Source organism: Hemibagrus wyckioides, linkage group LG15 (assembly GCF_019097595.1).
Source record: "Hemibagrus wyckioides isolate EC202008001 linkage group LG15, SWU_Hwy_1.0, whole genome shotgun sequence".
Lineage (NCBI taxonomy): Eukaryota > Metazoa > Chordata > Actinopteri > Siluriformes > Bagridae > Hemibagrus > Hemibagrus wyckioides.
In genome coordinates this window covers 17,037,837-17,109,925 of record NC_080724.1, presented here as the reverse complement: position 1 = coordinate 17,109,925, position 72,089 = coordinate 17,037,837, and the positions used below count along the sequence as shown (strand labels likewise).

Sequence of the window (72,089 nt, the reverse complement as noted above, 5' to 3'; positions counted from 1 at the left end):
GACATGTGGGGGCAGGAGCGTGCGAGCAATCCTGCTTGATTGGATTGATTCTTCCTGCTCGCGCTCATAGCAGCTCTTTCCACACTCTGCCAACTTTAATGGTCGCCTATCCCAGAAGGCATGTAGCATGAGAGTAGGTTTTGTTCTTCGAGACAGGAAAACAAAAGCAGAAAGAGAGAGAGAGAGAGAGAGAGAGAGAGAGAGATGGGCTGTAGATCTCATTGAAGCTGTGAAACTGCTTCTGGCCTGCTCTTCTCATGTTACAGAGAACTGGTGTTGCTTGTACACACATGCTCTGCCTAAAGTGTTTAACATTGTTTCACGTTTAAAAAAACAGGGGTTTGGTTTATCATTATGATTATGTTTATGTTATTCATTTGGCTGAGGTGGAATCCAGTCCCACCACTGAGCCTTTTGAAGATGTGACTAAGTCGTTTTTTTCCACACAGCAGGGCAAATCCGATTATTACATAAATCTAATTTTTAGCCTTTTTCCGCAAATCGGCTCCGTAGTCGCATTTGCATGTCAACGCTACATATCCGTGCGCATGCTGATAGTGGGTACTGCAGTGCAGGTCAATTTTAGACATTTTGTAAAAACCAAAAACAACAGGCCACATTAATTGCTTTTTTCCAGCAACAATGTCTTTATGATAGATATCTACAATTTTGTCACTGAGTTCGGAAAAAAGAAGGAAGAAAGAAATTGGTTTGATTGGTCAAACTTTTAGCTAAAATTAGATAGCAGGTGGTTCGACTGTGGGCTGGTGCTTCACACCTCCCCAACATACTCCACGCTGAACTCTAATGCTGTCAAGCCCGAAACACTGCTTGTGCGCTATCTTCATTACACACTCCTTCCAGAAAAATGAGATGCAATACGAAGTGCACACACACACCCGAAACTCCCTCAATAAATCCCAGAGCACCACAAAAGCTGTCGGTGGACCTCAGCTGAATAGATTAATAAGATTTCCATAATTAGGCAGGCCTTTGACAATAGGATCCCTCTCCTTTGTCTCAGAACCAACAGAATTGTCAGGCTAAGGGGACGTCTGCTGGACTGGCCATTGCAACAATGGACACAGAGACAGTAAGGCGGTCGGTGGAAACATCTGTCTCTCTGCCAGGCCTGGAGTCTTGTGCAGAGTGGCTGTGTCAGGCCCTCAGTGTCCACCTCCCACAAAGCAGCGGCAGCAAGGGTCCATGTGGACAATAGGGCCTGGCGGCAAGTGAAGCCTTCTTTTCTTAATCCAACTGCTGTGCCTCTGTTTACTCGCCAGCTTCCCATGTTGATTACAGCTACAGAGGGTGACATGTAACCCAGAGCTGGTCATATGGATATCGCTGTGTTTGGAATGGCATACATAGAGCGAGCTTAAGAGCTTTTCTGTCTTTGTTAAGTGAGTCTCTGAGAGTCACTGAGGTTTACTGGAGTTTTTAATATGCACCATTTTGCCGTTCTGAAGGCTGCACTACAGGAGAACATTGCATACAATTCCCCAAAGCTTTTTCTTAATGCATAGGTGCCAGAAATGAAATCGACATAATCTTCCTTAAATTTTTATTATTCAGTCCGTTTGTTGTACAAGACTTTTCAAGCCTGACTTTTCTAACTTTGCTAAAAAAGACTTTTTACTTGCATTTGTAGCTTCAGCAAAAGAAGAAGCAAATCTCATAAACTATACTTTCTAACTAAACTAAACTAACTAAACTGTCTACACTTCATTTACTTTAATCACATTCGCTCTTTGACAATATGATTTCATTTTCTAAACTCCATCGTACTGTACTTCCTGTTTGTTCTCCAGGGCTAGAATAAATGAATCTACAGCACAGCTATGATTGAACCAGTCAGATTACAGCAGGATCTGAGCGCAGGCCGAGGTGTAATTGCAGTCTGCAGCTCGTGTCCGGTTCATTTAATGCTAGATGGAATAGTGTTCAGTGAGGTTAGAGGACAAAAGGGTGCTGTATAGGTGCTGGGGATGAAGGTCAGCGCCTGGTCTTTATCCTACGCTTCATGGGAGCAGGAATATATCCTTCCATCCCAAATGGCTCATCCGTGAGATTGTCTGGAGAAGGGAGGGGTTTGGGGGGGTGAGTGGACAGCAGGCACTCTGGCCAGAGAGCGCGTCTGTATATGAGTGTGCATGCATATGGGAGACTGGGTGCACAACCTCGTGTATATTGATGGAGTGGACAGCAGTTTGGCTGCTCGGCTGAGTTCCTTAATGTCAAGCCTTGTCCGCACACATGTGCACATACACACACACGCGCATGCACATATGTGCACAAATACACACTGGCCAGTGCGTCTGTTGTCCACTCTCTCCCCTCCCCTCCCTTCTGCAGGTTTTATGAGCTCCCCTGGGCTGCCATCCATCTCTGTCACACACTGGCCCCATTATTGGGCTCCGCACAGCTCTGCTCCTACCAGCCTGCAGATGGGAATGTCCTGCAGGACATCTACTGTTTCTGCAGGCTGGACAATGACCTCCAACTCTATGTCTCAGTTCATGCTCTTTTTCTCGTTTTCTTATAGTTTGACATATATTTAAATGAAGGACTTCTTTCGCAATGTGGGAAAGTTGAAGCCCTTGGTCGTTAAATATGGAGCACAAGGTAATGCAGTGGCCATCTGGAGAGGAGAAAGAGAAGGAGAGAGAGAGAGAGAGAGAGAGAGGAGGAAAGGGGGAGGGCAAAGTTTAGAAGAAAGCCTGAAGGAGAACCCAGTATATTAGCCTGAGGTTTGATTTAAATGGCAATAAAGCAAGGGGCACCCCACACACATTTTCAGAAGTATGAATAATGAATCATAACTTTCTGAATAAAAAGAATAAAAAAATAAATAAAAATCCCGCCTGTAATAAAGGCTCACCGACTTTATTCTTTTACCTCTATATTTTCCCGCCGTAGGTCTCACCCCAGGCCGGTTTGTGACAGTTCAATAATGCCGAGCTAGGTAAGGAATTTCAGGCTAATACCTCTGCAAAGAGAAGCAAATTGCCTTCCAATACAGGTTTCAATGTGATTTCTTTCAAACTGCTGAAAATGCATAAATCCGAGAATCACACTTATTTAACCGATCCATCAATGGGTTGTAATAAAAATGGATCCAAGAAAAGAATTAGGAGTTTCAAAAAAATCCTGTTTTGTCTTTCTCCCCAATCATTACTCTATTGGTCTCTCTTTCATCCTTCTAACATTAAGGCAGCGTAATGAATCACTGGGTCCAGAGCCGCAGATAGCCAGAGGAAAAGACATTCCACGCTCCCAGTGTTTCATGGGAAGCAGCCGATGAATAGCACAACTATTCTGTGCTGCTTTCCCATCCCCCTCCTTTTTTTTCTTTACCCCACTGTCTCCCTCCCCATTCTCTCTCCCGCTCTGTCCTGGCTGCACAGGGCTTTTAGAGAATTGCTTTGTGGACAAGCCGATGTGGTGCAGGGGATGGACAGCAGGCGTTCAGTCAAACATACACTGGGTGATAACAATGGCTCCTCAGGGAGGGCTGCAGATGCTAGCACATGGCAGCTATGCGTTCTAAGTGGGGAAAGAACAAGTCCACCCCTTTTACTCTCAGGGGAATACACAGATATTATTTCTTTTTTTTGTGTGTGTGTTTTTCTGTGTCTTTGGGGAAGTCTGGTCCTATCAACTAGCAATCAGCATATAAGATTTCTAGAGCCTAATATATATAACCACAGTATATAGAACATGGATAAATATATAGTTCATAATGGCTGAAATGTTAAAAATTTAAAGGAATACTCCATTTTTTAATATCTATCCAATCTGAAGTCTGAATGTCCACAGACCAAATATTTTCAAACACGGAAAAAAAGAACGGATTGCTGAATTATGAAATATATTACAAATAATTTAGTTTTTTATCAACTTTTGAACAGTGGAACAATGCAGAAGGAATAATACAAAAGTAAAACACTAGAGCAACACTGTAAAATAATTTTTTTTTACACTTTATTGTTGTGTTTATTTGCTGTCAGGTGCTGCAGTTTTTACTTTGAACAAGGTTAACTACTTTGGAGGAAAGTAATGGGGCAGTATGGAAAACCACATTCAAATTTAACCTTTCTAAGTGTTCTATGTAGTACCGTCCTTTCAGTGTTCTCTGTTCTGACAAGGGTTTCTTTGTAACCAACAGGTCTGTTGAAGATGCACTGGAACCCGGAGCATGCCCAGCCCCTGAGCCAGTGGCCCGAGCAGCATTTGGATGTATCTTCCACCACCTCCTCACCCGCCCACAAACCAGAGCTGTATTCAGCACGTGGCCGTGGCTCCTACAGCTACGCCTGGGCCAATGATGACATCTCAGCCCTCACTGCCTCCAACCTGCTTAAGCGCTATGCTGAAAAATACTCAGGTGTCTTGGACTCAGCCTATGAGCGCCCTGTTGTGGGTGCCTATCCTGAGCCTGGTGCCTTTGGGGCTCTCAATGGCAGCCAGAAGAGTGAACTGGAGCCCTGGCCCCTCTCTCACAGCACTGATTCAACTTACCCTTTGGTTCCTCCGTCTACCCACGATGGTCTGAAGGTGGCACCAGCACCCACAATGCCACCTGGCTCAGGCAGTGTCTCTGCAGGCAGCAGCAATCTGTCAGACTCAGGCTACAGTGGGAGCAGTTCATGCAGTGGTCCCCATTCCAGTGACTACCCACCTAGCTACAATGGTACCTACCTCTCATCTGGATACTGTCCCCAAGGCAGCTCAGCACTTCCCCCAGCGCCACTTCATGCCCTGCAGTCTGGACCCACCCTCTTGCCCAGCTACACACCCTCTGCACCAGTTTATAACTATCCCCCTGCCACCTACCCCCACCAGACCAGCCTTGCACCCACCTACAGCCACCCAACTCCCCCTTACCTTCCCTCTGGTATAGCTGCTCCAACTCCCATCAGTTCACGGCCCACAGTAGTAGGAGGCAGCTACAGTTACCAGAACAGTAGTCTGGGCAGCTCAGAGACAGCAGGTTCACTGAAGAGGAAGGCATTTGACATGGCTCCTGAAGAGGAAGAGGAGGAAGGGAGATCACGCTATAGGAAATATAGCTATGAAGCCTTAAAGTCTGGTGGAGACTCGCCATATAGTATAGGCGACAAAGCAGAATGCAGAGGAAATGGGTTTGTTACTACCAGTGCAGACCCACAGGCATTCAAGCCCAGCAAACCTGGATCACAGCCAGGCATTGCAGGTGATGAGGTGGGCAAATATAGTGGCCTGAAACCACTACTTTCGCCAGCATATGGAACAGCCGGCGAGTACAGCCCCCCAACAGCCATGACAGGAGAGAACGGAGGAGCCGAGCATGGCTTTCCACAGCAACAGCGCTCACTCAAACACTCTGAGCCGCTAAAAAGTACAGAGCAGCGGCTTCTGGATGTTATAAATAATGAGCTACAGGACTGCTCAATGCCTCCACTGTGGTCAGATCTTGTTGGTCATGCGCGTATTAAAGCAGTCTTGGAAGATGAGCTGCTGTGGCCAGCACTGCGTTCTGACAGTTCTCTTCGCCCCCCCCGGACTGTGCTACTGTTTGGTCCACGAGGGGGTGGCAAAACCACACTGGCGCACTCCATGGCCACCCAGCTTGGGGCCACTTTCTTCAGGCTGAATGGCACCATTTTGCTATCCAAGTGGAAGGCCGAGGCTGAGCAGCTTCTGGGAATGCTGTTCTCGGTGGCTGCAGCACGTCAGCCAGCAGTGGTACTGCTGAGTGAGGTAGAGGCCTTTGAGGATGATGAGGGTCTCAGACAGCAGCTGCAGGCACAGTTGGAGAAGGTGCAGCGTGGCATGGTGATGGTTGTGTGTTCCACGCGTCACCCAGAGCTTCTGAAAGAGCCGCTGCTGCGCTGCATGGCTAAGCGCTACCATATCAGCCTGCCGGATGGAAGTGGACGCAGACAGCTGCTCTTGCAAGCACTTGGGCCTCATGGCTGCAGTCTGAGTGAACAGGAGCTGGCAGCTGTACTGCAGCGCTGCGATGGATTCTCTGCACGTGAGCTGCTGCAGCTCAGTCAGCAGGCTCTGGCCTCAGCATCAGCTTCAGGCACTGGTCAGATGCACGGCCTTGGCGTGCCCCTCTCCTCGCCAGCCTTCAAAGACTTCGAGAGCGCTTTCTGTAAGGTGCGACCGCATGGGGCCCCCAAAGAACTGGACACTTGCATGGAATGGAGCAAGGTGTATAGCCACTAAGAGACAGTTCAGCCACTGGAATCGGGACTGGTTACCTTTGTGCAGAGGTCGAAAGCCTCATGGATACTTTTTTCCTTTTTTTTTTCTCTTTGTTTTCTTTTTGTAGCTACATACTTTGCAGCCAAAAAGGGGGGTTATTTTGGGAGATTACATTTTACGGTGAAAAGGCATTTTAGAACGAACACTTTCTTGTCTTGGAAACATGCCATGGTGTGCTGTTTTTCTATAAATAAACATATACTTTATTTTTCTTCCCCAAAGAAATTAAATATTAGGCATTTATCAGAGGGGGCAATTGCTAGTTGTTTGCTAATAGAAAATCTGAAATATTTTCCTGAATTTCACTAGGATTCTGATCAGCCTTGATCCTGGAATGACCCTGGACTATATTAATAATGCCCCCATTAACTGCAATTCTCAGGATCCTATTTATTGCCTGTCTGCTCCAATGGCATTATATTTTTTATTATTTTGATTTTTCTCCAAATTGATATTTTGGTGTTAAACGGCTTGGGATGTATTGGAGCAAATGAATTGTTTTTGACCAAAAAATGATAGAAGAGCACCATATCGCTTTTAAATGATACCTGCCCTATTGACAGCATTTTACCAAAAGGCAACCACCGTTATGCAACCCGCTTAAAACCAACAATATTGTGCAAAACAAGTTCATTGTTAGACCGTGGTCATATCGTGTGCACTTTGTCAAAGCACGGTCTTTTCATGAAAAGTGTATGCATCTCTACCCAAATAGTATTAAGACATAGGAAGTAAGAGAGAAAGAGTGAGACTGGCCCTTACTGTCTGCACAATCTGCTCTGTACACTGTACAAACCAGACACTTGTGGAATATCCGCAATTTTCTGGGGCGTTAACCCATAACCCCTAACCAAGAGTTCCTGCAGTCCATCTCACATTCCTTACCCAGATTTCTGATTTCCTGAGACAGTCTCTTTGGACCCTGGAAATGCAAGAGCAAAAAAGTCTAGTATTCTCTTCTGCTTACTATTTTTTTTTCTTAGTATATGTAGTCTTGTTTGAAATACTCAGGAAGAATTTCTTTACCTCAGAAATGATAACGAATGTATGTAACCTTAGGGTCTTAGTAGTGAATATTGAGGTGGTTCACAGTTGTGTGTGTGTGTATGTGTGTGTGGGACAGAGCGAGAGTGAGAGAGAGAGAGAGAGAGAGAGAGAGAGTGGTCACAGATCTGTACACACACTTCAGCTGTGATATTACCTCATAGGAGAAAACTTGAAAATGCTACAAAGACTAACGTTGAATGTAATTCAGGTATTTCAGGGGATATCTGATGCCATAAAAATCCACAATTTTTGTAATTCTATATATATATATATACATACACATATTTCCTTCATCCTTTCCATTTATTTTGGATGTAGATTTTGATGGAGTGATGATTGTCTTCATGAAACGTTCTTGTAGATGGCAGGTCAAGATGTTTGATTTTGTTGGACAAACTGTTCAGATCATTTTTTCCATAAATCATGCTGAATTTGGTTTTAATGACGGTTTAAAGATATTATAATCCTATTATGCATAACTCAGATAACAGAAACCAGCCCAAAGATTAATCAGAGCAGATTTGTATGCAACTGGCAGCTAATCATGTCTAAAAATCGGTTGTGTCATGCAGTTTCTTGTACACACACACACACACTGCTGATACACACTACACGTAGACAATCCAGAAGCTTCTACCAATGCTATCGATTTTGGCTTTTACTCCAAATGCTACCGAGTGTGCTAATGCCATTGTGCTGCAAAAGTTACGCAAATCATTTCCAAACATAACTACATTTACAAGGGATTGTATTGGAAGGGATTGAGAGACCTTGGAGTTCATTACTTCTTTCTCATCCTCTTGTTTCTTTCTCATTTGGTCATCGTTCTCCTTGAGCCTTATAGCGTCGTTCAAGCTTAGCTGGTGGCTTCGGTCATGACACAGAATGCAGTCGATCATGATGATCTGCATACACATTAAAGTGCACATTAAACCCAGAAGTCTTGCACTCTGACTACACATGTTATAGTGTAGACGCAATACTATAATAGAGCACTGCCCTCTTCTAGTCCCAAAATCTGTTTTATATCAGACTCATGAGATTTTAATCCAACCAAATATCCCACTTTCCAAAGGTATATATAGGCACGTTAGCAGTTTGTTCAACAAAATGAGCATTTATTAGCTGTTTTGAATCTATTAGTACAGTAACTTTGATCTAGGTTCTTGTTCTTGTACATTTTCTGTAACCATTTCTACCTCATTTTTTTTTTTGCAACATATTGTACATGAAAGTATTTATTTCATGTCTTTTTTGATGTCTGTTTTGAAAACGATAATGTTCTTGAACTGTATTGGTCTACCTCAAAAAAGGCTGTATTTTAAGAGAAAATATCACACATTATTAAAGAGAATATGTCAACCTTTTGACCCGGGTTTATTTCTCACGCTGTGTTTGGTTGAGGAGCTTACATGACTGCAGTTGGCAGCCTACCAAGATACGGCCTGACCTTGGGTGACCAAATTCTGTCCTCAACTGACCTCGGTGTAGGGGGCAAAAAAAAAAAAGTCATCTAGATTTATTAACATATGACTTACAGAAAACAGATTCAGTCATTCGATTAGGTTTATAGTAGCTGGAGATGTCACATCTTTGTATATAAAGTACCACAGTATTGCTACAGGGCTGTGATCATTAAATAAGAGGCACAAAATAGCTCAAGTGTTTTATTTTTCAAGCGTTTCTTTCTGCAAATCTAGGCAGTTCACACACAACATTTATCTGTACTACAGTCAGTAAAGTCCAGTTTAGAGAAGAAATGCTTTAGTGTGCTAAAATGGCTCGAATGACATTATCGGAAATAGATGTGCAAGTAATTTGTTGTTACAAAAATAAGTCATAAAGAACTCCAGCCTTTTCCAAAACAGTTATCTATCAGATAATAGATAAAATAACAGTCAAAATATGAGTCGCATCAACCGATAGCGGTATCTTATTATGTAACGTGAACATGTCGCAAATGGAAATTAACATAAAACAGGATTTTCAGTTGTTAGTCAGACTCTGAGGCTGACTTTTCTGCTTCATGTCCAGACAACACACTGGGATTTTCCAGAATGACTGCAGGTTGCTTAGGGCTAAATCTGTATGTGAAGAGCTTGACAAACACTGGAACACAATTCCGTAGAAAACATCCTCACTGAAGAGTACAGTTTGGTTTGACCAGCTACCAAATCAAGCAAGCAAGGCTTGTTGGTACTTTGGTCAAAATGAAAGTTTTCTAAAATACCTCTACTAATTCATAAACACATGGATTTAGAAAATAACACATGAGACACATGATTTACTAAGAATCTTAAATGTTTATTATAAAAAAATAAAAGAATGTACCACCGGGCAAAGACGGTGTGAAAGATAACTACCTACACCACTATTCTGAAAGCTGGTAGCTTGTCAAACCAAGCTGGATAATTTATCAGGATTGGCGCTGTTTTGAAAGCAAGGGAAAAGTGTAACTAAGTGTTAAGGACAAAAGGACGTATTAATAACACTCTTTTATAAATGGATTAGTTCTTGCACCTTGTGGAGGATGTGAAGAGAGAAAATCAGCCAGCTTCTGTACAGCGAGATTTTCTCAGCAAGACATTTCGAGTTTTCCAAATCTTTTAGAAGTACTCAAAGACAAATCTAAAGCTACGTTTTTTTCCTGAATGATTTAGACCAGTGGTTCTCATAGTGGGGTCTGAGGACTATTTTTTTATCTATTTACTTACAGTGGTGGAGATTACAACCTACCATTATCAATGTTTAGTATTTATTATTGAGTTTTTATAGTTAATCACCTGTGTGGATGTTCAATTAAATTAAATGGATTGAATCCAGACTTAAAAACTAGTCGGCTATAAATAAATTCAACTGGAAACTAGAGGAAAGATCAGGAATAACAACCCGAACAGACAAAATATTACTGTATATATTACTATATAAATTTATTGGAACTTATTTTATATTTAAAATTGTCTCTGGATGCAAACAGACAGACACTTTGACATTGCATAATATAAAATGCTTTGAAGAGATATTGAGGCTGGCATTATTATTAGCATATTTTCAAAACGATAATACAAGCATCATGGTTTAGGAAGAGCCACTGAGATTGTTTGGTGTCCTACAGAATAATTATCATGAAATGATGGTGAGCAAGAAGACATATTTAATTCTTTGCATATATTTTATCTAATAACATTTAAAATAATATTGGAGGATACAATGACTATTTTTCTGGACATACATCTGTTTTACTTCTTTTGTATTTCCAAAGCTTGACATAGTAGTATTACATGAATCTAAATTTTTATTTTTATTTTTTTAAAATGTATTGAATAAGCATAAAAACATTGGTATTTGGTAACCCCGGTCGCCATGGTAAGCATTTGTGCCAGGGTATTATGATGGATATCCGACCGGTTCAGCGTGAACTCGACCTTTTGGACCTCTGAGCTGATTTATACGACTATGCACTCAGCATTTTTCTGCTGAAATCACAATCGACCGAGATGGAAGGAAGGAATTAAATCAGCGTTTAAAAAAATAACACAAGCATGGAAAAGGAAAAGAAAGACAATGGGAGTCATAAGAGAATCGGGTTATTTTGTCTATAAAAAACACACTGTTATTACTATAGTCATCTCTTTCACTGTACCTTCTATTTATTTTTTTGAGATTCAATATTTTTACGCCTCTCTGGATAATAAACCAAATGAATTAGAAAGAGTATCTTTTACTTTACTCACTAAGAGTTCTACTTTTAGCACATGCCACATGCTGTTTCTACTTGGTAAAAGAGGAAAGCATGGAAATGTGCTTTAAAATGACTGCTAAAGAGTGAAGGCGCTCATATCATATCACAATGCATTCATAAAGCGTTATACATGCACATTGTTATAAAAATTTAGAAAATGCATTAGACTTAGCTATCTTTATTATTATATATTAGCTATCTTTATTGCACTTCATAACACTTTATAAAAACCACTACCAAAGAAATAAATCAGTTATTAACAGAGAAATTCTCTAGAAAATCATACTACAATGATCGTGTCAATCACTTTACCAAGAACTTGTTAGTGTGTGTCTGTGATTAAACATAACACACTAATAAACTGGGGCAGAACTGCTTTGGTCTCGAACATGTAACATGTCACGAACACGGCTTATAATCCATTCTATTAGCAGGGTATAAATGAATTATGAACATTACAATAAACTGTAATGCCTTTTCATATATAATGATAAAGGCGGACAGTATATAATGCCTTATGGATGCATTCTAAATGTAGTCATAGGTCATTATACCATATTGGTATGGGTGTCATAGAAAGAGTTCTCCTCAACAATTAGTATAAATACAATCTGGAGAATTTTAAGTATTGAAAAAGAAGTATTTTTGTTGATCAGCTTTGTGTATGTATAAGCATGATATGCCTTCGTCGTTCAGATGAGCTGTTTTGAAACTCTTAGTGTTATTCTATCAGTTTCACCAAGTCCAACCCTGCGGTTTTACCACCAATAATATAACGCAGCCAGAAAACATATCTCTGCTCATATGTCCTCGTATTGCTGCTTTGTCTCTGGCTTTACATTGTCCTGTCTAGCCTTGATACTGACAAGGTTGACATCAGAGGAGAGCTCTGACACCGGGTGAGTTAGGGCTGCCAGCTGGGAGCAATCAAGTCTATTTTGAAGTCAGGGACATACGGACCCCCAGGGCCAAAGCTGTAACTAGCCTAACCTGTAGACCCTTCTCCCCCCCAAAAACCTTTAGTTACTCAGCCTAGCGCTATTGATTCCAGATGTGCTAACCCCTCCGTAAAGCGACTTTACCTAAGAGGACCCTGAAATAATCACAGCTTCACAAGCGCTGATGAAGGGGCCAAAGAATGTAGCAAAGCCAGCTTTAACATAAATAAGCCTACTTCTGCCCACTTCATTAGTGTAGTAAAGGACCCCAAATGGTCAATTAACCCTAGTGCATGCTTTATGGTTGACTAAAATATCTTTCTGCAAATGTTCCTGTGTGTGAAAATCATTAATCCTATTATTGATTATTTATGTGCCTACCAAAGGATTTCGAAACGATTAGGATTTTTAAAACACGGTGTCCATGCAACATATTTCCAAGTCGTAAAAAATAAAATTGTGTCCTTATTAAGGTACGTAGTTACACATCTTGATAAAATCTAATGTTTACCAACGGTGTAACCTGATGTGGGATCCTGTCACAGTCCATCAGTGAGAGACTGATCAGGTTTAACCACTGGTTTTGTTTAAGTTTGCGTGGGATACGAAAAACAATCTCAAGAAGTTTGCGTTCGGTTCTGCTGACCTATCACAACACGCAGGCCAAAGTCATCACGATGCTATCAGGAAATGAGCAGTGATATGAGGAATGTCCTCAAATGGACCTCTTCAACCTTACACCCCCCACCAAAACACACACACACACACACACAATATTTTACTAATTAAAGTTTTTTTAAAAATAAAAACTGTATAAATATCTGTCTAAAATCAACACTATAGTGTAAGATTTACATTGTACTGTTAAGCCAATTTTCATTTCTGCTTCTTTAAAACATCTTAGTGAGCCATGAAGCTACGCTGAGCCATGTTTTTAGCCTGTTTCAGAGGATTGGATTTCTTTGACTTTCCCACAGTTTTTACAGGCGACCTGAATGAAAGCTCTGTGCACCAGATGTAGGCATTTGGATGATTCATCCAATTTCTCATCATCCGATAAATTACCCCCAAACTTTAAAGATCAGTGAACCCACACACACCTTTTTTTAAGGTAAATAGATCCATTCAAGTCATTTCCTGAAGTTGTATGTTTTTCAGAAAACAGTCTTTCCCTGGTTAATTACAATGAGCTAGATTCAGGTTGGAATTTTGTAAACTTCCATTTTATTGAGTTTTAAATAAGAAAATCATTTCCTAAAAGCAACAGGCATTTATAATTCATGAAATGAATTATATGTGACAGGATCCAAGCACCCTATCAAACATCACCCTCTATAGCCTGTCCAGTTAGATTGAGCATTACAGAGCTTACATTGAGCATTCTATATCAGGCATGTAAACCCCATTTTAGTTAATTGGCCACATTCATCAGTTTAAAATCAGTTTAATGGCTAAAAACACTTATAAATATTGAACATTCCACATATTGTAATGTTGCAACTCAGTAACATGTAACAAATCTACCAAAAATAAACCCTAAAATATTGAAATGGTGGGCAAAATCAATATAGTTTTTCAGAATTATTTATTCATAAGAACATAAACCAAGTGATAGCATAAATATTCACCCTATTAAAGAGAATTTTTCTGGGAAAGAAACAATTAGTAGCTGATTTCATGGCCCTGAATTGACTGCTCTATTTTCCTATCTAGTTGTATACAACAGACATATAACAGTATATAATAGAATATAATAGTCTCTGATTTCAATTACGGTTCAAAAGACGATTTTAATTTAGAACAAGGATTATTATATTGTTTATTATACAAGTTGTACAAATCTATGTTCTTCTTGTGTTCATGAGGGTTTCCTCCAGCTTCTTGGGTCTTCTTGGGAGATGTGAATTAGACTAAAAATGTCATTCGGTGTGAATGAGTGTGTTCATGTTCCTGCTTCACATCCAGGGTGAATTCCCCAACTTTAGTTTGAGCGAGGCTGAGCTCCACTGTATCCCTAACCAAGATAAAGCGGTTAGTGAAAATGAATGATTAAATATTATACTAATAGATGGCAGTCGACAGTAGATAGATAGTAGACCTTGAGTGAGAATTAGTAGCTATTACATGCTGGACCCCACATGTAGGGAGAGAGAGAGAGAGAGAGAGAGAGAGAAAGAAAGAAAGAAAGAAAGAAAGAAAGAAAGAAAGAAAGAAAGAAAGAAGGAAGAGAGAGAGAAGAAAGAGAGACCCTGTAATTAACACACGGTGAGCTGCTGCCCTCTATTGGAAATAAGAGGAAGTTGCACCTGGTCCACACACTGAGTCCATGTTTATTGTAGTTCTCTTCACTATCTTTATTCATGTACGATTTAAATGTAATATATTATTATTATTATTATTATTATTATTATTATTATTATTATATATAAAAGAAGAATCAATTAGAAAAAGACGAGAGAGAGAAGTGAAAAAACGCCTCCTCTAGCGCTGTCATTTCGTCGGAAGTGGGCATTTCCGAGAGAAAAACAGAAAAGGAAAAAGAGACTGAAAACACACACACACACACACACAGACACACACACACACACACTCACATACACACACACCCGGAAATGTTTCGAAACAAACCTCTTACTGGAAACGCTCTAGTCTTCGAGCCGAAATGACGGTTTCTCGCCCCGCCCACATCGTACAGTGCCACTATATTCTCCTATTACACACATTACGGTAATTTTTTTTACTGTAGTTACTGTAGTATAGTTTACTGTTCAGACAATTATTGCGACTACAAAATGAAGCGCTTTGGATGTTAAAAAGTGTTTTTAAAGTGAACACTGTAAACAGGGCCTTAGAAGGGCAACAAACCTGTCAAATCTATTATGTCTCAAGTTAAAAAAAACCCAAAACTATTCATTTTAGTCTTGTCTACACGATTCGTGTGTGTGTGTGTGTGTGTGTGTGTCCTCTGGGCGGCAGGATGAGCTCTTGTATCTGCTACTGACAGGAAAGTGAAAGTAGAGTCTAGTTGGGAAGGGAAACAACAACACTACACTACACACACACACACACACACACGCACGCACGCACACACACACACACACACACACACACACAACGCATACACGGAAGAAGCACACACTTCTTATTTCTCTTACATGCTTTTAAGAGCTGGCGACAAAGAAAGGTAAGTTTAAGCACGGACACCGATTTCTCTTCCTTTCTCTCTCTCTTTTTCTTTAATTATCATTTCCGTTGTCACCCTGTACAGTAAGAACAAGCTCGAGTAGAAAGAAAAAGCTGCTCACGGTAAAACACGGACTTTTCCGAAACACTCACCGCTCGTATTAAATACAGGTCGACGTGTTTTATAAGAGCCGTGACACCGGCGACAAAATCGCGAGACGAATAAACACCTGCGTATTTAATCCGTTTCGCAGTTGTTTGCGTTCACACTGTTTACATTAAAGCGACTTTACAAGCTGCTGAGATGACGCTGCGGGAAAAAGGCAGGCCTAGAAGAACAGGCCATTTTAAAAAAAAAAAAAAAAAAAAAAGATCTCTCTCTTTTTTGGAGCAATGGAAACCTGTGGATTTCTTTTGACAAATGTTTAGACAAAACGTCTTTCAGTCGTCTCGAGTTTAGTAAGCACTCACACTCTTAGTGTTATGTAGTCATTTGTGACTGCTTATTAACATAAAACAAATCATTTTAAGAGAACCTGACAGCCTGCTACTTTCTGTTCCCTCTCGACTGCATGTGTTGTAGTTTCTCACTGGTTCTCTATGAGACCCACCCAGCTTTTATACAGGACCTGCTGCTTAAACCTATACACCTCCAAGATGTTGTTCAACACTACAAATAAATGAATAAATAAATAACTAAACAAATAGGACTGTTTTGAATGTGGAACACTGCGTTTGTTCATAGCTGGTCATTTCTACGTCAACGGACTAGCAACCTAAAGCCACAAGGCCTGAGAGTGTTACTTGTACTTGTCTTGAGGTCAGTGCGTTTTAGAGTTTGTGGTTAATGGAAAGCACCTTTAATGCCAGTGACTGACCAAGAACTGAAAAGTCCTAAAAAGGTCACAAAAACTCATATGTTGTGGGTTGTTCTCAGGAATCTTATAAGTATGTCTCTGGACACAAAATGTCACTGAGATGGCAGTCACTGGTTTGGGACAATGTTGGAATATTTCTTATCTGATTTGCTTCGAGATGTTGTTTGTAATAATAATAATAATAATAATATTTAGGCGGTATATGTGGACGTTACATTTTGTTTACAATTATGAATGCAGTTCAAACATTTTATGCACTGGTTTGGAAACTATAATACAAATTAAATCCATATATATATATATATATATATATATATATATATATATATATATATATATATATATATACAAGCAATATATTTTTACCTTTTCTTTCTTTTGGTCAGGTATTTATTCATCAAAAATCCTTGAGCATGTATCATTATCCATCATATCATATACATCATTATTCACGTCACATGGACCTTCGCACCGTCGCATCCCTCAAAAGGTGCTATAATGCAAAAAACGCAGACGACTGTGGAATATTTACCCATACTGCACTTTCCTTTTTCTGTGAGAATACGTATTATGAATTCTTTCAAGCATTGTTTTAATTGAACCTGTTTTATTCAAATTATTTTAAAATGGTAACACATAAACAAGCATATTTATAGTTTTAAGTATGCAAAGTTGTGTGTGTTAGGCGGTCATGTGAGGCGTGGGCTCAGGATTTGCATCTATTGGTAATCATTTCTGCTTTTCATGTAATATACTTTTACAAAACAGAGCAACATCATGCCATTTTCTTACATCATATGTTTTGCATTAGAACTAGTTGTGGGTGATACAATAAAAAAAAGATAGATCTATTATTATATTATTAAATCTATCTATCTATCTATCTATCTATCTATCTATCTATCTATCTATCTATCTATCTGTCTATCTATCTATCTATCTATCTATCTATCTATATACATATGATAAGTAAAACTTGTGATACAAAATGCTAGCATCTAATAATGCTTTTGCGATTGTAATAAAATGCATAAAAAAAATCTATTAAAAGGTATTGTGATAATGCAATATCTCATAAATTTGTATTATGACAATTTATAACAATATCAATACTGTGCTGTCATTATCATTTAGACCAGCTCCGATTGCAGCTAATGACGAAGCAAAGCTCTAATTCATGATTCCTAGATACAAACCACTGCAAATGCTGCACCCTCCACATCTCTAAGGGACTCCCCTCAATACAAAAACTCTCTTGATGACTCACACTAGATATGTTTCTGTGTGTTTTGGTTTTTGCTGTGCTGCTAGCATTACTACCATGTCAGAGAATGGTAAAAAGTGAAGCAGTCGTGTGGTGTAAATGTCATATGATGTTTTTCAAAGCTAGAATTGTGAACTTTGACAGGTATATACTTCATGTTTAAAAAAAAAAAAACAAAGGATGGGTTACGATGCTAAGGATAGCTACGATGTAAACAACCAATTAGGATTTCTTTGTCAGTGCATTATTTGGCGTCACTCAGGTCACGATTCCCACCACAAGCCTTCTCTCGCCTGCACCTTCTGCACCTTCACTGTGGCCGGAGGTTTGATTTGGAGGGATTTCCTGTTCATGGAATGGAATTTGACACTGTGAAAAAAAAAAGATTAGATACGGTTGATTGTGCTATTATTACTTTTTACATAATAAACAGGGATGTGTAGACTTTTTATGATCAACCATGTTAGAAGTTTGCGTCTGTGTTTTTTAATAGACCAGACAGTGGAATCTGTCTCGATGAATACCGACTTTTGGCTTTGTATACCAGTCTGGCTAGTTTCTTAATGTCAAATGGTTGCCTATTCACCTATAAACATACGTCTATAAACTGGTACACTGCAAAAATGCTGCTGGTTAACATTACACCTTGCACCGACGAGCTGAATAATTGCCGCATGGCGCTAAAATTAAGGCTTGTTTTTCTGTTGCCATGCATGACCTGGCAAAGGAGAGTACATTCTTTTAAGATGGAGGATTAATCTTTCTGTTTCATACATGCGTGCTCGCATAAACAGTTTACTTTCAGTTGAGAGAAAGGTGTCAAAAGCAACACGTAAGCAGAATTGGTTTATTTTTTTTTTTATTTGCTAGCACTGGTGCATCGTTTTATTTAATGTTGCGGAGCAGCTGCAAGCTACAGCTTTATGTCTGACGGCTACAATGCACCGGGAGTGGAGACTCCTTTCCTAAATACTAAATATAAACACTAAAAGTTTCACCTTTTATTTTTACACCCTTTTAAGTGAAGTGTCTGGCTTACAAGTTCATCTGTATTAAAACTGTGGTGAAAGTGAAATATGAGGAAATAAGGCCTGATTAATTGATCATTTTGACCTAATCATCATGTGAAGTGAGGGGGTTAAGTGACGTGCGCTGAACAGAAACAATAGTTTTACTTTCCTGCTCCAGTCTTCCTGCCCCCTGTTTAGTTTAGCTTATAGAAAGCATGGGCTATAAATTAAAAATAAATGCATTTAACCATAAACTTGTATTTTTTATTTTTTTATATACATTTCCTTCTTTCAACATTTCACTGTGATTTGTTGCTTGCCGAATTGTAGGCAAAATACTTTCTAGGCTGTAGTAAGGTATTTAACATCATGTTATCTGCATGCAGTAAGGAGAACAGGAAGTGAGTAATTCTAGACAGGAATTTTCACCTATTGGGAAAATTAAATGTTTAGGCTGCACTTTCTTGAAATCACACAGGGACAGAAAAATAACTTTACCGGCTGTTTAAGCCCTTTTCAGAAGAACGTTTTCGCCCTGGAACATCGCGAATTGTTTTCGATTATATGTAGTGAATAAATTCATTTGTTTTCGGTTGTCATTTTCTGTTCCCTGTAGCTTTGCTAATTCCTGCTCCTAGGTCAGGTCTTATAACAGGCTCTCTTTACAGTTAAAAGGGAACTCTGTGTAGGTTTTCAGAAGGCAAAAGGGGTTTTCTAATGCTTGTTTTATGGTGACAGGAACATGTAACAACATGACGGTGCCAAAAATAACCTTTGTCAAACCTGCATTAATTGCCCAAGCATTAACTGCATCCAGTGCAAACAAATGGTTTTGGATACAACATTTACACTGGCTTAAGAATAATTACACAAAGATATAAGACTCCATTCTGACCTGTTACAGGATTAACAAGAGAATAAAATATAACCCGTGTTGCCATACCATAGCTGCATGTAAAGCACTAAAAGGCAAACCATCTATTGTATATGACATGGTTGGTCTCTTGATGTTAACCAGAGATAAAGCTGACAGGATGTGCTCCTTATTTGAGGGCACATAAAAGTAAGGATCATCTTCACTCCTGTGTGTAAAATACAAAAGCAGTCCACGGGCCGTTAACTAAGCCTGACACGCTGGTCTTTTTTACTCCTGCGATTCAGAAAAGAACCTCTTTTCAGAAAAGAACCTCTTTTTTAAAACCTCTTTTGTGTGGTACTTTCATGTTTCTTTTAAAGCTTAGATTTAAAGAATATTCACATCTTTACACTGATTCCAAATAATAGCTCTCAGGTTAAAAGACATGAAAACAATAAAACGTGCAGGGACAAACCCAACACCTATACAACTGGTCTGATCCTTTGTTTAGAGCATGTTTCTTTAAGATTATGACATTTACATTACATTACATTTGACAGACGCAGTAATCCAGAACGACTGACATTTATTACAGGCATACAACCGAGCAGTCGGTCGAGGGCCCACCAGTGGCAGTTTGGCTGTGGTGGGATCCGAACTCATTACCCTCCGATCAGTAGTCTGACATCTTATCCACTTTGAGCCATAGAGAAAGGTGTTCAATAATAAATAAGGTGTACTAAATAATTAATAAATATTATATAGCATAATATAATATAAAGCACATAGAAGAGACCTTAGATGAACAGTAAGAGTTCATTTAGAGTTTTCCTAAAGTCCATGGTTAAGATTCACAAAGTTACAGCATTTGGTAAAAGCACTTATGCAGAGCAACTTACATTCATCTAGATAAAAAGTCAAAGTCACTTGGTCTTGCTCCAGGACCCAGAAGTAGCATCTTGGCAGCCCTGAGATTTGAACTTACAACCTTCCAGGCAGTAGCCCAACATCTTAACCACTGAGCTAAGACTTGATCTTTTCCTTTGGATGTAACCTCTTCAACTTATGCACCCAGATCATCATTATACATGACGCAACATCTTAAGGTCCTGAACTTTGCACCAATTTGCATATCACGTGCTCAGGCTTTCACATGACAAATAATTTGACATTTGACCCCGAAGAGAGTCATAAGTCAGTGTGTGGGTTTGTAATTACTGTCTTCCTTTGAGGCCGAGACACAAAAATCTTGGTGCATGGGAAAACTGCTGCTATTCATTTATACATTTATAACCAGCAGTACCCCACAAAAGAAATAATCTCCATAGTAGCCATTATCTATGTCAATACATGAGGATGGAGAATTATATTTTAGGCAGAAAGCATTCCAATGATTAAATATGGAGAGATTTAAAATGATACGAGTAGAGAAAATGTGTAATAAAAGTTAAACCACAAAAATAGTGTTTGTTATGACAGAAATTGGAGAGTATTCTGTATAATGGAGATGGAAATTGGAAAGAAATCTAAAAATGGTTGTTGGATAACCGATGGTACAGGTTTTATTTTTTTTTTTTTGTTGGCGGTGGAAGTTGTCAGCTGACTGAAATGTCTTGTCCAAATTTCATCATTTAAAAAACAAAACAAAACAAAACTCAGGCACTACTTGCTGGTGTTGTGTTTCCCTGTTCAGAAATACAGCGTGAGCAGCGCTGAAGTGATAGCATAGAAGAACAGAACAATGAGCTAGGGTAACTGGTTCGTTGCTGTTGCGTTCTTTTGATTTTCTTTTCAAAATGGTGATAGGAAAACGGGGAAATGGCCTTACATTTCTGTGTAGCTTAAGTCATTTTAAAAATGAAGTCATGTTATTGCTCAAATGCAGAGGAAATGACTGTACATATTGTTGTGTGTGAAAATCCAAGGAGATCAGCAGTTTATAAAAACAGCCCGTCTCGCACCAACATCCGTTTTTTGTCACAGAGGTCACACTTTTTGTCTGATTATGATGTTGATCGTTACCTGAAACTCTTGACTTGTATCTGCATGGTTTTATGTATTGTGCCTCATGATTAAATAACTGCATAAATGAATATGTTCTTCATAAAATGTACAGTGAGCGTATGTACAGTTTCATTGCATGATATACTATTTATTAAAATACACAGTATTTATAAGCATAAAATAATTAAATGTACTAAAAACAATATTATATATGCAATTTTTTAGGTGAAAAATTCATGAATGCAACATGCATGATATGAAATGTAATGACGCAGCATAATGGAAGGCAATTTGTGTAAACATGGCTTTACAACTTAATTGAAGGCCAACAGGATGTTTAACTTTAACACTAGTAGGATCTTCCAGTCTGTTTTTTTTTTTTTTTCTTTCCATGCAGAGCACAGGTCACAATTCTGATGCTTAACAGCGAGGAGGTCAGGTGTGTGAACATAATGAAATCTTGCAGCTCTTTATGGAAGTAGGTCTCCGAGAAGAAGATGTTTCTGAGCGTCATAGGATCAGGAAAACACTAATGACCTCCCAATGCAGCTCTGTAACCCTAACACGGTTGTATTTTCCTCTGGCAGCTGCAGCTTCGCCTCAATATGGCGCTGTGGATGCAGATTTCCCAGAAGCTCCCTTATTTATCCAATGAGACCATGGTGGAGCTCTACCCCACAGACACATTCCCCATAGACGTCAGGCACTACCTGGCCAGCTGGATCGAGGAGCAGAGATGGTACGGTTTCTCACGCATTCTATTCATGACAAATGTGCTAATTACAGAACGTTTATCCGGTGCTGTATGTGTGTTTGGTCTCAGGGAGGACTTCGATGTGGAGAACCGGGAGCAGGAACCTCAGGCTCTCCTACTGCTGGACCGAATGCTGGAGCTGCTGCAGGAAGTGGTGTACCAAAACCCCAATGTGGTGGAAAAGGTCAAGCTCCAGCACATCTGCAGGAACATGGTACTTGTCCCATTGATCTTTTTTGAAGTTTTAAAAATATATATGATTATCTTTTATTCAAATAAAGGTAGATATTGTAGAAAGAAGATTGGAATAGCATTTGAAATAAGCCTGATATGGGGGGTGAGGTGGTGCAGCTGGTAAATTTGTTGTCTTACAGCTCCAGGAATTGATTCCAAGCTCAGGTTATGTTCTCACATGCTGTCTGGGAGCTGAATTGGTAACAATAAATTTTCCCTAAGGCTGAAGCCCTTTCTGGTCTGGCATCCCATTCAGGATGTTTTCCTGCTCTGCACTCAGTTGTTTCCAGAACACACAGCAGGATAAAGTGGTTATATCATGAATTAATATAATAAATGCCAAAAGCTGTTTTGCACCAATTGCTTTGTAAAAAAAAAAAAAAGGAAAGAAAGTTGTTTTGCACTTAATGCTTTGTTACATTTATTTTACCTATTCAGGGGAGGCCAGAAGTGTGCATACACTAGGCTAAATACATTTAAACTAAATACGTTTATTATCTACTTTATTTTTAAAATAATGGCTTTACATGAATCTTTTCAGCTTTTATTTTATTTATCAGTTTTTCATATGTTAATATTTGCTTGCATTATGATTCAATTGCTTGAACATTCGGGTGGAGCCTTCCCCAATCTTCTCACAATACTTTTCTGAAGTCTTTGCCCATTCCCTCTGACAGAACTGGTGTAAATTACAACCCCTTGCTCAGACTACAAATAGCAGGATTCACAGGAAATTTGTAGAAGTTATGTACGGTCAGGGCTTTGTTGTTGTTGTCTTGAAGCCAATTTTTACAACTTCAATCTTTTCAGCAAAACACACCCGCTGCTGCCATCCCCATGCCTTTCTACACAGCTAGAATGGGGGTCTCTCCACCCTTTTTCCTCCATACATAGTGCTGATCATTATGGCTAAACAGTGACCTATAGTGGCTTAAGTGGCTTTTCCCAGGCTTTCAAACCATGACAGTGTGGGACTTTCTTAATAATAGATGTACAAGCTTTGGTCTCTTGATGTCTTTATCTCTTTCACCAGTTCTTTTTTTTGTTAAACTGGGATTCAGGTGAACCTTTCAGACCACAGATTCAGACCTGAGTCATCGTCATGGTCGCACACAATTGTGTGTACAGATACTCATGGTGCCTTCACTTGTTTGGAAATTGCCCTTAAGCAGGAACCAGACTTGCCCGTTTTTACGACTGAGTTGTTTGGATTATTTTTTCCCATGTTATCAAGGGCTGAAATGCACTGGCTCCCTTTCACAGGCACACATGCACTCCCAGTTAACTCCTAATCGTGACAGATAATTAGAGTAGAAGTAAAAGTAACAGGAAAAAAATGTGTGAGGCAGAATGCAAGAGTTGAAATTCTGTATAAGCTTTTATTTTAAGAGCAAATCTAATGATCATATCAATCCCGGTCCATAGCAGCGGTCAAAACATAGGCAGGCAACATCAAACGGGTAAAGGATAATCCATGTACTATGTCAAAACTGGTACTAACTTCAAACCCAGGAAGTATGAAGTAATGGTGTAACTGTGTGACGTGGTACATTGACCCAACAGGGTATACTAATCAAGGGAAACTAATCAAGGACTAACAAAACAGGTGAACACAGCCAGGTAACAAACCAGTGACATGACAGTGGACGAGACAATACTAAAACATGAGATATCTAACTAAAGTAACGTCTTATTGGTGCTATTTTATTCCAAGAAAATTAACTAATATATTATGTTTCTATTTTTTTCATGAGCTATATCCGGAGCTAAGGAGTAGCCAGGGGTACCCTAGAATTAAGCAAACCTATGGACAGATATCGTCATCATTATTAGGGACTGCACTGACCAAATACTATCAATAATAAGCTTAATTGAATTTAAAATGTACTTTATATTGTATGATGAATCCCATCTGGTATAATGTAGCCATGACATTAATTAATATTACATTCCTGTTCATCGGTTGTTTTTCAAAAGCTGTTTGATTTGCTAAAGCAATGGCAAAGCTTTTTTTTTGGGTTTTACCTAAACACATTACGACTCTCTACACATTTCGGTTAAACATCTTTTTACTTGTGCTGTGGAAAGTTTGAGAAAATAGCACACTGGTAGGCACAGGCAAGAAGTTGTTTATTTGTGCTGTTACGCAACAGGACCCATGGAACATGAAAGAGGAAGAGCCCTGATCATTTGTACTATGGGTTTTTGATTAAAACACAAAACAGCACAAAGGAAAGGAAAGCATTGTCAATCGTTGGCTACATTACAACCCTTTTTTCTTCTAAATGTGTGATATCTTGTTAAACCTGAAAAATGTCTTGAATTTACACGTACTGTGTTATAAAATGTAATTACAGTTAGCGTGAGACACTCATCTAACCTGCTGCCCCACTTTTCAGGGCATGTTTCACTCACAGCCTTTGGAACTGGTGAGGACAGTGAGGGATATTCTGAGGAAAGAGAGACACTTGCTTCGACAGGTAGGCCAAACCTCTTTCCCTCCCCTCAAAATCAGATGTGCATTTGTTAGACATCAGACTAGAGACATTTCTCATCTGCCTCTTTTCAGCCCGTCCAGATCTTTCAACCAATGCCTGCACCTATTAACGGTACCCCACAGCACTCCAGAGAAGCCAGCAGCCATGATGTGGACAACCTGGTGATGAAGGTATTGGAGATTCAGAGCTGCCGTCAGCAAATCCACCAACTCCAGGAAGAGCTCAACTGGGAGAAGCAAGAAGCAGATCCCATGCAGGGTATGTGAAGCTGTCCATGATAATGTCATGTAGAGTCATATTTTTGTTTATTCATCACGGACTGGTTTGTCTTCATGTCTCCGTGGCCTTATGAGTTAGAAATATTATAAGCTAAAAACTATGTTTTTTGCCCGTGTAGCTAAAATAGTATTCTGACCAAATGTAACTAAAAACAAGCCAGACAGAAAATCCAATTCATGAAGGACACTATGTGGTTTAACATTTCATTTCCGTGCAGGATCGTTCTTGTCTACAGGTTTTATTTGTGCACTTTCAATTTTGTAATAGCAGATCAACCCACCTTCTGTCATTCTACCACCTTCTATTAGATTAGCCCATCTTCTCCATGGTTTAGTTCTGATGCTCACATATGTAGGTGCATTTAGCTTAGGGACTTCTTCTGTAGCATTGGACCAGACAGGCTAGCTTTTGCTCTCCACACGGTCCATCTGTTCTCCTTTCTTCTGCCACATTTGGTACATTTACATTTCTGGCATTTGACAGACATCCTTATCCAGAGCAACTTACAATTTATCTCATTTTTAAACAACTGAGCAATAAGGGTTAAGGGCCTTACTCAGGGGCCCAGCAGTAGCAGCTTGGTGGTCCTGGGATTCAAATTCACAACCTGGTCCAACACTTTAACCACTAAGCTACCAGACCTCTTCGGTAGATACTATTTGGAACCACTACACACCAGGAACATCCAACAAGCCCTGCTGTTTTGGAAATGCTCAGACCCATCACAATTTGGCCCGCGTCAAAGTCATAAAAAACACTTCGTTTCCAACACATCAACTTTGAGTACTGAATGTTCATGTACTGTTTAACGTATCCCACCTCTTGACAGAGGCCACTGTAAAAATATTATCGATGCTATTCACTTTACTTAGTGGGTTAGTGGCTGATCGGTCTGCATGTTTATTTTAAAACTCAGATCGTGTCTGCATGTACTGTTCATTCTAGTGTTCCACTCTGCCTACTAGGATTGTATTGTTTGCAGTGTTCGTGTCTCTAAAACCACAGAACCAACATCGTACGATTGGCTCTTAGTCAACTGTCATTTGCAGCAATCAGACAGTTGAGTGTTTCCTGACTCATCGGTGGCTTTAATGTGTACAGAGCCAGTGGAGAGAAAAAAGTATAATTATCTTTAACCTACAGAAGTTTTTATCCTTGATTTGCAAGAAAAAACGATGACTAATTTGTTTATACGTGCATGGACACTGTGAGGCACATCAGCGGCTAAGCATGTTAAGACACATCGGTCTGATCAGAGTGCAGTCAGAGAGAGATGGCCTCAAATTACAGGCTGGAGTTGTTTGCAGCATGGTGCTTCACTTTATGCTGTTTTGGAAAAAACAAGCGATGGAAAGCTCTGAAATATTGAATGTTTTCTAAGGTTATCAGCAGTGCACAGGAATCACAGGTATTCTTATTACTACTAAAATAACAAAGCCACTGAACAAGATTTGTTATTGCAAGTAGCAAGAACATCATCAACATCTTCAGTATCTTCTCATCTGCTAGGTGTTTATCAGTTGCTCACCTTGAATTCTGTTTCTTCACTTCCACAAATCTCTGATCTTAGCTCACGTTTCTCAGACTCTTTGTCCTCTTTGTTGTTATGGCCTCCATTGTTTCTCCTTCTCCATCTTCTCCCTCTTCTTTTCCATGATCCTTCAGTTCGCACAGCAAGGTTAGCAGCACTTTTGACCCGGGATTATGAAACCCTGACCTGAAGGAGTGTTAGTGAAACTTTTGCAGTGTTAACCTCACAGTATCGTGTGAAACGATGTGGTGTTAGAGTGTTCTTACAGACAAGCAATCAGTGAGTGCCTCATATCACGTGAAAATCTGGACGTAACAACGTTTAACTGACTCAGTAGAGTCAGACGGCAGAACACAGAAGTGTTTGCGCTAGCGAGCAGGAAATATGTAACACTAAAAATAAATGGAACTACACGACAAATTTTTACAAAGGACAAAGAATAATAAAAAGCTGTGAAATCCTGCTCAGGCACTCAACCGCAGACCCGTCCATTTTTCCCCTCATCATCATGACGAGCCGTTATTTACAGCAGTTGCACACTGTACTTATCCAATCATGGTTATTTTATTACACCGCAGGGTTATGCACATTAGAAGGTTAAGCCAGGGTTGAGGAATGTCCTGTGTGAAACATCAGATTATTTATTGTTAGGATGAATTCTTAGGCCCAGGTACAGTATGAAAGTTGAAAGAAGTTATTCCGGGGTTTAGTATTTCAAGTGTGAAATGCACTAATGACTGGAAATGCACCCAGTGGAATGCGATTTCTATAAAAACACTGCATGCTGTATACCAGTTCTGAGTGAACTTTTTGTTGAGCAATCAACAGCGAATGAATAAAGCAACGTATAAAAGGAAACATGGAAAGGGAAAGCGAAGAGAAAGTAGAGGGAAGTAAATAAATAGAGAAGAATATAAAACGAGATGGCAGAGAAAAATACTTCAATTATCAATAGATATAAAAGGCAGCCCTTTAATTACACAAACCGTTAGTTAATGTTTAGTTATCGGAAACAATGAACCAGAGCGTACTTTAGTCCAGATTTAGTGAAATTGAAGCAGTTAAGATTAGCACACATAACCTTTCCAGAGAAATAGGATGTTTTGCCTGTCCTGCTTAAACAGCTGATGCACCTTGCTTGCACAGCTGATGTACATTTGTTTAAAAAGTCCTGTTTCTCTGGAAACAGTTGGCGCATTAGGCTATACACACTCGCCCTCACCTGTATGATAAACACCTGTACACATGCACCGTGCAGCTATCCAATCACAGAGCGGTTCAGCACATAAAACCGTGCTGATACACATCAAGAGCTTCAGTTAAGTCCAAACATTAGAGTGGAGTTATGAGGAAGACTGAAAGCACCCAGTGTCCTGTGGGTGAAAAAGCGCTGATGTTGAGCGAAACGTCCACGCTGGTTCGACCTCACAGGAAGGCTTACGGTAAAACACCACTGTTAACATTTTTCGGAAGGAACTGTAGTTTTCTGTTACGGAAAAGGGAACATTTTCCTTTCACGTCAGCGAGGCTAAAGATGGTGAGAGTTAATCTTGATAATCCTGATGTTTAAAACATACTTTGGGAGCTCCGTGTGTTTGCTGAGAAATGCATCTGGTGTATTAACTGTGAGCTGACTCACCGTATTAAAAGCATGAGTAACGTCTTATTTAACCCTTTCTTTTTTATCTTTAGCGTGTATAACTCTTCAGGAATGCTAACCTCTCCAGGAGACGGGGTTTGCACTGGTTTTGTATATCATTTTTATCATTTACTATTAGTAATGTTTAGAGTAACCCAAAAATATAATTTCTTAATAAATTGAATGATTGGGTTTAGCCTTCTGGTGGCTAAAACAACAGCAGGATCCTGTGCTCTTATTGCCGTGGCCCGGGTTCGATTCTCCAACAGGGAGCTAACCCAGCCACTGAAGAGTTAAGCCGCAGTACCAGTTCCAAGTCTGTATAAAATGGGAGGGTTGTGTGAGGAACTGCATCCGGCATAAAAACCTGTGCCAAATCCGAATATGCAGACCAGAGGATTGGCTGTGGGGACCCAGAAAAGGGAGCAGCTGAAAGAACAATAATAAATAGAATGATTGTAAAGTACTACACATATAAATTATGCTCTTTGTACATATTTCTGGCTGTAAGTAAATAAATCATTCTGATGGCATGGTGTTATAGGACACATATGTTTACTGCTCCTGTGTACTCTCCACGGACCAGTCTGTTGATTTCTGCCTCAGTTTCCTTTTTTGCAGCTCTCGTCGAATCCCCAGTTGGTTTTGCCATACAGTAGTTCTTTGTTCCGATCCTCTTCCCAAACTCAAACTATCAATCTGTATTTATTTCTGCACAGGTCCAAATGAGATGGAGGTGAAACAGCAAGATCAGGTCAACAAACAGAAGCGCATAGCACAGCTGGAGTGGAAATATCAAAACTTTACGAAGGTAAACACGCCACACAGGAGGCCATTCAGTGAGCACTTTTTTCCTAAGGTGCACCTCAGAGTCGTAACAGCCCCGACATAAAAACTACCAGTGTTTGGTTCTGGTTTGTGAATGGAGTCGTTTGTGTGTGTGTGTGTGTGTATATACAGTCACGTCTGCAGCTGCTGCAGGAGGCAGTGTGTAATCTGGAGCAGTGCCAAAGTCGTCTCATCCACCGTATTAAGTCTTGGCGCTGGGAGCAGCTCCGCTCCACCATTGGACGCAGCTTCGATGAAAATCTCCTCCCTCTGCAGACTTGGTGAGCTTATAAAAATCTGCTCATTTGCCTCCAAGTTGCACGTACACTTAGGAATGCGTTATAAGGTTGTACAATGTGACTGCGCCTGTTTATTATCATTATATGTTTTATCTACTCTATTTATTTTTATATATTTAATTCACTTGGAAATAAAAGGACTATGTGGTCAGTCAGATTAAAGAAATAATACTTAACGAAACATGATTTCATTTCATTTATTAAAACTTATGTAAACAAGTTTCTAATTAGTAGATTAAATGATGTAGAGTGAACGTGATCATTAGTATAGTATTAATGTAAATTAATCACAGTGTGAGATCTCATGAGGACGTTGCTGCTGATGGGAACTACAGTATAACTGTAGGATTACATTCAGGCAGTTAAACTCTGTGTGGAACAATAGTGCAGTGGTAATGTGCCTGTTATGCAATACCAGTGTTGCGGGTTTGATTCTCAGCTCAGCCTTGCGCTCGGTCATGTTGCATGTACACAAACTAAGCGTGTTAATGTTACTCAGATCAGTTACGATGAATACATAGATATTTTTTTCAGTCATACATTCCAACACCTTATAGTTTAAAACACTTTAGGCTTCAAGCACACGCCATAAACGGTCTTTTCCTCACTAGCCTTTCTCTTTCTTTCTCTCGAAGATGGAAAAATAAAAAGCCCTAAAGGCCGTCCCAAAGCAGACAACATAGTAACTGTCACTAGGTGTTGACACTAAAAACTCATTTCTAAAACTTGCAGAATCCACCAAATATTGATAGTTTTTTCATTAAATAGCAGTCCATTTTCAAAATCGGTTTATTCTCTGTTTTTAGTATATTTATCATGCGCGTCCTTGTGAATTTGGAAGTAAAGAAATGATACAAAGGCAGGAAATATGTGCCCGTTGATATAAGGAAGCTTGTACATTGAGTCATAAATAACCGTCTGATCCTGGAGAATCGACACTAAACTATCACACGAGTTATAAAACAAAAGTATTACAGTTATTAACCTCGGCTCATATATATGACTCAGAGACTATTAATTGAGACGCTTTTCTGTAAGGACGAGTGCAGTTAATTTGAAGCTGCTCGCTCAATCAAATACACAATCTACTTTAAGCAGGAACAGCAAAGACATCTTTCTCCGAAACCTGGAATGAACCATCACGGATTTACGCGGCTAGTAAACCTGGTCAACTCGGCTGTTTTAGTCATGTTGCAATGCAAATGAGAAATGTAGAATAACATGTCATGGAAGTTATGTCATGTCATGTCATGTCATCACAGGAGTGAAACCGGATCTGCTTTACAGTACTTACCTTCTTCTTATTTCTAAACTTAATTCTCGCAAGTAAAACAGAAATAGATAGAAACAAATGATCACGCCTTTAAAACTTGGCGTGTTTTACAACCATGCAGATGTTTCTATTCCTATTATGTGTATAGAGCTTTAAACAGGCAGCTCTTGAGTTACTTTTGCGAAGGTTGATTGTGTAAAAATCATCTAAAATATATTATTAGGGTAGAAACACCGTTAAGAGCAATCTAAGGCTGTAACGAAAATGAAAAGCAGTTGAAGTAATGGATAAGGAAGCGGATGCTCTGTGGGTCCCGGGCGTATCGTTATGTCAGCGAGAGCTTCGAGTCTATTCTTGTTGAACAGAACAGTTGAAACATTTCAACATGAGCCAAAAACATTTCCGAGTGTTTACATAGGATCAGGATCACTCATTTATGTACAAAAATAGACAACTCTCTCTCTCTCCCTCTCTCTCTCTCTCTCTCTCTCTCTCTCTCTCTCTCATTTGTTCTCTTTTTTGGCTTTTTTTAGGGCCTCTGGTTTGTTTACCCATGTGCAGTATGAATCCAAATCAAATACTAAAAGAACCGTAGCTTGTTTAAACTCTTACCTTTCTCATACTTTCCATCTTCTTTTTCATCGCTGTGTTTTCTCTTTTGTACTGCACCTTCTCTGATTCTCTCTCGCTCTCTCTCTCTTTAGGTGTGAACAGCTGCTAGGGGTCAATGGAAATTTGAGACAGGAGCTGATGCTGGTCAAAAGGGATCACGGAAGTGCCGAGCCCATTCACAAGCTGGAGGAAAGCCTGAACCGTCTTCTGCAGACTCTCATCCAAAGGTGAAATACACTCAGATACTTTTTAGGTTAGAGTTCTGTAGTCTTCAGTAGCCTTTGGGCTGGGTTTTATTTCCACAACAGGGCTTTTTTTTTTTTTTTTTTTTCAGATTTGGTAGTATACTTATACCCTGACCTAGTGAACCAGTATCTGCCAGATGCCATGAATGCAAATGTAATTGTATTTGTATCGATGTGTCTAGTGCGGTTATGCGACTCAGATGTGCCACAGATGGAGTTTTGATTAGAAGAAAATGTTTCAGTAGGATCAGCATATTGCACAATGTAATAAAATCTTTTATTTTATGGTTCCTCAGCTCCTTGGTGGTGGAGAAGCAGCCTCCTCAAGTGATTAAAACCCAGTCCAAGTTCTCCAGTACTGTGCGCTATCTTCTGGGAGAGAAAGTGGCTCCTGGCAAGCCGGTGCTCCTGAAGGCGCAGATCATCACTGAGTCACAAGCCAGAAACATAGGACAAGGGCTTATACCAAAGTAAGCAAATCCTTTCCCTAAATACTCTTTCATGCTTTTTTTGTTTGTTTGTTTTTAGCCATATTATTATTTTAGAAAGCCACAGTTTACTTTAGTATGCCGGAGTTCCTATAATAAGATTCATAGGGAAGTTAATACAGTTTTGCACTTTAACCTCGAGGCACAATCATTTATGGGAAATTCCCTCTCAACGCGTAAAATGCTGGGTGGAGATTATGTCTGTGTTTCCATTTATATTAGGTGATGGTACTTCTCTTAAGCTCTGGACATCCTAGAAAATCTTTTTCTTTTTGCAGATATAACATTAAAGCTTTTTATCTTTTTTAACTAGAGCTTATTTCAGCAAAACACTTGTCTATATTTCAGTAAGTAAGAGAGCTTTAAGGGTTGGATTGTTGGCTTCATTGTTGTGGAGTCTTGCAATGTGAGCAGCTGGCAAGTTTCTATACCATATACAGTCAAAAACTGACTTTGTTACAAGACTGGGAACACTGGGAACGTTCACATTCAGATTGCATTTTGTTATTCAACGCCTGCTGTTATTTTTGGAACAAATATGGAAAACAGCGCGGCTTGTGAGAGAACAAACACTAGTCCACGTGATTAATTAAACTTGTTTATTACAAAGTTATGGAAAGAAATCAAAGTAGGTAATGAACTTTTCCCCTCATCACAGAGTTCACAAATGTAGTCTGTTCGATAGGAGCGACTCGGATCAGACCAACAGCCGGATATGAAGCAGACACACACACACAAAACATATACACTCCATAAACATTCAGATAGTGTGCTATTTTTTGTGTGTGTACAATACAAAAGACAGTCAGTCATCTAATAAACCATTTCAAACCCAGACATGATTGAAAAGAAGTAAGACAAAAGGTGATCATTGTAATTAGTTTAAAATGTTTTGCTTATGCCGGTTATACAACTCTAGATACAGATAGAAATATTCATTAAAGGACATTCTATGAACAGACACAGTTTGTTCATAATCATAATCAGCACTGGCTGGAGAGAGATACTTATTAAACTGTATATTGGCAGAAGGCAGAAATGAGTTTACTCAAAAGATTGCAGCAGAATTGTGTAACAGTAAAGTTGCTGGAGAAGTTGCTTCCCTCGTCTAAAATCACACCAAATTTCTCAGCTGTGTGTCCCTGAAGGACGTTTGTCAAGGTTGAGTTTCTAGATGTCGGGTCACCAGGAAGCCAGATAGATCTGGTAATAAGAATAAGAGCGCAGTGGATGAAAATGAAGGGAAGATGTTACTAACAGTGCAAGCAGAGGAACCTCGAGGGCTTGAAAATCCGCGGATGAGACAGTGACACAGATTAGTAGTCTTGTACATGATGAAGTATTCCTGTGAGATTTAATGAAGTAGATTTAATGAGCTCTCGGTGAAGACCGCATCAAGGAAGTTGGTGCTTTTTGGATTGGCTGTAAGTGGTTCAGGTTGAAGGATCTGGGAGATGTCTGTGGTGATGGTGGTGCTGTTGGTTTGGAGATTGAAGTCTCCATGCAAGCCTGGAGTGGTGTTATCTGCTGGAAAAGTAGAAAGATTCAAGCAGACCTGGAGAACAATAGACCACCTTGATTTGAAGTGTTTAATTATGGGATATTATATACTATATATAGCCAAAACAAAGAAGAGGAAGAAGAAGAAAGTGAAAAAGATGGTATGCATATATTAATAAATTAAACTTAAAGTGAGAATATTGTTGCGCAGCATGTAAACATTGGTATGTAGCAGCAACATTAGAGTTATTGTCACCGCAGAGCCAACGACTGGCTAGTGTTGTGCTCACTGTAAAGGGAGAAAGTCATCCCTCTCATCCAGGATGTGGACTGCTGGTCATATGCATGACATCATCCAGATTTTAAACTCGTTATCTCCCGGTGATAGGGTAAACACTTCTGACGAGCCATTATGGAGTACGGATATGAAATTTTACAAGGTGATGCGTGAATGAAATTCCAATGAAGAGATTTAAAGTTCAGGAAGATAAGAGAACTCCAAGGAGAACAGGAGAACGTGATAAACAATGTGACGTGTTGGCTGTGAATATCAGGTAGTGAGTCGAGATATTAGCGGCGTAGGCAGCAACGAAGTCAGATAAGATGGAATGAGACGGCTGTGGAGGGAGGAATTAATTTCATGGGGATAAGGAAATGTAGTAAATAAACTCCATGCTTGCTGAAATTCTAGTGATAAGTATGATACGCTCATGCATTTTGGTTGGATGCCAGATGCTAGCGAGAGCCTTCAGGAATTTTGTCCTTCTACTAATCTTAATCTAATAAATCAATTCTGTTTTATTTGTATAGCGATGAACTTCATCAGTGGATGTTGTCACAAAGTGGCTTTATAGAAATAGATCAGTTCAGGATATCGATATTAAATTATTATTAATAACGACATGAAGTTTACAATGAAAATGATTCAGTTATCAAACTTGTTTCGAATCATAGCAGCTGATAGCTTAGAAACAAGCGGATGTGTTCGTTTGCCGTCTGCGGTGGTTAAAATCGTAAAGATTACATTGTTGACATTTTTTACGAACATCATCAAAGAGCAATTGTCACAGATAAGAAATAACACATATATTATCTATGGTAACGAACCACATGTTTTGTTAACTAGAGAACGTGTTTTTTTACTTGATTACCCGTGAAATTGGCCACACCCATATGTAAAAATGTGTAATAATCTCTTTGGAATTTATATAGCCCTTATATTTTTACATCATGGTTGAATGAATTTGATAGAAATGCATGTGGTGGAAAAGTGAGCCGATGATGATGCGAGTTTGTGAATGATAAAAAGTCACTCAAAGATGGAGTTGATTAAAACAGTGATATTAAATTTATCGCCATATTCGCGTCGTATTTATCGCCATATCTGGTGCGTATATCACAAATCTACTGCTCACAAGTCTTTTCTGTGGACATGTGGAATTTTTCAAAATAATAAGCTGCAAAAACACAAGTCATTTGGTAGAAATGTGATTTGATTTTATTTTATTTTATTTATTACATTTTTTTTATTCCAACTGCTTGTCCTGTGATTCGTTTACACTTCCATTATATTTATTGTCTGGTGTGATTTCTCTCGTGTTAAGCGTTCATCATCTACAAGTAAGAAAAATGACCTAGAGCAGACAACAAATTTTTTCCAAAATTTACATGTTTGACTTTGCATGAATTTGAATATCCCTAGCAACTTCTTCTAACCCTTACAGTAAACTTAAATACTCTTAGATATCAGCTTGCAGTGAAGAAATGGAGGCACATGCTTTACTTAATCCTGTGCGATCTATGTGGGCTGCTATGGGGACTGTTTCATCTATACAGCTCATCTACCCCCATATGCACACACACACTCACACACACACACACACACACACACACATTCCCTCAGTGCCCTATACACACTCGTATGCACCCACCATAAGAACTTATACAAACCCAGAAGGCTTCGTTTTGCTTAGCTAAAGAGGAGTCGATACAGTACCACATCATATGTGGCAATAACCAGGCATGCACAGTTGTGTAACCGCCCACAACGCAAATGTTGTAATACCTCATTACGCCACATCAGATACTACACATATACGACAAAAGCCTTGCCAGCCTACATGTACACCCATGTTGGAGTTCAAGCATTTACATGACTTCCATTGTATTGCTCTTGACCTTTTAACATCACACATCACGCAATAAGCACTCACACAAAAAGTAAAAAGATTTTTTTTCAGAAACAGGGTACATATATATATATATATATTTCTTTTACATGAAACACTATAACTAGTGTTTTGTTGCGTCTTCTGCTATGCCAGTACCAGGCCCTTTTTTTTTTTGTCATCACCTTATTTCCTGTTGCTGGCCACAAAAGCTGACACTGCGTACAATTCGTCACCACACGACTCATCTAAGGCCATTTTGGGGGAAGTGAGCTGCTGTGAATATTCTCAGATTTGTGAGAAATGCAGATAGAGGTTATATTTCTGCAGCTGATTGTACCAGAAACATCTTAAGAAACTATAGCAAATGCATCCTACTAAAAAAAAATATGCTAATTTAAAGCATGATATGGTTTATTGCATTGACCCACAGACACGTATTGGAATTTAAAGTGCCACCTACTTAAAATTCCAGGCATCTCTAACTTGCCCTTTCATAGAAATCAGCAGATAAACAGCAGATTTTCTGATTATGATGCCTTTAGGAGTTTTTCATTATTATACAGCGTGTAACATTTCTAAAAGTTACCGCAGCATCAACTGAAGACGAGTTACTCGCCTAAGAAGCCGTACATATGAAAAGCGTGCCCAGAGTGAGTCTTCTCCATCGTAACTAAATGAGACGAACATGTGGCTTTATTTCCCCAAAAGGATATTGGTGACTGTAAAAAAAAAAACAAACAAAAAAAACATTTCTACTGCAGCAGGCTTCACAACACTGTGAGAATGCATGTGTGCTGACTGGTGCAGGACCGCAAACAGCTTTTTAATCACTTTCAGTATCATTAAAATTAAACTAATGAATGATAAATATGAATACTTAAATATGATACTTTGGGGTAGATCTGTTTAATCATTTTTTTCTATAATTTAATTTAATTTTTTTGTCTTTCTCTTCCATTTCTGCCTCTTCTCTGATGGCATTCTTAAGATTTGAGTATCTAAAATATATTTATAAAAAATAAAAAATATACAGTGGAGCCTCGGCATGCTGGATGTGAGTTCTTAAGGCGAAAATTTGTATTGCGAAACAAATATTCCCATGAAAAATAATGTAAATGCAGATAATCCGTTCCAGCCACCCAAAAAATATTACCAATATTACCAATACCAAGTTTATGTAAACTGTATGGCTGCATACAAAGAAAAACTGACCCAAGCCAAGCATTCCATGTCAAGGGTCCTAACAGGAAGTCGTGCCACCAAGCTTGGGCTAAAAATAGAAAAAAATTAATAAACCACCCATGCCACCAATCTGTCAACAAAAAAATGTGCAAAAAATCACATAGCTTTTGAACACTTGCCAAAAGCAACATTGGTATGGGTTGACTCTTGCGAAACAGCTTTTGCTGACTGGAAAAAATCCGGAAAATTTGGAAAATCGCTTCGGTTGGCTTCGCTTGGTTTTCCACTGATGCAAAGTTTACAACAGCTACCGTACATACACGCAACATAGCCGGCGTTCGGTTCGGTTCGGTTCGGTTCGGTTCGTATCCCAAACATGCTTTGTATGCTGATGCAAATTTCTTTTCTTCTTAAATTTCAATTCTTAATGTGAAAATTCGTAACGGAAGGCATTCGGATGCTGAGGTTCCACTGTTTAAGAAAATGTGCACAGTATATGTGTGTATATAAAATGTGTGTGTGTGTGTGTGTAAATGTTCTTTTATATGCTATGTCTTGTGCATTCAAATTAGATTTCTGAACATGCCTTTACAGCCAAATGAAATGTTTCAGAATAAATATGTCAGTACGGCATGTCAGTACAGAAAGTAACATATGACATAATAGACCAGTTTTCGGACAAATGATGAATGCTGACTGTCAGGAAATACCTGCAAAATCAAAAGCAAGTGTGGCAGTCAAAGTCTACTGAATAACTTTCCAAGATTAGCTCTAAGATTTGTTTGCTGTACAGCGTTTTATTACATCTGCCTGTGACTTTTGTACTGTACCATATATAATAGAGAGATTATATTTAGCAATCATGAATGCAAATAATTCTCTATTTACTCTGACCCAAAGCAATAGTGCACCTTATTTCTTCCAGCAGGAAAATCACTAGAAAAACATTATTAGGGAAAGGGGCAGGGCTTCCAGGGGTTTCGGTTAAAACTCATATGTGTCTGTCAATCATTCCGGATTTATATCTTTCGGCTCATCTGCCATTTTAATTTGGGGGTCGAGGAGCGAGGAAAGACTCTTTTTTTGTATATTTTGAGAGCTTATATTATGTTGCTTGTATGTGATCCTTGTGGTTCATGGACAGGAGCTAATTTCCTCTCCCAATGATATTTCTTTTTCAGTGAGAACGTAGGAGAACTGATTAACAGCACCGCCATCTTAGAACACAACACAACCAGCAAGAGCACATGTGCGACATTCAGGAATATGGTTTGTACAAAATGAGCTCCTTTTTTTAACAGCATGCAGTAACCATGAGCCCTCTGCTGTCAGCGTGGTATGAGATTTAACGAGCAGTGACGTTATCAGCCGATTTTGGTAGAGAAACACACTTGCTCAGACTTCTGGAGGTAATCATTTTAAGCAGCCTTTGTTTCTCTTTCACAGTCCATCAGGAAGATCAAGCGGGCAGACAGGAAGGGCTCGGAGTCAGTAACGGAGGAGAAGTTTGCTTTGCTTTTCACTACAGAGATAACCATCACGGGCTGTGACAGTCCTTACAGTGTCCAGGTAGCTTTGCATGTTTGGTTGAGTTGTTATTTTTGTTTACTTTGCCTTTTCTGTTACTCAGACAACAGTGGTATGTGGCAGATGTAGTAGTTTAGTGGTTAAGGTGATGGACTACTATTCGGAAGTTTAAATCCCAGGTCCACCAATCAATCTAAAAATATGTAATGTTTATGTAACCAAAACGGCGAGTAACTCGAGACCTAAACATGGCACACTGCCTCGTTTCACTCAACCAGTTCAAACTTGCAAATCAGTATAACAGCCAGTCATGCCTACTACTCAGCATTTTTGTTCTCAGACACATTTTTCACGTTCCTTGCTGGAGATACTCTACTGATCTCACCTGTGTCTTAAACACAGACTCGTATATGTCTTAGCCTTTTGTACAATTCAGGGACTCCAAATCTCAAAATGCATCACACGTTGACGAGACGTACAAATAGTGTGTGTTGAAAAAAGAAAAGGTGAGATGCATGACTAAGAACGTGTATGTTCAGAGCAAAGATAATCTCCTGTGACGTTTTGATGCCTATATATATATATACATATACTATATATATATAGTAATACCTCACACATCTCCGAGGTTACGTTCCAGGACCCGTCGCGAATGACAAGGTTTTGCGGTGGAGTCACTAAAAATGCTAATACTGTACTGTAAATGCTTATTTTTAGAGTTTAAACCCTAAATATGACCCCCAATCATGCTCCTAAAACACTTTAAATTCATTTAAAAGTTAGCTTAATACATTACCCTCCGCGACAACACGCATACAAAGCATTGTAGCTACCAGCCAATCAGCAGCTAGGCTACTTCCAACCCTTCCAGCCAATAGCGTGTCGAAATGGCTGTACTGTACTTAACGGTTTTCTTTCGGTCTGATTTAACCTGATTCAGCTGTCTGGCTTCTCTGTGATATGTTCCAGGCAGTGGAATATCCTAATAGCCATGCTGAATTGTTTAGCTGATTATTTTTTATTTTAAGGCTCTGTGAAGCATCAATGTTTAGTTTGCAGCATAAAAAGCACCGAAGGTCTAGGATACGGTGTCAGTGCAACACACATAAATTTTAGAAAAATATTTACAAAACTGTGTCCCGGCCTGTTGTTGTTCAGTGTCTGCTTGGTGTTTCTTTTCCTCTTGCAGGTGATCTCACTTCCCGTTGTTGTAATCGTACACGGCAGTCAGGAGAACAATGCTATGGCAACCATCATTTGGGACTGTGCGTTCTCTGAACCTGTGAGTAACACAGACGAAATTGCATGCTACAGTAGGAACATAATCAGCATCGGGGTGGGAGCGATCCGGCCTGGCGTGAAACCGTGTCACTGAACTTCCATAACAGTGTGTCACAAAATGTTTTCTTACTTTATTTCCATAGCAACTTGCTGATGCTGATTAGTTTTATCTGTTAAAATATGACAAATTGTGCTTTTAATCCATTTATAGTTCAGTTTAATCCAGAAAACAAGTTCCTTTTATTACTTTCATTATAACAGCTGTAAGAAGTCGCTCGCTCATTTTTCTCACTTGAGGTCAACACTCCTGGAGACTCCTTCCAAAAGTGTTAAATAAACACCTCCTCACAGCAAACTTTACCATATTAAATAATACACAGTTACTAATCCACCATACAAGTGCCTGTGGAAGTTGTTGCTATAGAAACAATAACGTAAATGCATTAATGTAAACCTGTAACGTTTTGTGTCGTCGTGTCCACAGAACAGGATCCCGTTCGTGGTACCGGATCGGGTGCCCTGGAGTCAGATGTCTGAGGCTCTGAGCTCTAAGTTCATGTCTGAGGTGCAGACCACACACGCGTTAGACAGAGTCAACTTGCACTGCCTCGCTCAGAAGATCTTTGACAAGACCGATAATTCCGAGGACTTCAGCAACGCACCGGTATCCTGGGCTCAGTTCAACAAGGTATTATTTATATTATTAATGAAGCGACCGTGCACATGGACATGCGCAGTAGTGTCCAAAAATATGTGAAAGTGTTTGATTTAATCTGTAAACAATAATTCCAAATTTTGGTCCAGAGTTTTTGGAATTCTGGATTTTTGCACGAAAAGTCTTTTTGGACTAATAGCATATATTTAATTCAAATCATATTCCATATCCACACAATGAAATTTTAACTGCAGAAATCCAGCCTGAAGATATTTTCTGTAAGGTCTTGGCAGTTGTACTTGGACTTGATTTTGGGCAGAGGTCTCACTAAATGTGGTCTTATGATGTTCATGTTTTCGGTACTTTTTTGCATGCTGAATGTTTAACAACTTCTAAAGAACAGATCTATCAGTGACACAATGCGTGAATAAAGCGTAGATCAAGTAAAAGCTTGACCTCAAAAGGTTTTCAGTCTTAATGTTTGCTCTGGCTCGCTGTCGTTCGTGCACACACTCCATGAGATCATATGCAGCCAAAGATTTAATATATATTATTATTTCTGATACAGGAAGTTCTGCCTGGGCGAAACTTCACCTTCTGGCAGTGGTTTGAGGGAGTGATTGATCTGACCAAAAAATGCCTAAAGGCCTACTGGAGCGATGGGTATGAGAAGCCTCAGTGTTCTTAGACTGAGCAGTTAACTTGACCAAACAACATCATTTTTCAATTACCTCTGCTATTGTCCACTGCAGACTCATCCTGGGCTTCATTGGGAAGCAGCACCTTCACGTCATTTTGCAGAACCAACCGAGCGGCACGTTTCTGCTGCGCTTCAGTGACTCTGAAATTGGCGGCATCACCATCGCCTATGTCGGCCTCAGTGATGGTACGTATGCTGAAAAGCGAATAGATTCGTATTTGCTTGAGTAAATATTTCAGTGGTCATGTCTCTCTCGCTTTCTTATTTTCACACACACAATCTTTGTGTATCTCCAGCTGGAGGCAGGAAAATCCAGAACATCCAACCATTCACCAAAAAAGACCTGGACTCTGTCGGCCTTGGCGATCGTATTCGGGACATCAGTCTGATCTCACAAGTATATTCACATGGACTGGGACACACTCCACAACTAACGCCAAAAAATGAAGCATTTAAGAAATATTATACTGGCAAGTACACATGGCACAACATGACACCCATCACATCTTTATGCTAGAGATAGAGGAGAGTTTGTGACGTTGTTAACTTTTGTGCGACGGAAGAATTCTCTGAAACGTAGGTCAGTTGTCATCAGCAATCTGATGTCCATTTGAGGCACATTTAAACATGATTCCACCCAGTCTGATTCGGTATAATGTAAACAGTTCAGCTCCACTCGTAAAAGAGAGTCACGCCTCATTCACAGAGACCGACGAGCACAGAAACCCCTGGGACCGAAACACAAAAAGACCATGACTCCTTTTTTTTTACTGAATCAGACGTAGAAACACGTTTAATTAACGCCCAGCCGCACCAGTTTCATAGACAGAGTTGCTAGGAACTAGTCAAATGAGGAACTGTGCTTGCACATGACAGTGCAGTTTCGTACCAGGAATTACTTCGTTATTTGTATTGGTATTTAGTAGGTGCATAAAAAATGTACTCGTGTGCATTATGTCTCAGCCGCTTATCTTCTGAAAGCATCATCGGTTTTTGACAGGATGCAAATCTGACGTGTGTTTCACACTGTTCCTGCTCTCACATCCCTGCCAGCCTGTCACTACTCAGCCCGAGTCTATTCACTACAATCATTTGTTTTGTTTGTTTTCTCTTCCTGAAATATGGAACAGCTGCACATTTTATTTTGTGATGTTTGTGAACAGTTTGTGGAAGTGCCCTGTGCTGCCTCTAGAGAGACAGTAAGCCAGCTTTTTTTTTTTTAATATTTCAAGTGTCATCGATCTCAGTTTCAGAGACGATTCTTGGTCTTCTATTGGTTGCGGATGTATAGCAGATGTTCTGACGTTGACGTTGTAACTGCTCAGTTTCATCTACACCCGCTTTTCAGTGCTCTTTATCCAGCTTTCGAAAACACATCTGTATAATAGTGCTGTTTAGATCAAACTGTCATCCTTTAATTTATTACAGATTATTTATTATTTATGTGAACGACTCAACCCAAATCCCTGAGTGTATATATGCACATTGTCAAATTTGTGATTGATTGTGACTGCATGAAACTATGTTGTTGTAAGTGATGTAGAGGGATTAAAATAAATTAAAGGATTTGAGATACTTAAGCCAAAAACGGCAAGCAAATATTCCTGTTAGCTGAATGACGAATGGCTGGAACGATATAATATTAACCCTGTGATAATCATATATAACTCCTAATATCACAGCTTTCGGTTTATCACATGGCTTCTAAACGGATGCTGTTTAAACACCACAGGAGTTTGGAGGAGAGATGAAAAATTAAAGGAAGGAAGGAAGGAAAGAAACAAAAGAAAGAAAGAAAGAAAGAAAGAAAGAAAGAAAGAAAGAAAGAAAGAAAGAAAGAAAGAAAGAAAGAAAGAAAGAAAGAAAGAAAGAAAGAAAGAAAGAAAGAAAGAAAGAAAGAAAGAAAGAAAGAAAGAAAGAAAGAAAAATGCTGGTTAAATGCTGTTCAAACACCACAGAAAATTGGAAGAGGGATGAAAAAGTGAAGGAAGGAAGGAAGGAAGGAAGGAAGGAAGGAAGGAAGAAAAGAAAGAAAGAAAGAAAGAAAAAGAAAGAAAGAAAGAAAGAAAGAAAGAAAGAAAGAAAGAAAAGGAAGGAAAAATGCTGGTTAAATGCTGTTCAAACACCATAGAAAATTGGAAGAGGGATGAATAAGTGAAGGAAAGAAAGAAAGATATGGAATTAAGGAAAGAAAGAAAGAAAGAAAGAAAGAAAGAAAGAAAGAAAGAAAGAAAGAAAGAAAGGAAGGAAGGAAGGCAGGGAAGGAAAATGCTGGTTAAATGCTGTTCAAACACCACAGGATATTGGAAGAGGGATGAAAAAGTGAAAGAAGGAAGGAAGGAAAGAAAGAAAGAAAGAAAGAAAGAAAGAAAGAAAGAAAGAAAGAAAGAAAGAAAGAAAGAAAGAAAAATGCTGGTTAAATGCTGTTCAAACACCACAGGATATTGGAAGAGGGATGAAAAAGTGAAGGAAGGAAGGAAAGAAAGAGAAAGAAAGAAAGAAAGAAAGAAAGAAAGAAAGAAAGAAAAAGAAAGAAAGAAGTCATTGAAAGTAGCAGTGAGATGCACCTAGTAAAGCTGATTTGTCTGCTGCGAAGCAAACAAACAAAGACAATTTCAGGGGAAAAACAATTCAGACCTTCAACTTTTTCTGTATGTGATTCCATCAGTGTTGTTCTAGTCCAAGATTTCCATATCACACTGTACCATCATGCATTCACAACCATGCTGTGAAGTAAACAAAGCTCTTTCTTTTCCCACAGTTCCGTCTGCGCCAAACCCGGACGGATACCTGCCCTTCAAGCTCACCACTGTGGTGGACCAGTAAGTACATCAACATCAATAATCTCTATATTAAAAACAACTGAACTGAAGTTAGTACAGTCAACTGTCAGATTATCAGCATACTTCAAGCACAATACACAATGACACATGGTTTAATTTTACATTCAGACAATAACATTAGACATACCTTTATTAGACATATCTTTATTAGACATATCTTTATTAGACATACCTTTATTAGACATACCTTTATTAGACATATCTTTATTAGACATATCTTTATTAGACATACCTTTCCTTATAGATGAAACTCACTTTCATTTATAAACTGTTTCTCCACTTTGGTCACCTGCCATTCCCCAATCCACCACTAGCCAAACTGGAAAGGAACAAAATCTATCTGTGCTATTTTGTGCCCCCTTTAGCATACATGAGCTCACAGACTCCAGCAATTGGCTAGTGATGTTCTGATTGACAGATGAGAAAATGATGCCTTCCCACTCAGAAAGCACTGCCAGTGACTAGATTCCCGGATGGCAATGAAATCATGATCTCATCTCCTGATCATTTTTCTCTTGTGGATTGACTTGAGAGCTCCTAAAAGAAACAAAAAATCCAAAATATATGATTAGTAAATTATTATTGATGCCAAGATATATATATATTTTTTTAAATATATGAGGCCCAAATTATTATCGATTATTGATGACAAGAAAAAAAATCTCTTCATATTCGCTTTATATTATATATTAATTGGAATGAAGGGTGCCAATAATTCTGAAACTGACCGCTCGTACAGTAAGAAATACCAGATCAATTTCCATTAGTGTCTAATAATATATTCCTCTACGGTAAGATCTTGTATTACTTGTCGCGTTCTTTCGGAAACGTTCACAGAATGGATTTATTTTGAAGTGAAGATGCTCTGAGGCAGGAATTGGGAAGATACGAAATGACTGTATTTGTTTTATTTATGCTTGACCCGTGTGTGTTTGGTGTCCAGGGAGCCAGGAACTGTCATGATGCCTCCAGCTGAACCAATGCAGGACTTCCATGTGTAAATATTTAAACACACACATTGACTCACTCAAGAGCTTGGCCTCCAGGTGACCTGGCCTGGTGAATGTACCTCAAGACAGAGGACATTTGTTAGTGTTAATGTTTAAAGACAAAATACTTACGATCTTAATCACACATGCAAGAATTAGTCACTGAAACTCAGTGGCAGATAAACCATTATGACATTTGAATCTGTTGGAGGTCATGTTTTAATCACTGTTCCTGCTTCTTTAGGCCCCAGGATATGTTTGGTATGCGAACGTAAGTATAACTTTTCATACAACTCAATAATCTTCAACTTAATAATGCTGCTCCTGAGAGCTAGACTTAGTGACATGATTTACTGAAACATGACATAGAAGGTTAGAAGACAAGCATGTGCTCATAATCCTTTGGATGATATACAGCGATATTAATTATTATAGTTGTGATATTATATTATTTACCACTGTAAAGTGTTATTTTTTTATTTAGTTTTAGGACCTTATTTTATAAAATGAAAACAAAATTAATATTTTATTTATTTATTTATTTATTTATTTATTTATTTAAGATAGATAAAAGATTTGACTAAAAACTTGATTTAAACTTAAGAAGTAATTGTGAGGTGACAATGGACGACGCATGTAAAGCAACTGTTTGGTGAAAAAATCAAACCCATTTCCTCAAGTGTTGTCAGTTAGCCCAAAAATCCATTTTGTGTTTTACTGATCGAGTTTGTCAAGAAGCTATAAAGCGGTTGTAGTGAATTAGTTAGTAACATCATCAGTGCTCGCATTCACCATGTAGAAGAATGCGGCAATGTTATAAAAAGAGGAAAGCTAGGATAGCCTTTAGCATTGTTCAACTCCCCAACCTCGACCAAACAAAGTCTGAAAGCAGAAGTTTATCAGAAAGATGGAAGTTATGCAGTTAATTTTATAGTTCCGTATAGTAACGTGCTATTTTGCAAAATGCTTTCGTTACAAAGGAGAATTTCAAAAAAGGAGAATTTCAAAAAAGATTTCAGGTCACGTGCTTCTATATTATGCTGCGTTCGTGTGGAATAAAATCGCTGTCAAAAATAATCGTACGTATTTCAGAACATTTGTGTGTAATTTTAATTATATTAATTTTAATACAATTTATGTACTGTATGTAAATCTGTGTTTGGTCCGAGTTGGATTCCGAAATCTACGACCATGACAGTTTACAGATACGAGATTTTGTGTGTTTGTTAGAGAACAACTCCAAAATGTATGACTATGACAGTTTACAGACACAGCGCTAGTTTTCACAACACCTCTGTTATACACATGACAGCCGGAATTATTAAAGTTTAACACACTACATTTGTGGGCGTAATTCCGCATGATTTCGCATGTGTTGTGAAAACTAGCACTTTGTCTGTAAACTGTCACAGTCGTACATTTTGGAGTTGTACTGTAACAAACACACAAAATCTCGTATCTGTAAACTGTCGCGGTCGTAGATTTCGGAATCCAACTCGGACAAAACACAGAATTACATACAATAGTTTTATATTACGCACGAATAAATTAAAATTACACGTGAATGTTCTGAATTACGTACGATCATTTTTGACAGTGATTTTATTCCATACGTTCGAGGCAAAGTTACGACTTGTAATTCCCCAGTGTGTGACCAGGTCAAAGCCGCCAAAAACACACCTCCCCACCTCGTCAACTTCAGGTAGTCTTCCCTAGGAAAGTAACTCCTTCTCTCATTTACACTGTGAACTGTAAACTTTACATTTAAAAGCAATGCTGAATATAAAGAGAAGTATTGCCTTTAGATCAGCTATAATATAATATACAGAACACTGTACTGGGGTAAATCTCTGACACTGAACAATGCTAATCGATTTTTTCGTTTAGAGAAGGAAATCATCAATGTTAGCCTTACTTTCTGTGCTAGACTTTCAGTCCAAAATGTTGCGCCAATGTTTAAAGTTCACTACAGTGGAAGCAGAACCGATAACCACTCAGGTGTGTAACTGTAAAGTAGCTATTAATAAGTTTTTACGTCATCGAGCAAACAAAAGACTCGCCTTATTGAAGGTGTGTGAGTTTGTTCCACACCCAGAGGCAGAAAATGACTTTGCAGATTTATCTCTTATTAGGAAGACAGCGTTAAATCGTGTAAACGTAACGTTTGAATCATGTGACCCTTTTTGCGCAGTCCTGTCTCTCTCCCCACGACTCCGTTTGCTCCTTCGTATCCCGAAGCCCCCATGTCCAGCCAAGGAGAGATGTACCCTAATCTCCTCTACAGCAATAACATGTGAGTCGTCACACACTGCATGTGTTCACACACGCTTCCAGCCCAACACATAAGCATGCTTTTTTTTTTTTCTTTACACTTTGCAAGTTATCTTATTATTTTGTCTCATCTCATTCAGGGATTTTATTTACCAACAATAAAAAAAACAGCTGTAAATGTCAGATTTGGTAAGTTGGAACCGCTTTTTGTTATCAGGACACCAGAAGCATCAAGTAACATGGAGCTGGAGGATATTCTGTCCGATTTGAACACTCAGTTATGATACGAAAGACTGCCGCCTGCAGCAGGAGCCCCGCACTGATCCAGAAGCAGAGCATTACATGCAAAAACACACGCTAACATGCTTTGGGGCATAAGATGAATTAGTAAGCTCCCTGGGGACGGAACTTGGCATGTTGTTGTTTGTATTAAGGGTATCCAAGTGGCCTGCTACACTAAGGATGTACAGAACAGTGCACACTCTTTAGCCTGAACTTTATTTATCACAGCTGTGATATTTAAGTTTGGGTTATACACGCAGGCTTAAAGGCACAATTAAAAGGCTAAATTAACATATCGAACGAATTTGTCTCAACAGTAGCCGACGTGGATGTGAATAATGAAGCCTAATGGCGGCTGTCGGTTTGTTCCACACTAGGCATGCATGTTGTTTACTCCACTTTCGTACAGTTCGTCCAGCTGTGTGACCTTCTAAATAAAAACTGCAGATATTACATAGAGTACCTTTAAGCCTGTAAATGGTGTGATGGTTAAAAAAACAAACAAAAAAAAAAACCAAAGACAAATCTTTTTATGCTTCGTATTTCTTTTGCCTAACAGGAAAGAAATTACACATAACTCAGCTGAGCTTGCACAGATCCTGACATACTGCCACAATCCCTTAAAGCCACAGTGAGGAATGAAGTCATCTTTCACGTTGTTTACAAATACAAAAAGGGCTAAATCAGAATTTGTATTTCACTGGCTGTTGGTTTACACCTTTTGGCAGACGCTCTTACAAAAATGTGCATTACAAAGAACTTGAGGAATCTTTACCGTCTCAGTCTGAAAGATCGGAGGCTAAGGCAGGTTTAGAACTGAGCTGGAGGGATTAGAAAAACAAAAACTACTGCTAGTTCTGAAGCTTTGCACGTGTTCAGACTTGATAAGACTCTAAGAATAAGTGCTAACAGAGTTTACTGAGGATTGTGCTGTTCATGCGAACAAAATACCACGTGTTGCCAGTTTTACACCTTTGTCTTAATGAATATTTAATGAATTTATTTAACACACTATATATCGGTGCAAATATATATAACACACAATATATATCGGCATATTAAAAAACGTTAACACACACACATATATATATATTTATGTATGTATATATATTGTGAAGTGAATTTATTTAACACACTCAATGCGAGTGTTAACGTTTACTAATATGCCTAGTCACTTATATATTTATAAATGACAAAATATTACCGTAATAAAGTATATTCAGTATTCACCAAGTGTAGATTTATTCTAAATAATGTGTGGGCAAATCCTCATGTGTGTATCCTTGTATTTATAAACTTGATACACTAGATGAACTTTCCGCTAATTATTGAAATTGCATTTTCACTTGCTTTAAATAAAACCGCTTAGTTTAGTTTTACTGCCGTTGTTTCAATCAGTCAATCATGCGTATATATATATATATATATATATATATATATATATCACCACTCAAAAGTTTGGGATCACTCAAAAATTGTATTGTTTTCCAAGGAAACACACACGAAATTAGTCTGAATAGAAAACATAGCAAAAGAACAGGACAGAGTTAGAAATAATGATTTTGATGGACATGATGAAGGTTTTCTTTGCCTTCATCAAAAAAAAACACCTTTTGTGGCAATTACAGCCTAGGCATTGTAGTGGTCAATTTTTCAAGATAATCTGATGAGATTTCACCCCATGCTTCCTGGAGCATCTCCTACAAGATGGATTGGCTTGATGGAGTCTTCCTCCGTAGCTGAAATCAAATATATATATAAGAATTTTTTTTTTTTTTTTTTTTTTACACACGTCTACGATCGTATTGAACAACAAGCATCCGCGAACATCATCTGTTGACATCGTGTAGGCAGAAATCAGAAAATCATCCACAATAAGCTCACTAACTACACATGCAGTTGATTTGGAAGTAAATCAGAGCCTGAGTGTGTAACGAAAATATTAATCCATTGCCAGTGCAGAAATACAAAAACCTTTCTTTCTACAAACATTCGAGAAATCAGTGTTGGTCTTCCACTTGTCTAATCTAAAATTCCTGGCTGTGGCTTTAAGCAAGCGTTCATTCCTTTCACTCCTCTTCACGCCTGTGTTTCTTTGGCATGGATGAACCATGTCATAGGAAAAGGGCTTTCATGGTTTTCACAATGAGTGAGCAGCTAAGCAGCTTGATCCAAAAAGGTACTCAGAGGCACTAAACTTCATACATTTGAAAAGTCAGACATATTCTGATCTTGGTGCTTCTGGAATGTTTTTTTTATGCCAGTGATGTGGAGGTTTGTCTGGTGGTCTGGGAAAACCCTTCAGATGTCTGGAAAACAGACAGAAATAACAGCCAAATTTGACCCGAAAGCAACAAATATATATTTTCCCAAAGCAATGCTTTATATAGGTTAATTGTCATCCTTGCCATAATAATGAGATCATTCTGGATGAGTGGTCAGTCTGCTAAAGATCTTAAGGTCTAAAAGCCTGCTAGCTGTGTGTCATTTCCTCACACAACATATGCCACACTTTGATTAAGTTCTTACATGGCTGCATGCCGAAATGAATCGGAAATAAGCATGAGCCATTTATTTTTGTAATCAGATTCAGGCTGCCTTGTAAAAATTTCACTCAAGCTGATCCATCACTTCATCATCGAGACGAAGAAGAGCGCTTACACGCTGCATACAGCAGACGACAAAGGACAGAGTGAAAGTGTTTAAATCCCACGCAAGACTTAGATCCCGGGGAATTAACCAGCGATATTTTAAGCCTGGACAGACATCAGTCGAGTGGAGAGCCGAGGCTCGGGTTTTAGTGATTTTTTTATCTCAGGGGATGAGGCAGAGCTGCTCCTGGAACAGAAGGACACGTGCAGGGAGGTGAGGCCAAATATTTACGTTTGAGATCTCACCAACGTCACTTCTTTGCACAGGAAAGCTGGTGCTGATGATCAGACGCTCGCATCAGTTACACAAATACAACAGTAAGAGCGAGGATATAAATCACTCCATTTTCATGCACTCGTTTTGCCTTCAAAACAACGTTTGCTCAACTTAAGTGTAGTCATGCATTTTTGCCAAAAGTACACAAATAAGCGAAGGGCTAATGGCAAATCCGATCTTATCTATTAAACTCCTACTGAACACACAAGATGTAACCAAACCAGTAACAATAAACCTACGCAGGCCAAGTCTTATAATGATGGATGATTAGGAATCAGGAGGAAATGCATGCCAAAAAAAAAAGCAAGCTGAATAATCCAAAATCCTGGAGACACAACAACAGTGTCAGTTCACATGAGTTTGATAAAATACAGAAAGTTGGATTTGTATTAAGAAGGGACATCTGGGGTTGTGGTTATGAGAAATAATTGAGACCAGACACTGAAATTTTCTTTTAAAGATATAGAATAACAAACTGTGGGGGGGGGGGTTCCCAGACCTCCGCACACACACTCTCACTCTCTCTCTCTCTCTCTCACACACACACACACACACACCATTTCATTCTCCAGTTTAAGATTTTGCAGGCAGTTCTGTAACGTCAGCGTCTTTAATTCATCACTCTATTTAGTCATATAAAGAAACATAGCTTTAATTCCACAGACAGCAATGTAAACTTCCACACCGTCCCCGCACCCTCTGTCCTCTTTCAATTGCTGGTTACTTTCATTCCTCTTCAGGACTTCTGTAATATTCAGTATTCAGAAAGCCAAAGGTCTACTCAGAGAACAGAATACAAATTCACTCGTAATCAAAAAGACAGTATCCGAGCAGATATGTTATCTATGCAGTAGTTCTATACAATTTCTCTGTATTTGTATCGTTCCTGTCTTTATAAAGGGATTTATGTAAGAAATGTTAATAAGCTTGGACTCGTTCATCCGTAGAATAGACTCTTCCATAACCGAAATCTTCAAGGTGCATGTTCTGTCTTACACACATACACGTGTTTCATATTAAGGGGACCTTTAATCATAATGCAGTGTTTTCTGTGTAGCCTTTAGTTTGTCTTTTTTTTTCCAATTATTGTTATTAAATCTGAAATAATCATGTCTTTTCTGCTATGAAATGTGATATTGCCTTGTAATAATACTGCTTTTTTTTTTTTTTTGGTTTCTTTTTGTTTTGTTTTTTTGTAAAATGTTCTTTTGTGCCATGAGTGAGTTATAAAGAGGAAGCATGGAGTCAAAAATGAACTGCAAATAAATATACAACCAGGCTAGCCTTCTGTCATGATGCACACTGTCGTCGCCTTAAAATGCTCTAAAAACAAAATGTAATAAAATGTTTCTTGAGCCAGTGTAGCACGTAAACTAGTGCGAGTGCAAAACAGACGCTTTCTTTTTTTTTCCCCTTGTCTTCGTCCGAGAAAAGTTACGTAGTGAAGAATAAGGTTCAGGCGAAAGATGCTGTAATGTAAGGTGTGTAGTTGAAATAGACACAATAATAGCATTATGTAACAAGCTTACAGTACAGCGGTGATGAAAACGGATGTGTGTTAATAATATCGCTCCGATAGTATGAAATAAGTCACAGTCGTTGAATCATGAAATGATCATTAATGTATATTTGTCTAGTTTGAACACTTGGAATTACAAAAAGAGGAAATCTTTACTCTACATCTCGAGCACAAATGATTTCTATTTATGTAAACATGAAGGAATGTCCACTAGATGAAACGTTCAGGTTTGGTACATGAGCACTCGAACAGAGCATGTGTGTTTGTCTGTGAAGTCTTTTTCCCGGAACGGCAGGACACGTGTGGGAGAGGTCAAGGATTTACGTTTAATGTCCGGTTGTGGTCTCACCAGCGTCACTTTTTTTTTTTGGCGCAGGAAAAGCCGGTGCTGATGATGTGAAAAACAGGAAGAGACGCTCAAATTGGTTAAACATATAAATACCCCCCCCCGCCTCTCTCTCTCTCTCTCTCTCTAACAATAGGAGAAAAATAAAAGATATAAATCACTGCATTTTCATGCACTCGTTTTGCCTTCAAAACAACATTTGCTCAACTTAAGTGTAATCATGCATTTTCGCCAAAAGTACACAAATAAGCGGAGGTCTATGACAAAATCCGATCTTATCTATTAAACTTCTACTCAACACACAAGATGTAACCAAACCTGTTAAAGGAAACAATAAAGCTACGCAGGCCAAGTCTTATAGTGACGGATGATTAGGAAATGCATGCCAGAAAAAAAAATAAATCAAGTTAAAATTACAATCAACAATCCGAAATCCTGGAGGTACAAGAACAGTGTTGGTTCACATGAGTTTGATAAAACACAGAAACTTACATGTGTATTAAGAAGGGACATTTTCATTAACTAGGGTTGTGGTTAAGAGAGATAATTGAGTCCAGACACTGAAATTTTCTTTTAAAGATTTCGAATAACAAACTGTGGGAGGGGGGGGGGGGATGGAAATTATATAAAGGGATCGGGTCAGCTCTCTCACTTCTGATTGGCTGAGAGCCGTGCTCTAGATCTTCGATACTTTTACGCCATGTTGAATAACTTCTGCCTTACAGAAGGCCCAGATCGTTGTCTGTTATGTATGCTTAGCAACCAAAGCTTACTGTTAACAGATTACACTGCATAGTGGACTATTTATACTGAATATAACTAGTAATAAATTACATGATGTTGGAAGATCACAAGCTTGAATCTTAATGATGCCACGGCCACCTTTAGCTGGAGTGATAAAACTGGATGGCATTGTCTTCCTCGTCAGAGTGACATTAAGCAATCGTAGGCATCTGTGAGCTCAAGTATGAGGAAGAGTGCAGAATGCACTTTCCACTGAATGTGTTATACTAAACTCTGACAGAGCTTGAACAAAGTAGTTGTTTTTGTCTCTATTTAAAAAGAAAAAGCAATGAGCTGCTCGAAGGTGTCCGGACTTTTTCCATGCATAAGAACGTCCCTATGCATGTCAAAATCACATGTCCTCTCATAACATATTGCTTCATCAAGACACCAAAATGTAACGCTGGGGGTGGCTTTCGCTTAGAAAAACAAAAAACAAACATGATATAATGGGAATAAAAAGCCTAAATAAAAACTCAATAAAACACACACACACAACTGGAAATATATCTCAGTTGCCTTGAAATTACCTTCAATTTTCTATAATATAATAAAAGATAAAAACAAAACAAAAGTGAAAACTTGCTAAAACAATAGCGAACACTCAAGAACACTGTGAAACCGAAAAAGCATGCAGAATGAAGTCCACTACTGTAGCGCACTACAAGTCAAAGAGACGCCCCTGTCCTGAGCAGATTTAGCCACAGAGCGCTGCCCTACGTGCCAAAGTCTTCTACTAAAGCCTCGTTCTAGGTCGTGCAGTCTGAAGGGGTGAGGTGAAGGTGATGTGGGAGATGGTTCAACACGCCCAGGCTCTGGATGCAGAGTGAGGAGGATAAAAAAGGGTATAAGTGTATGCGTTCGGTGAGGTGATAAAAGGGCAAGAACGGCAACCATTCCTGACTGTTTGTTTATAGAGCTTGTGTTTTGAGCTCGATGGGCTCGCCCCGTGTGTCCTGCTGGCCCTCGGCTTCGGCGGGTCGACTGCCTTTGAGCACGGCGATTCTTTCGGAGAAGCCACGCATACGTGGGAACAGAATGAAGTCGTAGAGCAGAGCACCCATAGCACCGCCAATAAAAGGGCCAACCCAGTACACCTGTCAGAGATGTTTAAAACATAGATGTTTAGGTTTTGATCTCCAACACTTGCTGTTAAAATTCAATTAGAGATGCCACTGTAATGTTTTGTGTTTCAAGCCCTGTAATATTTCAAATACACGTTAGAGCAGACGCTATTTGTCAACTCACATTTCTTAGGGAATGGGATCTAAGGTCCTGTTCACACTTGTCTCAACTGATCTAATCACAAATAGACAGTACAAGTACAAAGCTGAAGCACATACCCGTTTAACCCTGTCTCTCCATTGACCTCTTATGATCAGATTTCATACATCATTTCCTCAGGAGGAAGGGTGTTACCCACATTTATCACATCAGTTTTCCTCTACATTTGTTTCCAGGTAAGAATGTCTTGTGAGTCCTATCTCATCTACCTGTATGGGCTGTTTTAATCGCAAGGTCTACTGTTAGTTACATATTTTCATATGTAGCACAATCATGCATTGAATTAGATGGACCTTTGCAGTATAGGGATATCAGGAGGCTTGTATGATCTGGCCACTTTACACAAGATCAGATTACAAGGATGTAAGGTAATACCATGTATACATGGGGCCTTAGAGGGAACAGGAAGTGGAAAATTATCAGTGTTTTCATTGCAAGTGCAACTCACCTTGCAGGCACCAGTCGGTTCGAGATATAAAGCACTGTGGTCATGACTTGTATGTTGTGAGTTAAAACATCTCTAAGCAGATTATGAGCTCTTGCACTCAGATTCTCTTTACTTATATTCACTTTTACTTGTAAGTCCCTTTAGATAAAATCCATACTTACCCAGTGGTTGATGAAGTTCCTGAAAATCACGGCAGGTGCAAAGGACCTGGCAGGGTTCATTCCAGCACCAGTGTAGTACATCTAAAAGGTTTCAATAGAAACTTTAGACACAACACAATAATTTCTTATGGCCAAACATACTAAAGTTTGGCTACGAAAAGGCCAGTTATACATTTTATTATAAAAGAAACACAATAGAATGTTAATAAGAGCATCTCCCCAGCCTGTGTACATACCCCAAGCAGATGGCCCATGAGCACGGAGAAGCCGATGGCTAGAGCAGCAGAGCCCATACGACCATTACGCCTATCATCGGTTACAGAAAAGACGCACACCACCAGCTGCAAAGTCAGGAACACTTCTATGGTTGTGGCCATCCCGAGGCTAACACCGGGCTGCAGCTAGGCACAGGAAGTCATAGCGATAGAGCAGAGTCAGCATCAGCATTTCTGTTGTAATTAACACTGTGGCCAAATTATATGGTCACACCCGTTTAATTTACTGAAGGAATGTAAAAATGACTGTATGGTTCAATTGACTAGCTTATTACACATTTGGCATTTTTATTCTCAGAATTAAAAACTGCTCAAAATGACCAGAATAGACTTTGTACACAATCATTTTTTTGTTCACAATCCACATTTTGTCAAGATCAGACTGAAGTAAAGCTCAATTTACTTACTGTATTGAGAGCCAGGTTGCCCCTCATGTTGCCCGGCGTCACTCCATACAGAACAGCAGCACCAGCCAGCGCCCCCAAACACTGAGCACATATGTAGAAGAAAGCACGGAACAGGGACATCTGGGAGCTGACCACGTAGGCGAAGGTGACGGCCGGGTTGATGTGGCCACCGCTGATGTGACCGATGGACTGGATGAACGTGGCAGCCGCCATCCCAAAGCAGAAGGACACGTGGAGCACGTTGTAAGCGCCACTGGTCCAGCGCAAAGCAGCACCAAGGCCAAAGAAGACAAAAAACATTGTGCCGTAGAACTCGGCAAAAACGGCCCGCCAGAAAGACATGGACCGGAACTCCCACATGGCTGCAGTAGAGGTGAGTTCAAAACACTGGAGGGGCGTTTCACTAAGAACGATACGTGTGTCCGATCAACTCTAAATTTACAGCAGGAGCCTGATATATTTTGGTGGAAGGATACTAAAAACAACGGATGGTAACTTTTAAAGCACAGACACTTCTCTAACACCTGACTTTAGAGTGAAATCATCGATTTTTGTCATAAAGATTTGTGTCTGGGACTGACAGCTGTTGGTGTCTGCATCTGTCTGAATGCAGGTTAGTGCTAGTAAAGATAGACAAATAAAGAGTGAGCATGTCCTGCAGACATTCAGCCTGGTGTTGGGGCCAGTGATGCAGGGGGTATTTATAATGCCCTTAGGCTAGAGTGACACCATCAACCCCTAACAGGCCCATGGGAGGGGTGTATGAACAATACGAGTCAAAAGAGTAATACTTAACTCTTTTCCCACTCATGCTTTCTAAACTCTGGCTTATGGACAGGTGCAATGCTACCAATTTACTTTCAGTTCAGTTTTATAGCTATACACTTCCACAATCTCTGTCCTCAGTTCCACCCTACTGGGGTCAGGTAACAGAACCATGTCTTTGCTCAATTTGTATTAAACTTACAGTGAACCAGGATTACTTTTCAGTTTTTTTTGACCATCGGTTAAACTAGGCATGTGCAAAAACAATGGAAAATGTCTGCCGACTCTGTTGTTATTATATACAGAATTAGGTCTAGCCTTGAGTAGAGGCCCCAAATGACCCAGGACATTGTGAAGAGAAGTGCAACATAGTAAAGGAAATGGTCTAGTGGTCACTTTCCACAAGACTGCAATGTAAACCCTTGGCCTCTAAAAGCTCTGGTGCCCTTACAGTGAGGATTATGTGCTGACAAAGAGGTGAAAGAAGTGAGCAATCTGTCTAGTTACGCTGGAGGACCCGGACATACACGGCCCTATGTGTAGCAATGGAAAGTCTGAAATATTAAAAACACGTAAACGCTTTCTTTAAATACAACTTACACGGAAATATAATCGTATAATCATACGTAGAGTTTCAAATTTTAGGAAATCTGTGCAAAACAAGGAACAACAAACTTTCCAATAAGCAATAATATTTCTGGGAGGCCTTTCTTCAAAAATGAAAAATAAAAATGAATAAATAAAGATTCTGTTTTTTTGCACTGTGATGGAAAGTCCCATCCAGATTGTATTTCCACCCCATGCTTGCTTTTCCTGGGATAGGCTCTGGATCTACTGCAGGATAAATTCATAAGTGATTAATGAAGATGAATGACGTAATGATTGACCTGAACTCATAATCATTGTATTTCTGATGACCAATTTCTACATACAGTAGATTAAATTTAATGACACTAAATGTAATGAAACTTAAATCTAATGGCAATTGATGAAATGTGTAAGTTCTAAGGTGCCAGTAAAGCTAAAATATTGTACAAATTCAAATAATATTATTATACATACATTTTTTTTTACAATTATTAGAAATACTCTCTGGTGTAAAGAAGACCGTTTGCGACCCAGCCTGCTTGGTCGAGACTGTGCCAGTTTGTTTGGAGTAGAATTGATTAGGCAGAGTTTTACATTGTGTGTGCTGACCGCTGCTATGCAATAAAGCTCTGGAAAATCCATGTTTGAGAGGAACAGGCGGGGGCAGGATGAGCTGGAGCTGAGCCTCTATCATCCAGAGCTGGACAGCGCTGAAAGAATACTGCTGCCCTCATCCATTTGCCTTTTAATAACAGGGTTAACAAAGTGCTAGCAGTTTCCTTCTCCGATTTGTGTTGCTCTTGTTAGAGAGCATATTTATCAGAGAAATAACTGCTGTCATAGGGTAAAACCGGCAGAACATTTCACCTGACCTTCTCCACTATGCTCATACCATATAAATGAAGGGTACGCTATGACACGATATACAGTATTAATAGAGCTTAAGCTGCTGCACAAGAGATAATAAAGGAACAGCTACAGTTTCCTTTGATTTTTCCATGAAGTTAAGACACTAATGACTCTGTCTCTTCAATACTGTGCAATTTCTCTTCACACGTCCTTCTAAAGTGGTTAATAGTGTTGTGGCTCGATGGTTTAGTTCTGCTCTAAAGGCCAAGAAGGATGTAAGTTCAAACCCCAAGACTATCAATTACCCGCTATTCTCAACTATACAGCCGAAACCTGGCACAGAATCCTGGCTCATTTGCTTCATCGGTTTTGTTAGCCTATCCATGGAAGACTGGGTGCAAAGCAGGACAATTCACCCTAGATGGGATGCCGGTCACACACTTGCTCATATCTATGGCCAATTTGGCGTATTCAATCTCCTTATATGCAAGGTGTGGCACAGTGGGAGTTAACTAGGGAAGCTGGAGGCAAATCCATGTGAACATTGTGAGACCATGTGAAACACAGCACTACAGGCAGTAACCGGAGCTCCGGAGAAATCCCTGGAGCTCTGAGGTGGCAGTTTTACCCATTATGCCACATTACCGTCACTCTGAATTATGGTTTTCAAAACACAAACCAGAAAAAAGAATGTACAGAATGAGGGGAAACATATGTGAAGAGATATACTTTAACTATAGAATCCAACTCAATTCCATTGTATTTTATTCATACAAAGGTTTTATTCGAACAAAGGCCATTTGGCAGACGGCTTCATCCAGAGTGACCTACGGAACTGATTTTAACAATACACATTGTCATAAAGCAGCTTTACAGATTTAGACCCATAATGAAAAGCCAGATGTAAAGATGGGAAGGAAAAGACGCTAAGGTTCCTTTGAGAGGAATTGGATTGGATAATGGAATTATGTATCATTAATCTATACATTCTGTAGGAGGGAAAAAAGGCAAATTGTACTGAATGTGTTGAAAGGATGCAGGACATATAGTATGAGTGGATTGGACAATTGAAGTCATTCAGATCAGTAACACATAGTGACTTACAAGTAGAACACACACACCAGCCACTTTATTAGGAACACCCAGACAACTCCACTTTCATTTAGCCAATGAGCAGCAGAATGCATAACATCTTCAAGATGCAGGTCAAGAGCTTCAGGTACTGTTCACATCAAACATCAGAATAAGACAAAAAATTGTGTGACTTTGATTGTGGCCTGGTCGTTAGTAGCAGAAGGGCTGGTTTGAATATTTCCGAAACTGCTGATCTCCTGGTATTCTCCTGAGAAGTTTATTTTGAATGATCAACAGTTCTGTGGGTGGAAGTGCTTTGTTGATGAAGAAGTTCAGAGGAAAATGGTCAGATTGGATATAGCTGCCAAGAAGAAAATCGCAACTCAATAATAATAACCCAAATAAAGTGACACAAATGACTATGGGCACAGTCCCAGCCAAAAGAGACAGAGTGAGTGTAGTTAGTGACTGGAACCTTATACACGGTGTACAAAATAAAAAGAAGTTTATTTGAATGTTCTGCCTGACATTCATTAGCGATGATTAAGCCGAATCCGGTAACTAAAACTACTTATGATGCAAAGAGTTTTTAGCTAGTTGCAGATGTGCAGGACAATAAAGGCATGGTTTACACAGCGTGAAGTACTAGTCATCTGCATGAATACCACATGTCTAGAGCTTGGAAAGAAACTATTTTTTATTTTATTTTCTAGTGCTATTTTTAAAGAGGAGAGTTTAGTAAGACGTGAATTTCGATATTTGATTTTTTAGCTACAAATTATTCACTCGAGTTACATTAGCAAAGTATTTCTAACATTGTAAATCTAATTACGAATAGGAAAGGTGGACAAAAGAAAAGGATGTGTGCCTTAAATCACATAGTAACTTTAATCACTGGTGGAAAAATAAGCATCCATTTCACCAAGGAACTAAGACTAGCAGCACAACAATAGCTTTATTCCTAATCTCTGAAATGTTAGCTAGCATGGTAATATATCTACCAATTCAAAATTGTTCAATGCTTATTTCTAGGTTTCACAGTACAGCAGTAATGTGTCTCATTCTCACACATCTGTCACATCTGTTAAACTGGACATCTGTTTGGAATTGAAGCTGTCTGTTCCACGTGAACGTTACTTATGACTGTAGACACATATTTATAGAGGACTGTAGTGTTTGAAAATGACGTGATGTAGAAAGTATAAATGTAAGTAAGTAAGACAAGGTGAAAGAAAAACAGGTATAAAGAAAGTACAGTGTTACTGTCCAGCACTGCCCTGAGACTACTGAGTTGGAAGTCTTGTACATGAAAACAGGTGTTTTGTAGGATGAAGTTGTAATGGTTTTGCAGAGGCATCCAGTTTGTGCGTTTCTATTGTGCTGTGGATTTACATTGCTCATGTGTTGGTAAGCCACCCTTTTGTGCATGGAGCATCCAGAGTATGGGTCAGGCTAGTAAAAATCTGCTTGCATGGGGACTTCGTTATCAACTCTCCCAAAGAATGCTGACACTAACCTGGCATGTCATGCACCAGGCATAGCATCAAACCCACAAACCCCATTGTGCAATTAGGAAATCTTAACTACCAAATCTCAATATTTAGAGAGAGACACTTCTCTTGGAATGGATAAAACTGCCAAAAAAAACAGGCTTTATTTGTCAGAACCCTTCAATGATCAGTTTTATAAAAAGGTTTTCCTAGACTCAAGTCAGTGCTAAAACTTCCAGAACTTATTGGCAGGCCCAGATTCCCTCAAAGGCAATGAGTAATGGATGCTGGAACAGGCTGACCACTTCATCTGGTTCACATATTACTGCGAAATCTCAGGACACTCATCAAAGTCTAGCTGCTAGAACACAACCGTGTTTACATGTCAACCAATATAAAAATGTTATTTAGAATTTACAACTACTACCAAAAATGTTTTCTCTTTGCATTTGGGACATGCAATTTGGCCAGTAAATACATTTAAGCTGTGTGGTTGCTTACTATTAGGTCAGCCTACAATATGACTATTACCTTAACTGACCCTTCTCTGTGTAAACCGGATTTTCTTTGCTATTTGATTGCATAAGCATAGCTAATGGGTGGCCAAGATAACTCTAGAGAGACTCATTAAAACATGACAATAAATCTTTATATCTCACTGTGATGCACTAGTAATAATCCCCAAAATCCTGCATCATCATCGCTAGGAAATTTTAATGTTTTATCGTTGTTCAATGGCAATAGGTGACATGCAGGAACAAGTGAATAACATAACATTATGACCACCTGCCTAATGTTGTGTTGATCCCCATTTTGCTGCCAAAACAGCCCTGACCTGTCGAGGTATGGACTCCACTAGATCCCTGAAGGTGTGCTGTGGTTTCTGGCACCAAGATGTTAGCAGCAGTCCTGTACATTGCGAGGTGGGGCCTTCTTGTTTGTCCAGCACATCCCACAGATGCTCGATTGGATTAAGATCTGGGGAATTTGGAGGCCAAGTCAACACCTCATACTCGTTGTTGTGGTCATCAAACCATTCCTGAACCATGTTTTTCTTTGTGGCACGTTGCATTATCCAGCTGAAAGAGGCCACAGCCATCAGGGAATACCGTTTCCATGAAAGGGTGTACATGGTCTGTACATGCTTACATATGTGGTACATGTCAAAGTAACATCTACATGGATGGTAGGACCCAAGGTTTCCCTGCAGAACATTGCCCAAAGCATGACACTGCCTCCGCCGGCTTGCCTTCTTCCCATAATGCATGCTGGGTGCCATGAGTTCACCAGATAAGTGACGCACACGCACCCGGCCATTCACTTGATGTAAAAGAAAACATGATTCATCAGACCAGGGCACCTTCTTCCATGGCTCCTTGGTCCAGTTTGATGCTCACATGCCCATTGCCGGCGCTTTTGGCGGTGCACAGGGGTCAGTATGGGCATCCTGACTGCTCTGCGGCTATGCAGCCCCAGACTGCGATGGACTGCGATGTATTCCGAAACTTTTCTATCAGAACCAGCATTAACTACTTCAGTAATTTGAGCAACAGTAGCTTGTCTGTTGGGTCAGACAACACGGACCAGCCTTCATCCCCACGTGCATCAGTAAGCCTTCTGGTTCACCACTGTTCCTTCCTTGGACCACTTTTGATAGATACTGACCACTGCAGACCGGGAACACCCCACAACAGCTGCGGTTTTGGAAACACTCTGATCCAGTGGTCTAGCCATCACAATTCGGCCCTTTGTCAAACTCGCTCAAATCCTTACACTTCCCCTGCTTCTAACACATCAACTTTGAGGACAAAATGTTGACTTGCTGCCTAATATATCCCACCCACTAACAGATGCCATGATGAGGAGATAGTCATTCACCTGTCAGTGCTCATAGTGTTATACCTGATTGGTGTATTTATGCAACATTCAGTTGTGGTTAGAATCTATGACTTTTTGGTATACACTTGACTCCGCCCTAGATGTCGACACGAGCACAGTGACAGTAAGGTTCGGCCACACCCGGGTCTAAGTGGAGTATATTTCCACTCTATTTACTGAATAATAAGCCAAATAATAAGATGAAGAATCGAGTTTAATGGGTTAACATTTTGTTCAACTTCCTTGCCCATATTTCTGCCTTCAGCACAGAAAGGTTCTATCCAGTGGATGATGGCTCATACAGGAAATGCCTCCTTCACCTCCATCTGCTGGGTGAGAAAATGAAGATTCGACTCCCTCTGGTGGTTGTTCTGTCTGCGGCTAGAAAAAGCCTTCTTGCTGTCTTATCCACAGATCTATCACAAAAAAAACATTCAAAAACTTTGAATGTTATTAAATATTGTATATATTTGGATCTCCTCAGTTTCTCCTGTGTATTATTTGATCATTAAAAACACTGCAAAATTTGTGAAAGAAATCCAAAAAGCTCTAGCTAGTACATCTTGATGGAGAATTCTCTATTCTTCTCCTAAGTTTCAGGTGACTTGGTGCATTGTGTGTGATTAAAGCATGCAGTAAAGGTGACTGTTCTTCTGCAATATAACCGCATACGTATTCTTCTTTCTTTTCTTTTTTTTTGCAGTGGGAATTTCTGGTGAAACTATGTGTGTACTGGTTGTTCTTGAGAAGAGCTGAAGTGGAAAATCAAGTTTTCAATTACAGTTTAACCCAAATGCCGTCTCTTATCTAACAAATGAGACAGTGTAATCTATGTAGAGACACTCACTCACCACTCAATGTGTGTGGTTGATGCAGTGGAACCAATCAAATATCTTCATCTGTAATTTTAGTTTTTATTTAAACCTGAAGCACACTAAACTGTTTTGATTATTCTTATTATAATTATTATTATTATAATCCAGCTCCTACAGTATTTATTTTTATTTATATGTGCTTGCAATATTTTATTCAATATTTATTTTAATATTTTACAAACTAGCCTGATGTAAACCTGACCAGTGGGTACTAAGGGTACTGTAGATACATTATTATGCCAAGCTTTCTCTAAAGGAATAAATTATAAATAAAATAAAATAAATACTACTACTACTACCAATAATAATAATAATAATAATAATAATAATAATAATAATAATAATAATAATAATAATAATAATATATTAAAAAAGAAAAAAATAAGTGTGTGCCTGTTTTCTTTTATCTGTTTATTACAAATCCAGTATTTATATTTGGTTACATGCCTAATGCATTTATTTATAGGAAAATATTTTACACAAAATTCCATTACTATTTGTTAGCCTTAACAGGTTCCTAACTCCAGCACAAAACTAAAAATGTAAACATTAGATACCAAACAGATGTCCTCACTGAAGGTCAACCTATGAAATCATAAATATTTAATAAATATATTTTTGCTGAATCACTCCTTCAATTACCATGATTCTACAATGCATAAAAACATCTAATAATAAGCTAAAATGTACCTTACCATTATATTTCACTCATCATAATCACCAAGGCCTTTTGGATGCTCATGCGCACACACACACACACACACACACATACCGGAACCGGAGCATGATGCATTATTTTGCAATCAATGTGCCTATTGCACAGCAATCACTCCTTTTCTCCTTCTCCCCTGTGTGTACTTGGGTCTAAATGAAAACACTGGAGCTCACAGTTCCTGCTATACCTCCATGAGACTGCTTCTACATTATATAACATCACATTTCAATGCCATGACTTATATACACAGCGAAATGTATAGAATACAAACATCGGCAGCTCATCATTATTGTAATTATTTACATTCATCTGCAAGCCTGAATAACTAAAAATCTAAAAACTAGGACAACTTGGAACTCTGAAAATTTCATTAAATGAAGAGGAATTTAACATGGAGTTGATTTTACAGTTAAATTAACCCCTGGCCACAAAAAAAGGGTTTGAGTAACCCTGCTTTAGATCCTGTAATCCAAGTCTGCTGATTGTTTTCTGGACCAATTATAGCTAGAAAAGTTAAACAATTTGTATCAGTGCCTGGTTTCAGAGGGTTACGCAGCACTCGTATTGCAAAACAGACTGTTGGGACATACATCTGCGTATGTGAATAGAAAATATTTTTATTCCAGCCATGTGGAAACGTATCGGGTATCTAAAGACCCGAGTCAGCTCAATGATTAATTCACACTCTGTAAAAGCTAGAAAGACCTTGCATGCTGGAGTTTATGACAAGGTGTTCCATTTTAGGCATAGTGGTTAACTCCACATATGAAGCCTTTCTATTAATGTTAGGACATGGTTTAAAACAAGGATCTTCAGCTAATTGTAGTCCTGTATAATCACATGCTGACAAAGTGTGCGCCATGTTTCAGAGCCACTTTTAGGTTTTTGAACAATGTTGTTCCCACTCAAACTGCTTTTGGTTAACCACATTTGTTTTTCCCCTCCATTTACAAAGCACAGGGCACACAAACTGGAGGGTATTTTCTTTCTTCTTAGCAGAAATGTTTCTTATTAAATGTGAAAAGATAGCAGTTGCCTACCATCTGACATCACAGGGTCATTTCTTTTCTCACTCACCAATTTCCATCGACACCCAAAGTCATATTTAAGAGAAATCCAAAAATCTGTGAAATGTCTAGCATGATGGCACAGAGGAGATGGTGACAGATGGACAGATTAAAGCAACGCTGCTGCAAAAAATACGATCTATTTCAAGGAAAAACTAAAGAAAACTCCCCCTCAACATGGTACTGTTCCCTCAACTCTGAGTTCAGCAAGTTCAAAAGTTGTTTTGAAGAAAACATCATACATCACTTTTTAAAGACATCAGTTAGCTAGTTGCAAACAAAAGAGAATCATATGTAGCTTGAATGCACAGAAGAACATTGTGCAATTCCTACTTTCACTTCTTTGATAAGTGAAACACTTCTGCATTATAACCCGTACGCTAATCTGCTACGGGCTTGTCCACTTTAATCGTAATGAAGGCTATTTTACAGCCCATACCTGCATGAGCTCCCGAAGATGACCATCAACAACGTTCATCATATAAGCAAGAAAGCCTCTTTTATTAAGCTAGAAAAAGGGTGTCAGATGGTGTGTGTTCAGTCATACATTAACTTAACACAGCAGGAAAATAACTATTTATAGAAACCAGAATTTGCCCTTTTGGGTAAAGGTAATAAAGGTGTATTTCAACTCATCTCTTAAACACCCAGGCTAACATTACCCCATTGCTATTGTAAGACTGATAAAGATTAATAAAGATTAATATGCAAGTCATTGAGGGTAGATCTTTCCTTTAATTGACAGCTGCCAGATAGTGAGATTTATCCTCACCTTTAAGCTGCACTGGATCAAAAATGCCAATAAAAGTGAACAAGAGACTGACTTACATGGGTTAACTCAACACATGTGAAAATTGTTTAGACAGAGTTTATTAGAAATATGTAGACAAAACCCCACTGCGTTTAACAAACTTAAGTTCCTCGACATTTTTAGTCACACTTGCATTGATTAGGAGTGCAATCACAATTTGGTCAGCTATTGATAAGTTACCCTTTTGTTCTGTACAGCGGTGAAGCTTACATTATATATCACTTCACATAAATGGAAGATATCAGTGCTCAAATGCTTGCTACACGTTCAAGTGTGACAAAGGATTACTAACTTGAAATCATTTGGGGGAAAGCCATGTGTACAGACAGGACTATGTACTTTGAACAAATCTGAGTTACACATCAATCTATTTCATGGAAAAAGAAATTTTTCCTAGAGTGCCAAAAAAAAAACAAAACAAAAAAACGTGTTTCCCAGTGAAACAGAACAGGCAACTTCAACTCTGAATGTAGATGTAGATCAACCCAGTAAATCGTTTGGCTAGTATTTGTACATATCTGTGAAAAATGCTTGCTTCACTCCCAAACACACTCACAAACAGACGAATTAACATAAAAACTGAAATAAGGTTTACTGTGAACCAGGAATTGGGTAATGGGGTCTAATGTAAATTGGGGGGAGTCATTTTCTAATCACTGGGAATTACAATGTGCATATGCTATATAATGGATCCTCACTGACACTGGGGAGGGGGGAGGTGAACAAACTCTGCACCATCCTCTCCCACGGCCACTGCTGAGTAAACGGACGATAACTTGAATTCACGAAACATCATGGAGAACTTTTAATTGTCCATGCAGAATAAAAAGGTAAAGAACGCAGTGTTGATGACTCGAAGACGGCCATTAACACAATGGTATGCTCTGGTGGGACACTCAGAGCCTGGAAAACAGCTTCAAATTAGGCATTTTGTTGTGTGTTTGTTGATCTGTGTTTTTAATTAAATGTTCACCCCCCAAAACTACCTTGTTTAATTTTTCGCCAAATAACAGCTAAGCAATGATCCTTGTTTTCTGCCACAGCATTTCCTTTGCAGCTTCACTCAAGATCTGGCATCTCTGTAAATAATTTAGGGACATTATGGTTAATTATATCACCTTACACAGACCAGAACACACAAAATATCCACACAGTGTGTACACACGTTTTTATGCCATTTGTAGAGAGAGAAAAATGCTTACTTTCATCATCGCTATCTGCAGATTCTTCCTGCAATTTAAAACAGTCATGTTTATCAAAGATGCTTGCAAGAATAAAAACAGAGGCAGGACATACAGCAATTAGTGGAAAATTTATACAATGTTCATTTATTCATTCTTGACTATTAGTTTCTTTTTTATAACGTTATTACTACTTTATTTTTTACATTGCCACTGTTTATTCATTCTGTCAAATAAAGAAATCAATACCATGAGGTGATTAAACTTTAATAAGAACCGTGAAGGCAATGCCTACTTCATTACTCATCAAAAGCAGGACCGCCAAAATGAATAAAAGTCGTTTTTCCCAGCACTTCTCGAGTTAGACTGCAAATGCATGCTTTATATATCCATATTTATTTTCTTTTCCGTGATAAATTAGTGATAACAAGTGCTATGAAAAGAGCTGTCTTTATTACCATCCTCTTAATCTACCCAAAGAATAGATTTCAAAAAATTCAAGAACGATATAAGCATAAGCTTGGTCCAGAATGTCCTAAATCATTGGATATGATTTTTCAATGTAGTGAAGCTATGTTAATATTACTAGCATTCTTTCAGGTTACATGAAAGTGATCTTACATCATCTGCACCATCCATGTCAGGCAGATCATCCTCCCCTCCCATGTTGTTCATCATCTGTAAAAACGAACAGTAAACACATTAAATCGACGTTCGTTTTGCTAATACATTTCGCAGCACTTACAGAAATGACACTAACCTCTGAGAATCGATCATAGCTGGACAGCTCTTCATCTGAGTCATCTTCCCAGTCTTTCCAGTTATTGAAGTCAACACTGAGCCAATTAAACTATATTTAAAAAAAATTTAAAAAATCATTTAAAAAAATTCTCGACCACAAAAACACTTTCACGTTGATTCACACAAGCAATAAAGAAAAAAAATAATAAAAATCCTACCTTTGCTTTGTCTTTTGTTAACCTCGGCCATGACTTGCCAGATTCTGCTTTTCGTAGACAGCAGTACACCGACCTGTCTGTACGTTTGTGTTTTGACTCCTGAAATAATAAAAAGAAAGAACTTGCTTCTTGTGACCAGACAGCAGAACCATGCTGGTACTTTTCATGGCTGGTCAACTTCTAACATACTTACATTTGGGTCAACGGCCTCAAATAGTTCTACTTCATTATGATATTTGATGCCATCAACTCCACCTACACAACTGGACAGAAAACATGACCAACAAAAACATAAGAAATGACATCTGTAGGAGCAAGCAGTCCAATTTATTTACATGTGACATGTTGGGCTTTTTGGCAACATACCTGAATTTAAGTGTTGATTTGTCATATTTCACGTCAACGTCTTTGCTGTCTTCTACGCAGAATTCAATAAAGACAGAGTCCCGTCTGTCGTACCACTTAGCGGTTGATGGCTGCCTGTTGAATAAAGAAATTTGTATTGATAAACGACATAGAAATTAAACGGAACGTTCAAAAGGTAATAAAACAGGCATGAAAGTGTACATTGGGACTACACTGCGCATGCAGAATCGTCTATCTAAATATGAACTAAGAATGCAACAATCAAGATTTTCCATGATGTATTTCATCACATATGTCGGTCTGAATGAAACCCTGCTGATGCTTTTACAGAAACTGTTACAAATGCCACGTCTATGTCATGGATATCCAAGGATGCGATTCAGAATTTTTGTTTTTTTCCAGAATTTATTTAGATTACATAATCATTTATTCAGCGCCAACTCCGCGCTCCCAAAGGTTGAGCAACAGTGGTATCTATTTCCCAATGAAAAAAGAAAAACAAGCTTTGCCGGTACTTTATAAGTACTATATTAGCCTCAGCCGTTTTTCAGTTAGTTAAATTACGCATCATATCAAACCAAACAAATGAACCAAAAGCAGAAATTTTGCTCCGATTCAGATCAATCCAAGTATGAGCTGCACCGTGGCCACACCTGGGGTGGGTCAATCAACCTCAAGTTCATTTTAGTGCATCTGTGTTTTTGTAAAATGTCAAATTCATTTCGATACGGATTCAGCTAGCACTGAGCCTCACATATCAGTCATGGTGTTAATTATATCGTTTACTGGGTTCTGTGGAATGACAGACAGATCATGGAGTAATCCCTGTCCTGGACATCTTGATGCTTCCCGTGATCTAACACACTCTGAGTGAACAAGGGCTGGTAATGAGCTGATTATTACAATTACGCCCATGAGAGCAGGGAAAACAATGAAAGGTGCAGGACATGGTGTACTCCTAGGAACCTGTGACCTAGAATAACCCGAAGCCTTCACCCAGCCCTGGTGCGAGTTTCATCCTGTTAACACCAGATATACAGCAGCCCTCGCTGACAGCTTGTACACAGGATGTCGCGTGACCCTGATGGCCAGAGGACAGCGGGCGTTACCTTGGCAACCCTAGCCACATTTAGGCACCTGTCTACCGGTAGCTAGCAACCAAACACCGACATGTGCTGCTACGAAATATATAACATAAATAAATAAATAAATAAAGTCCTATTAACGGGAGTGTCCGTATCATCATTCTCCTACGTTGAAAACGTCACTTCTGACGCGGCACGTAACCTCAAGGTCGCTTGTTTAAATAAACCGATCCCACATTAAGCCGCTTTGAGATGAGCTAGCGTCATCTAGCGCAGCTCCGATGCTGCAACATCACGCTTTTACAACAAAAACTGGCTAGCTAACAATAGAGCTAATGTATGGGGAAAGAATGAATAAAACCCACCCGATCGCCAGGAGTCTGAGGGAAGCTTTAGAAATTATAGACACATGAAACAGATTTGGGAAGCCATTCAGAAAGCTTTTTCTTTTAAAAAAGCGGGAAAAGCAAAAGCTGGGAATGCTAACCCAGTAACGTATAGTGGGCGTTAGCAAACATGCTAAAATATTTCCCCATGCGGCCAAGAGACCACCAATACAGTATGCAATGCTATTATTAGGAAACTAGTAAATGCCACATGGGTTAGTACAGTTAGCTTTCTAGCTAACCAGCTCAGGGGCTAAACAGAGGCCACATCAAATTCTAGCATATTTAGCCTTCTGAATTAGCTTCGGTAAGCAAGCTAGCATTGCTTAGCTCTCTCTCTCTCTCTCTCTCTCTCTCTCTCCCGGCCTTACAATGCTGCTTTAAATACAAATTCTTTCTTCAAGGAGTCGTGGTGTTTTATATAAATAATTGCTGCTGTGTTGTGCTGTTTTAAACAGCTCGGCTTAAATTCTCTGTTAGCTGGCTACATATTTGCTAGCCACCTAGCTAATAAGTTAGCACATCTCGTTCGCTATGCGATTACTTACATATCGGGATCAGCTTTCACCAAAATTGTGAACTTTTTTTTTTTCTCTTTACAAGGGACAGCCTCGGGGACGGATCTGCTGCTTGCTCGATACACTCGCAAAAACACACACACACAACACACACAAAAAAAAGAAACAGCTAGCAACACTAATCGGACGCTAGTGCAAAAGCTCCTGCTGACTCCTCGCGTGTCTCTCTGCCGTGCTCGGTGCGCGCGCGTTGTGACGCAGCTCGCACTTTCTGGCGTCTTCCACGGCGCGTGCAGGAAGCATGCGCGAGCGAGCGAGCGCGCGCGCGCACAATGACGCAGCTCGCCCTTTCTGGCTTCTTCCACCGCGCGTGCAGGAAGCAGGCGCGGGCACGGAGCTTTGCTGCGTCGCTGTAGTAACACCGCCGCTTCTCTTCAGCGATGGCGGAAGACTTGTGTGTGTGTGTGAGAGAGAGATCAGTTTGAAGCATGCCCCATCAGATTAATTTGGCATTTAAGCTTCAAAGCTGATTTCTCTCCAGCTTGGAGCTATAGGGTTGTCACGATACCACACACTTATACCGATTAAAACAATACTATGGTAAAAATATATAACGTTTTTATTTCCCTGTCTTCGGACATTACACTGTATTTAAACAAACAAAAACAACATTTTTTGTAATATGTTAATTGGTTAGCATGGCCTTGCTATAACTCAGAGCTCAGTTTCATCCTGAGCTTGCTATATTGTCCATGTGGGTTTCCACTGGGTTTAGTGGTTTCCTCCTACCTCCAAAAACATGCTAGTAGGTGTTCATGTCATTTCATTGTCTGAACCGCTTATCCGATCTATCTTTGGGTCACGGGGAGCCTGTGTCTATCTCAGGTGTCATCGTGCATCAAGGCAGGATACACCCTGGATGGAGTGCCAACCCATCGCAGGGCACACACACACACACACTCATTCACATAGAGACTCCAATCAGCCTAGAAGCATGTCTTTGGACTGTGGGAGGAAACCGGAGGAAACCCACCAAGCACAGGGAGAACATGCAAACTCCACACACACAGTGAGCGGGAGCGAGACTCGGGCATGACAAGCTCACAAAAAGCTACTTTTACTGCACTTTTACAGCTACAACACTTTACTGTGGTGAACTTTAAACAGTCACGCAAGATTATGAACTACAAATTGCACCACAGTAATAACGGCAGTCATTGTGGACAAGAGATAGCAACAAGCTAGCCAAATAACATCATTATATTAGTGATAACTCTGAAATTGATGATCACCTTCTTAGAAAGTGTTTAACAGTGATACTGATCCTGTATATTATTTACTCTAAGGCCAATACTGCTATAAACTAATTTTAAAGTAGATCAGGGGCACTTAACATACTTCACAGTGTGCGCAGACATTTTGATTCAATTTAACACCATAAACAGGAGTTAAGAGGATTCTCTAGTGTCAGCACTTTAACTAAGTAAGAGTAAGTGAGTTTTCCGTCGTGGGATAGTCTTTAGAAAGGAAGGCTTTGCATGTACCAGTTTCTCTGTAACATGACAAGCTCTGGGCGGCACGGTTAGCACGTTCGCCTCACTCCTCCTGGGTTCGAGTCTCGCTCCCGCTCACTGTGTGTGTTGAGTTTGCATGTTTTCCCCATGCTTGGTGGGTTTCCTCCAGGTGCTCTGGTTTCCTCCCACAGTCCAAAGACATGCTTCTAGGCTGATTGGAGTCTCCAAATTGCCCGTAGTGTGATTGTGTGAGTGAATGAGTATGTGTGCTCTGCAATGGGTTGGCACTTTGTCCAGGGTGTATCCTGCTTTGTAGCCTGATGACGCCTGAGATAGGCGCCCCGTGACCCGAGGATAGATCAGATAAGCATTACAGACAATGAAATGAAATGAATGACAAGCCCTCTGTGTGTGAGTACTGAGTAAACGTCTGTTTATACCTGCTATAACGTAAGTGATAACACAACACAACTCTAAAAGGATAAAAAAAAAAAAACTACAGCACTGTTGGCAAATCATGGTGGTATAAGAATAATAATAAAAATACCCAAAGATGTTC

At 39.2% G+C, this 72,089-nt stretch overlaps 4 protein-coding genes across 11 annotated transcripts in view; 2 read left to right on the top strand and 2 right to left on the bottom strand.

Annotated features, from left to right (window-relative positions):
• fignl2 (fidgetin like 2) overlaps positions 1 to 8,657 on the top strand; it is a 59,107-nt gene extending 50,450 nt beyond the window's left edge. For all 6 annotated transcript variants that reach the window (XM_058410658.1, XM_058410656.1, XM_058410662.1 and 3 more), the window contains one exon: positions 4,169 to 8,657. In XM_058410658.1, the coding sequence (XP_058266641.1) occupies positions 4,169 to 6,216 (2,048 nt within the window). In that variant the 3' untranslated portion in view covers positions 6,217 to 8,657. The remainder of the gene's footprint in view (positions 1 to 4,168) is intronic.
• A 6,344-nt stretch (positions 8,658 to 15,001) lies between these two features.
• stat6 (signal transducer and activator of transcription 6, interleukin-4 induced) lies at positions 15,002 to 49,043 on the top strand. Of its 3 annotated transcripts, XM_058409839.1 has the most exons (22): positions 15,069 to 15,166; positions 21,575 to 21,616; positions 21,765 to 21,916; positions 22,001 to 22,145; positions 24,565 to 24,645; positions 24,735 to 24,921; positions 28,832 to 28,923; positions 29,073 to 29,221; positions 31,217 to 31,351; positions 31,666 to 31,839; positions 37,892 to 37,979; positions 38,157 to 38,279; positions 39,427 to 39,519; positions 40,003 to 40,206; positions 40,742 to 40,836; positions 40,926 to 41,059; positions 41,170 to 41,343; positions 43,635 to 43,695; positions 44,660 to 44,713; positions 44,950 to 44,976; positions 46,897 to 46,998; positions 47,194 to 49,043. In XM_058409839.1, exons 3-22 carry the CDS (start codon positions 21,783 to 21,785, stop codon positions 47,258 to 47,260), a joined length of 2,319 nt encoding a protein of 772 aa, XP_058265822.1. In that variant the 5' UTR covers positions 15,069 to 15,166; positions 21,575 to 21,616; positions 21,765 to 21,782; the 3' UTR covers positions 47,261 to 49,043. The 3 variants fall into 3 exon arrangements, with proteins under 3 accessions (XP_058265821.1, XP_058265823.1, XP_058265822.1); XM_058409838.1 differs by lacking the exon at positions 21,575 to 21,616 and having other exon boundaries at positions 15,002 to 15,166; XM_058409840.1 differs by lacking the exon at positions 21,575 to 21,616 and having other exon boundaries at positions 15,002 to 15,166; positions 47,117 to 47,256.
• Positions 49,044 to 52,394: 3,351 nt separating this feature from the next.
• On the bottom strand, positions 52,395 to 56,448 carry mipa (major intrinsic protein of lens fiber a). The gene is made up of 4 exons (XM_058409841.1): positions 55,410 to 56,448; positions 54,964 to 55,128; positions 54,728 to 54,808; positions 52,395 to 53,931 (listed from the first exon to the last, which is right to left on the bottom strand). The coding sequence occupies exons 1-4, from the start codon at positions 55,767 to 55,769 to the stop codon at positions 53,746 to 53,748; spliced, it is 792 nt and encodes a 263-aa protein (XP_058265824.1). The 5' UTR covers positions 55,770 to 56,448; the 3' UTR covers positions 52,395 to 53,745.
• Positions 56,449 to 65,425: 8,977 nt separating this feature from the next.
• ptges3a (prostaglandin E synthase 3a (cytosolic)) lies at positions 65,426 to 70,290 on the bottom strand. Its single transcript, XM_058409842.1, has 8 exons — positions 70,047 to 70,290; positions 68,028 to 68,141; positions 67,855 to 67,924; positions 67,662 to 67,760; positions 67,463 to 67,552; positions 67,324 to 67,380; positions 66,724 to 66,751; positions 65,426 to 66,600 (listed from the first exon to the last, which is right to left on the bottom strand). Coding segments are annotated over exons 1-8 (480 nt in total). The 5' UTR covers positions 70,049 to 70,290; the 3' UTR covers positions 65,426 to 66,580.
• Positions 70,291 to 72,089: the final 1,799 nt, after the last annotated feature.

What these genes read in the sequence shown, in the direction of transcription:
- stat6 (XM_058409838.1), top strand. Translation starts at nt 21,783, where the DNA reads ATGGCGCTGTGGATGCAGATTTCCCAGAAGCTCCCTTATTTATCCAAT. An exon ending in AAGGCCTACTGGAGCGATGG is followed by an intron (nt 40,837 to 40,925) that starts GTATGAGAAGCC and finishes TGTCCACTGCAG; the next exon opens with ACTCATCCTGGGCTTCATTG. An exon ending in CTATGTCGGCCTCAGTGATG is followed by an intron (nt 41,060 to 41,169) that starts GTACGTATGCTG and finishes GTGTATCTCCAG; the next exon opens with CTGGAGGCAGGAAAATCCAG.
- mipa (XM_058409841.1), bottom strand. Translation starts at nt 55,769, where the DNA reads ATGTGGGAGTTCCGGTCCATGTCTTTCTGGCGGGCCGTTTTTGCCGAG. An exon ending in GCAACCTGGCTCTCAATACA is followed by an intron (nt 55,129 to 55,409) that starts GTAAGTAAATTG and finishes TCCTGTGCCTAG; the next exon opens with CTGCAGCCCGGTGTTAGCCT. An exon ending in TCATGGGCCATCTGCTTGGG is followed by an intron (nt 54,809 to 54,963) that starts GTATGTACACAG and finishes GAAACCTTTTAG; the next exon opens with ATGTACTACACTGGTGCTGG.
- ptges3a (XM_058409842.1), bottom strand. An exon ending in TAACAAAAGACAAAGCAAAG is followed by an intron (nt 67,553 to 67,661) that starts GTAGGATTTTTA and finishes TTTTAAATATAG; the next exon opens with TTTAATTGGCTCAGTGTTGA. An exon ending in TGCAGATAGCGATGATGAAA is followed by an intron (nt 66,601 to 66,723) that starts GTAAGCATTTTT and finishes AATTATTTACAG; the next exon opens with AGATGCCAGATCTTGAGTGA.